Source organism: Ruditapes philippinarum, unplaced genomic scaffold, assembly GCF_026571515.1.
Source record: "Ruditapes philippinarum isolate M1 unplaced genomic scaffold, ASM2657151v2 ctg9272_1_1_1_1, whole genome shotgun sequence".
In the NCBI taxonomy this organism is placed as follows: domain Eukaryota; kingdom Metazoa; phylum Mollusca; class Bivalvia; order Venerida; family Veneridae; genus Ruditapes; species Ruditapes philippinarum.
In genome coordinates, this window is record NW_026852353.1 from 9,125 (window position 1) to 81,213 (window position 72,089).

At 32.2% G+C, this 72,089-nt stretch overlaps 4 protein-coding genes and 1 long non-coding RNA gene across 5 annotated transcripts in view; 4 read left to right on the top strand and 1 right to left on the bottom strand.

Annotated features, from left to right (window-relative positions):
• Positions 1 to 4,400, top strand: part of LOC132757883 (hemagglutinin/amebocyte aggregation factor-like) — an 11,378-nt gene extending 6,978 nt beyond the window's left edge. Inside the window, exon 6 of the mRNA XM_060749380.1 lies at positions 2,488 to 4,400. Coding sequence (XP_060605363.1) covers positions 2,488 to 2,548 — 61 coding nt within the window. The 3' untranslated portion in view covers positions 2,549 to 4,400. The remainder of the gene's footprint in view (positions 1 to 2,487) is intronic.
• A 27,437-nt stretch (positions 4,401 to 31,837) lies between these two features.
• Positions 31,838 to 35,934, bottom strand: LOC132757893 (uncharacterized). The gene is made up of 4 exons (XR_009629514.1): positions 35,779 to 35,934; positions 34,420 to 34,515; positions 33,820 to 34,025; positions 31,838 to 32,037 (listed from the first exon to the last, which is right to left on the bottom strand). It is a non-coding gene; the product is annotated as an uncharacterized LOC132757893 (long non-coding RNA).
• A 4,051-nt stretch (positions 35,935 to 39,985) lies between these two features.
• On the top strand, positions 39,986 to 45,077 carry LOC132757874 (uncharacterized). The gene is made up of 3 exons (XM_060749353.1): positions 39,986 to 40,107; positions 42,289 to 42,493; positions 44,827 to 45,077. The coding sequence occupies exons 1-3, from the start codon at positions 40,050 to 40,052 to the stop codon at positions 45,023 to 45,025; spliced, it is 462 nt and encodes a 153-aa protein (XP_060605336.1). The 5' UTR covers positions 39,986 to 40,049; the 3' UTR covers positions 45,026 to 45,077.
• Positions 45,078 to 61,332: 16,255 nt separating this feature from the next.
• Positions 61,333 to 63,531, top strand: LOC132757900 (uncharacterized). The gene has a single exon (XM_060749398.1). The coding sequence runs from the start codon at positions 61,500 to 61,502 to the stop codon at positions 63,186 to 63,188; it is 1,689 nt and encodes a 562-aa protein (XP_060605381.1). The 5' UTR covers positions 61,333 to 61,499; the 3' UTR covers positions 63,189 to 63,531.
• Positions 63,532 to 69,158: 5,627 nt separating this feature from the next.
• LOC132757909 (uncharacterized) lies at positions 69,159 to 71,881 on the top strand. The gene is made up of 3 exons (XM_060749408.1): positions 69,159 to 69,281; positions 69,658 to 69,956; positions 70,265 to 71,881. Exons 2-3 carry the CDS (start codon positions 69,816 to 69,818, stop codon positions 70,844 to 70,846), a joined length of 723 nt encoding a protein of 240 aa, XP_060605391.1. The 5' UTR covers positions 69,159 to 69,281; positions 69,658 to 69,815; the 3' UTR covers positions 70,847 to 71,881.
• Positions 71,882 to 72,089: the final 208 nt, after the last annotated feature.

Here is a 72,089-nt window from a genome sequence, read left to right on the forward strand (position 1 = left end):
TCAAATGTCAAGGTCACAATATCATTTTGAAGTTTCACTTTATCACAATTAGAGTTTATAGGTACACACATTCGTGTCCGGGGTGTAACTTTGTCATGCATGGAAGGATTTTAAAATAACTAGGCATGAATGTCTACCACATCAAGACGATGTGTAGCGACAAAGACCCATATGTCCCTACCTTTAAGGTCAATGTCACATTTATAGTTTGAAGGTACTCATTCTCTCGAGAAGAGTTTGAAGATACACATTGATGTCCGGACTGTAACTTTGTCATGCATAGTAGGATTTTAAAATAACTTGGCACAAATGTCTACCATATCAAGACAATGTGTAGCGGCTAAGGTTCATGTCCGTCTGTCCGTGTGTCCCCACTTACACAACAATCATGTCCAGACTGTAACTTTGTCATGCATTGAGTGATTTTGAAATAATTTGGCACACATGTCTGTCTCATAACAACATTTTGTCGCGTCCAGGAACCACGTCCCTTCTTCAAAGGTCAAGGTCACACTTATATTTTGAAGGTTTATGCTATCAAGAACAGAACAATATTCAACAAATATATACTTTCATTCTCTTTTCTTTTCATAATACCTGCATGCTTAAGAAACCTTTTCGGGGGCATTCGTCACTTGGGTGTCAAATAAAACACATTTTCATATATTTACGTGCAAACATAGTACAACAGATATTATCTTTCTGTAAATATTGACCAATCTTTCTTCATTTACAATAAATGAAATATTAAACCTAAAAAATAACATTAAAATTGCGAGGTCGACATTTTGTGTCAACGGAACTTCCAAATCCACCAGAGTAAACATACATTGAGCTGCTTGCAATTAATAAAAAAAATATTCCAATTCAGTTGGAATTCAATAGGTGGAATGGCAAGCAGCAAAATGAATGTTAACTCGTGTGGATTTGGCAGTTTTTGTCGACCTAACAAGATAATAAATTGGCAGGAGATTATGGGTGCAGTTGATGTTTGTTCTTGCAAATTCTGATATATTAAATAAATATTTCTGTGTTTGCGTAAGATTATTCCAAGCACTTAATTCTGTAATTGTATGTCACTTAATGAGAAGTCATGACGAAAGTTTAATTCCAAATACATAGATAAACTTCTGTCGTTTTTATAATAATTTGTTTAATAGACTATGTTGAAAAAAATAATTCATATTAAATTTGCACAGAAATTTTTTACCAATGTACATATATGAATGTAATTTTGGGGATAACTTTTACTTAATGACATTGAAAACATATTGATAATTGATATAGATTTATGATTTTTAAACACATAAACATTTGTTTTTCCTTTAAATTCTTTGGAAAAAAAAAATATCAATGACCTAAGTTTTCGTTTATCTCATTTTTGTAGGAATATTACATTGTGTATGTACTTACCTAACATTCGATAAATACTGAAGCCACCATTTTAGTTTCCAAATAATGACGATATAATGGCAATCGCAACTACTCGACCCTTTCCGTCAGTCTTCGGATAAGGACCTCGAACACAATAGTATGAATACACAGAACGGATGCGGTATTTCGGTCTAACCTACGCTAAGAAACTAAAGATGTAAACAAATAGTAATTTAATGATGGGAGTTGTTGACAAGTTTATTTCCAATAAATGTAGTAAAAGTCCACCTAAAATAAGTGAATTCATAGGTACAAAAGCAAACAATACATTATTTATTTATTTTTATTATTATGGTTGTAGAAACCGAAAGTACAAAAAACCAACCTGTTAACATTTAGTCGGATTTGTTTAAAATTGAATATCAGTGGGCATATTTAAATTACAAATTGTTGTCAGACATATTTTCAAGCAAAAGAGTGTCGGAACAGACATTAGGTGTCAAATATATACATTCGTTTAACATTATCTCTGTTTCTGTTTACATCTGAAACCACGTGGTAGAACTACTTTCAATCCGTATTGTTTCCGAGGTTATTATAGATAATAGCCGAAGCAGTTCCGAATGGATATAATGGAAAACCTCAATCTCAAGAAGTAGGCAATATGAAAAGACGAGAGCGGGATTAATTTTATTACGATTTTACCCGAAATAAGCCGATGTTAACCGATTCAATATGTCTACAAGTTTCAAGTTTTCAAGTTTTATTGATACACTCAGCATATTTACAAGTAGTAATAATTAAAATATTTGATGAAGTGTTTTAGAGTAATATATATTTTGCTTATTCTTAAATATTTTATTTTGTTTGAATTCTGAGAAAGTTTTATACAATTTGATCGTTCTGACAAATGAAAAGATATCCCTCAGGAATGTGTCGTTCATTTTTTTCATTGTTTTTAATGGACCGTATTACATTCAGTACTTAAAGCATTTTACTGTTACCTTATTTTCTTCAGAAATTAGTTGATATTTGAAGTGACAAGATCATTTATGCCTCATCATGTTTCTTATACTTATTCTTTTTTATTCCATTTTTTCTTAATCTTTCCAGAGACCGCCTTTACAGGTACATGACGTGTGAACCTATTCGCATTAAGAAGGATCGGCTGTGATCGACAGAGACACCTGAATTACAGGGAATTACAGGGGAATGCACCTTGAATTACAACGAATTAACTTTGAATTTCAGTGAACAAAATTACTTGCATGTACTCCTTTAATATTCTTTCTAAATGCAACATTTTTTCTTCTTTCCGTTTGTACATCAGAGACTGACATTTTACATATACTTGTAATTGTCATAACATGCTTTAAGGCCCATTAAGCCTTGACAATGGATTTATTTTCTTAAACATTATACGTTTTGGTGCCTATTAAACCGTTTTTTACTTATTGTCAATAGTACTGAACCAAACTTTGTTTCTTTTGGGTTTTGATAATTAGTACGGTTAAAGTTAATTTGGCATTCTAGTAAGGTAGCCAAAATATCTTTTTGTTTACATTTTGTTACCTTTAATCATTTTAAATTCAGCACTATTTGCTTCATGTTAAAAGCATATAATAAGTCCATTATTACAGCATCTTAAAAACACATGTTTGCACTTTCTACAAAAGAAAAAAGATTCATTTCTGAGGTTGAATGTGCCTTTAATCTTTATTCAATTGTGTTGCCCTGCTTTACTTATATTCAAGTTATCGTTTGGCAATATTGGCCCGAGACATTTGCGTACTCAACGATCATTCGTCTGAAATTATCGGATTCAGAAGCTAAAATCTAATAGTGTAACACTCATTGCTAGCCTCAGTGATAGACTTTTCAACTGAAGTTGGTAATTTCAAATCATGTTGAAACTATTTTTATTTACATTTTATTACATTGTGTATTTTCATCATTATTGTTTTGTGAAACATGACCACTTGCATGCGAATCAACCAATGTAAAACAATTAATGAAATATTATATATTCATATGTTTATTAAGGTTATGAACTTAAAATGATTATATATGCGAGGAATTAAACAAGTACATAGAATTCACCCACTCATGCTGCATATATCTTTAAAAAGAAAGAAATACCAGTAAATTGTTAAGAAAATTTGAAAAAAAGAGTTATTCGGGAGATTCTTACTTGCAAACATGTGATTACAATTCCATTGTACTTACCACTAGGCCATCGGGACGTAATTATTGATTGAAATAACAAGAATTATAATATCATTTAAAGCCAATGTGCAAATCATAACTTATTAAGGAACCTAACGAAAAACATCCGAAAATTTATCAGTCTAAGGTCAATATTGCCAAACAATATGTATTGCTTTGTTTGTTTCGCCATAATAAGTATAATGTTGTAGCAATGTACATTATTTTTATACAGCAAATTTCCTTTATTGAGAAAAATTGAAACTACTCTGTGAATTGACTGCAGCCGTGTATATAAATTATATAACCAATGAAAAGCGACGTAACAAACAAAAATGAATTTACTGCATCCGTTGTTATAAATTATATAACCAATGAAAAGCGACGTAACAAACAAAAATGAATTGACAGCAGCCGTGTTTGTAGATTATGTAAACGTCAGGATTATCCAATTATAAGCAACGTTACACACGTGCAGTATTATGAATGAATATTTTAAAAGCAAATAGACATTGAACATCACATATTTTGTATTTTATGTTTTCATGGTAGCATAATAGCATCTTAAAGTCAACATATTTTAGTAAATGCAAAAGAGTTGTAAATCTGCCCTTTTCTGTACACGATCCTTTAACATCAGGCATATACTGCATGTAGTAAATTTTTGATTTTACAAAACTTTATTTTATAAGAGATTAATCAGAAATTTTTGAGAGTTATGAAAAGTTGTGTACTGAAAATAATATGTCTCAATGTTTGCCACTTTATGTATGTACTTATCCTGAGCTTATTAATGAATAAAAGGATTGCATTCTAACTTTTTAGAATTTACAGTTCTTTTTATTTTTTCCCACGAATGCTGAAAATTTGACAACACGCAACTCGGCTCTTCACCCCACTTCTTGCCCTTTCGCGCCACTACTTTTGAAAAGTGGCGACATACAGATTTATGGAATCCTCCAGGAGTAGTATAGTTTCAAATTGGTTTAAACAGTATTTATTTCATATAATACAAACATATACAATTATGATACAACGACATTATATAAACAGGATTAAAATGGAAGTCAAAGACTTATGTAGATTTCTTTCCCGTGAATTGTAAAAATAAAGCAAATTATAATGTAACAACACGTACAAGTACACTAGTTACTAACATGAAATAATTACATAATTACGCCTAGAAAGAGTAAGATAAGTAATGAAAATACAACAAACGACGAAAAAAAGAGAGAGAATTACAACTAATTGGCGATCATATATAAAGAGGGTACGGAAGGGAAAAAAAGCTCGATCTTAAGTCTAAACAAATATTTTCTACTTATTAATGTTTAAACTATGAACACTCAAGAATTATAGTAAAGAAGAAGCATATATAGAACATACATCTCGTTCTCTGAGAAGTTTAGTTTGCACGAAAGACAAAACTTGCTACTTGTTTCTAATAACATTCTTAATGAAAATCATTATTCAACAAATCGTCGAGAGCAATCCTTTCCGCCAAACTCGCACACAATGGAACGGAGCGGTATTTCGTCAAATAAATATGTAAGCAAATAGTAATTTAATACTGGCAGTTGTTGAACTAAGTTTATTCCAATATATCGACTAAAGGTTCGCCTAAATTAAGTAGATTTATAACAGTACATGTACTTATTATTTGGTTGTAAAAACCGAAACCGGTTGACATTAATTAAGATTTGTTTACAATTGTACATCGGCGTGCATTTTTAAATTGATTATGATTGTCAGACATATTTTCAATAATAATTTTACCGAAAAAGACTTTATTTTCGTTTGCATCGATATACATTTTCAAAAATTCCACAGTCTGCTAAAACCGCGTAGTAGAAGTTCTCCTTGATTTAATTTATTTTTCTTTTCGCCACAGACCTCTTATATGAATAAGAAGTTAAACTTAAAACTAGCCGTTAAAGCGGCCTCCTGCTTTTCTAAAGATGAAATATGTTACTTTTAGAAAAATCGTTTTATAAAATTGTCAAATCATGGTGGAATCGATGAAAAACATACAACAGTAAAGAACCCCCTTGGTACCGCTAATCTACCGGTCCGCTCAGTATATGTACGTACATTAGTAAAGTTACTGAATTAGTAAAATTACTGAAATGCTTAGTTTGAAACAACACAGAATTGTTTTTCAAAAGCTCAAGGCCGAAAGCGGCTACGCTGCATAAATCTCTCGATGAATACTGCTCTTCTGTTGCGATGTAACGAATATAGCTCCCCAGAGCTATATTCGTTAAATACGAAGCTTTATTTGTCAACAACGTGCATCAATTTCAAAAATACGAAGTCCTATGTCTGCAATGTTAATGTAAAATCGGGAGCAGCAGTATTTAGTCCAAGGTTAACCGAAATAAACGGAAACTATCAAACGGCTCTACGTTTACTTACGAAATAACACGTACTAACACGTAATTTGTCGATAATTGCCGATTTCATCACCCATGGTCTACCTTAAGTACATAAGAAAAGTATGTATATCATAATCTTTACTAGCTTAAATATGATGTCCTATTATAATGTATAGGAGTTTTTCAATATATATAGTGGTATTGTTGATGGTGATGATGTACAGATGTTGATGATAATGATGATGATGATGATTATCATGATGTTACCGATCATTATGATGATGACAGTTGTGATAATGTTCTGATGATGACGATTGTGATGATTTGATGATAAACTGTTAGTGATGATTAAGATGTACTGGTGATAATAACGAATTTTCATGACATACTTAAAATGATGATGATGGACTGACCATGATTATGATGATGATTGACTGACCATGATTATAATGATGATTGACTGACCATGATTATGATGATGATGATTGACTGACTGACCATGATTATGATGATGATTGACTGACCATGATTATGTTGATGATTGACCGACCATGATTAAGATGATGATTGACTGACCATGATTTTGATGATGATTGACTGACCATGATTATGTTGATGATTGACTGACCATGATTATGTTGATGATTGACTGACCATGATTATGATGATGATTGACTGACCATGATTATGATGATGATTGACAGACCATGATTATGATGATGATTGACTGACCATGATTATGTTGATGATTGACCGACCATGATTATGATGATGATTGACAGACCATGATTATGATGATGATTGACTGACCATGATTATGATGATGATTGACAGACCATGATTATGATGATGATTGACTGACCATGATTATGTTGATGATTGACCGACCATGATTATGATGATTGTAAGAATGGTGACAATGATGACGCACTGATGACTATGGTGGTTGTGATGATGAAGACGATGATGATAATTATTATGACAAATATGATGATGCCTTTAAATTAGTATGTTCATCGTTCGATAAAATGTTTAGTTGAACTAGCGAACGGTAGCACGTTTTTTCTCACGAACGATGTTCAGATCACGTCAGTATATCATACTAATATATATATATGTATATTAATTGTACATGATAGTATTCTCTATTCCTCGAATTAATAGTATAATATTTGGATATTTGTCTCTTCCTCGTAATAAGGTATTAGTGTGTATATTATGTCTCTTGACTATCAAAATCAAATTAAGGGTAATCTAGTCACTGTATTATTAGTTATTATTATTATATAATATAATATATACTCTTTATTCTAACTATTCTATTGGAGCATAAAGGTATCGCTAAAATACATTGGATAAAAATATAGTCGATGATACAGGATATAGGGAATTCTCTAGTTCCTTTTCTCTATTTCAATCACTCCTGATAGTAAGGTAACAGATAATGAAATTATCGTAATATGGTATTTATACAGCTCTCTAGTAGCCTAATATTATATTGATTTAATTTATATCTGCTATATATATATTGAGATTATTGCATTATGGTATTCTCATATAGAATCTAGAAATATTGCATTGCAATAATAATAGTTATCTATCATATATATATATGTATATAGTTGATCATATTGGAATATAGGGATATCATAGTTCCTTTTCTTATCTATCTTCTCGTATATTATTTTTTTTAGTGATATCTATGTAATGGTAATAATGCGTTAATATTTGAAATTGACATCCAGTTGTCTGTATGATTATATTATGCACTATTTATTGAATTGCTATAGAATTTGTTTTCAATCATTTATAATATTCATTATGGAATATATTAGAATTTCTACTTATTATATTTTGTTAATTAAATGTTAAGTATTGTCTGAATAATGGATATTTTAGGTACTCAGTTTCCTTTTATTTTCTTTTTTGTATTACATTGAATAAGATTTAATATCTAAAAGATTTAGTTTTTACATTACTTAGTTGCATAGTTTATTGTTTTAATATTTCTGTATTATGTAATTTGGTTCAAGGTATCTATTATATATAATTATATTCACTGTAAATTTAAAGGCATACTTGCAATTGAATTTATTATATTTGTGTTAAAATTGAATAATGTTCTTAGGTCTTATTTCTGATCTTATTTGTTTTTTCGTATATAGAACATGAGTTAAAAAAAAAATTGTTAATTGTTAAAGTCGAATAAAGGAATATGGAACCAGTTCCTTATTTCTTATTCAACTCCGAATACGGAACAGAAGAAAATAAGTAAAGAAAGACATCAGTTGCAGTTATTTTTGATAAATTTGCATAAGAATTGCAAGAATCAATCATTAAAATCATGAAGTAAAGCATCTACATAATTTTTTTGAAAAAAAAATGTTAAAGTCGAATACGGAATAGGGAACCAGTTCCTTATTCCTTATTCAACTCCGAATAAGGAACAGAAGAAAATATGTAAAGAAAAACACCAGTTGCAGTTATTTTTGATAAATTTGCATTAGAATTGCAAGGATCAATCATAAAAATCATGAAATAAAGCATCTCCATGAAAATATTTTGGAAAAAAAAATGTTCAGGTTCATTCGACTCCGAATAAGGAACAGAAGTAATTACGTAAAGAAAGACAGCAGTTGCAGTTATTTTTGATAAATTTGCATAAGAATTGCAAGAATCAATCATTAAAATCATGAAATAAAGCATCTACATAATGTTTTTTGAAAAATATGTTAAAGTCGAATAAGGAATAGGGAACCAGTTCCTTATTCCTTATTCAACTCTGAATAAGGAACAGAAGGAAATACGTAAAGAAAGACACCAGTTGCATTTATTTTTTATAAATCTGCATTAGAATTGCAAGGATCAATCATAAGAATCATGAAATAAAGCATTAGCATAAAAATATTTTGGAAAAAATATGTTCAGGTTCATTCGACTCCGAATAAGGAACAGAAGTTATTACGTAAAGAAAGACAGCAGTTGCAATTATTATTGATAAATCTGCATTAGAATTGCAAGGATCAATCATTAAAACCGTGAAATAAAGCATCTACATATTTTTTTTGAAAAAAATGTTAAAGTCGAATAAGGAATAGGGAACCAGTTCCTTATTCCTTATTCAACTCCGAATAAGGAACAGAAGGAAATACGTAAAGAAAGACACCAGTTGCAGTTATTTTTTTATAAATCTGCATTAGAATTGCAAGGATCAATAATAAAAATCATGAAATAAAGCATCTGCATAAAAAGTATTTTGTAAAAAAAAAATGTTCAGGTTCATTCGACTCCGAATAAGGAACAGAAGTTATTACGTAAAGAAAGACAGCAGTTGCAGTTATTTTTGATAAATCTGCATAAGAATTGCAAGGATCAATCATTAAAATCATGAAATAAAGCATCTACATATTTTTTTTTTTGAAAAAAATGTTAAAGTCGAATAAGGAATAGGGAACCAGTTCCTTATTCCTTATTCAACTCCGAATAAGGAACAGAAGGAAATACGTTAAGAAAGACACCAGTTGCAGTTATTTATGATAAATCTGCATTAGAATTGCAAGGATTAATCATAAAAATCATGAAATAAAGCATTAGCATAAAAATATTTTGAAAAAAATGTTAAGGTTCATTCGACTCCGAATAAGGAACAGAAGTAATTACGTAAAGAAAGACAGCAGTTGCAGTTATTTTTGATAAATCTGCATAAGAATTGCAAGGATCAATCATTTACATCATGAAGTAAAGCATTTATATAAAAAAAAAATTGTTAAAGTCGAATAAGGAATAGGAAACCAGTTCCTTATTCCTTATTCAACTCCGAATAAGGAACAGAAGGAAATACGTAAAGAAAGACACCAGTTGCAGTTATTTTTGATAAATCTGCATAAGAATTGCAAGAATCAATCATTAAAATCATGAAATAAAGCATCTGCATGAAAAATATTTTGGAAAAAAATGTTCAGGTTCATTCGATTCCGAATAAGGAACAGAAGTAATTACGTAAAGAAAGACAGCAGTTGCAGTTATTTTTGATCAATCTGCATAAGAATTGCAAGGATCAATCATTAAAATCATGAAATAAAGCATCTACATAATTCTTTTTTTTTTAAATGTTAAAGTCGAATAAGGAATAGGGAACCAGTTCCTTATTCCTTATTCAACTCCGAATAAGGAACAGAAGAAAATACGTAAAGAAACACACCAGTTGCAGTTATTTTTGATAAATCTGCATAGGAATTACAAGGATCAATCATTAAAATCATGAAATAAGCATTTACATATTATTTTTTGTGTGAAAAAAATGGTAAAGTCGAATAAGGAATAGGGAACGGGAACCAGTTCCTTATTCCTTATTCAACTCCGAATAAGGAACAGAAGGAAATACGTAAAGAAAGACACCAGTTGCAGTTATTTTTTTATAAATCTGCATTAGAATACGAATTATAGGAACACGTTTGTGACAGTAATAACATGAAACATTTACCCAAAAGTAAACATTTTTACATCCGTTTAACTAACTATTTATCTTGCTAAAATTGCTATCAAGAAAATGACGTTTGCTTACACGCCGCCATTGTTGCTCTTAAGTGCTAAATGGTGAACGTAACGAATAAGATTCCAAATTGTATGATTGATCATGGCAAGTCTAATGCAGATTTCTCAGAAATAATTGCAACCGGTTTCTTTCCTAGGGCATATTCTTCTGTTCCTTATTTGAGTTGAATAAGGAATACGGCACTGGTTCCCTATTCCTATATTTGACTTTGACATTTATTTCAAAATATTTTTTATGCAGATACTTTATGAAATGATTATAATGATTGTTCCTTGCAATTCTAATGCAGATTTATCAATAATAATTGCAACTGCTGTCTTTCTTTACGTAATTCCTTCTGTTCCTTATTCGGAGTTGAATAAGGAATAAGGAACTGGTTCCCTATTTCTTATTTGACTTTAACATTTAAAAAAAAAGAATTATGTAGATGCTTTATTTCATGATTTTAATGATTGATCCTTGCAATTCTTATGCAGATTAATCAAAAATAACTGCAACTGCTGTCTTTCTTTACATATTTTCTTCTGTTCCTTATTCGGAGTTGAATAAGGAATAAGGAACTGGTTCCCTATTCCTTTTTCGACTTTAACATTTTTTTCAAAAAAAAAAAAATATGTAGATGCTTTATTTCATGATTTTAATGATTGATTCTTGCAATTCTTATGCATATTTATCAAAAATAACTGCAACTGGTGTCTTTCTTTACGTAATAACTTCTGTTCCTTATTCGGAGTCGAATGAACCTGAACATTTTTTTTTCCAAAATATTTTTCATGCAGATGCTTTATTTCATGATTTTAATGATTGATTCTTGCAATTCTTATGCATATTTATCAAAAATAACTGCAACTGGTGTCTTCCTTTACGTAAAAACTTCTGTTCCTTATTCGGAGTCGAATGAACATGAACATTTTTTTTTCCAAAATATTTTTCATGCAGATGCTTTATTTCATGATTTTAATGATTGATTCTTCAAATTCTTATGCATATTTATGAAAAATAACTGCAACTGGTGTATTCGGAGTCGAATGAACCTGAACATTTTTTTTCCAAAACACTTTTTATTCAGATGCTTTATTTCATGCTTTTAATGATTGATTCTTGCAATTCTTATGCATATTTATCAAATATAACTGCAACTGCTGTCTTTCTTTACGTAATGACTTCTGTTCCTTATTCGGAGTCGAATGAACCTGAACATTTTTTTTCCAAAATATTTTTATGCTAATGCTTTATTTCATGATTTTTATGATTAATCCTTGCAATTATAATGCAGATTTATCAAAAATAACTGCAACTGGTGTCTTTCTTTACGTAATTTCTTCTGTTTCTTATTTGGAGTTGAATAAGGAATAAGGAACTTGTTCCCTATTCCTTATTAGACTTTAACATTGTTTTCAAACAAAATATGTAGATGCTTTATTTCATGGTTTTAATGATTGATCCTTGCAATTCTAATGCAGATTTATCAATAATAATTGCAACTGCTGTCTTTCTTTACGTAATTCTTTCTGTTCCTTATTCGTAGTCGAATGAACCTGAACAATTTTTTTCCAAAATATTTTTATGCTAATGCTTTATTTCATGATTTTAATGATTGATCCTTGCAATTATAATGCAGATTTATCAAAAATAACTACAACTGGTGTCTTTCTTTACGTAATTTCTTCTGTTCCTTATTCGGAGTTGAATAAGGAATAAGGAACTGGTTCCCTATTCCTTATTCGACTTTAACATTTAAAAAAAATAAAAAAATATGTAGATGCTTTATTTCATGATTTTTATGATTGATTCTTGCAATTCTTATGCATATTTATCAAAAATAAATGCCACTGGTGTCTTTCTTTACGTATTTCCTTCTGTTCCTTATTCGGAGTTGAAATAAGGAATAAGGAACTGGTTCCCTATTCCTTATTCGACTTTAACATTTTTTTTCAAAAAGAAATTATGTAAATGCTTTATTTCATGATTTTAATGATTGATCCTTGCAATTCTTATGCAGATTTATCAAATATAACTGCAACTGGTGTCTTTCTTTACGTATTTTCTTCTGTTCCTTATTCGGAGTTGAATAAGGAATAAGGAACTGGTTCCCTATTCCTTTTTCGACTTTAACATTTAAAAAAAAATTATGTAGATGCTTTATTTCATGATTTTAATGATTGGTCCTTGCCATCCTTATGCAGATTGATCAAAAATAACTGCAACTGCTGTCTTTCTTTACATATTTTCTTCTGTTCCTTATTCCTTATTCGACTTAAACATTTTTTTCAAAAATATTTTTATGCAGATGCTTTATTTCATGATTTTTATGATTGATTCGGGCAATTCTAATGCAGATTTATCAAAAATAATTGCAACTGGTGTCTTTTCTTTACGTATTTACTTCTGTTCCTTATTCGGAGTTGAATAAGGAATAGGGAACTGGTTCCCTATTTCTTATTCGATTTTTTTCAAAATAGTTTATGCAGATTCTTTATGCAATGATTTGAATGAGGTATAAATTTTATTTTAAATAAATACTAATTCTGCTGTTCCTTATTTAGATTTGAATAAGGAATCAGGAACTAGTTCCCTATTCCTTATTCGAAAAAGGAATAAGGAACTGATTCCTTATTCCTTATTCGAAAAAGGAATAAGGAATAAGGAATAGGGAACTAACTTTATGTACATAAATAACTGCAACTGTTGTCTTTCTTTACACAATAACTTCTGTTCCTTATTCGGAGTCGAATAAACCTGAACATTTTTTTCCAAAATATTTTTATGCTAATGCTTTATTTCATGATTCTTATGATTGATCCTTGCAATTCTAATGCAGATTTATAAAAAATAACTGCAACTGGTGTCTTTCTTTACGTATTTCCTTCTGTTCCATATTCGGAGTTGAATAAGGAATGAGGAACTGGTTCCCTATTCCTTATTCGACTTTAACATTTTTTTTCAAAAAAAAAAAAATTATGTAGATGCTTTATTTCATGATTTTAATGATTGATTCTTGCAATTCTTATGCAGATTTATCAAAAATAACTGCAACTGGTGTCTTTCTTTACGTAATAACTTCTGTTCCTTATTCGGAGTTGAATAAGGAATAAGGAACTGGTTCCCTATTCCTTATTCGACTTTAACATTTTTTACAAAAAATAATTATGCAGATGCTTTATTTCATGATTTTAATGATTGATCCTTGCAATTCTTATGCAAATTTATAAAAAAAAAACTACAACTGGTGTCTTTCTTGACATATCTTCTTCTGTTCCTTATTCGGAGTTGAATAAGGAATAAGGAACTGGTTCCCTATTGCTTATTCGACTTTAACATTTTTTTCAAAAAAATTATGTAGATGCTTTATTTCATGATTTTAATGATTGATTCTTGCAATTCTAATGCAGATTTATCAAAAATATCTGCAACTGCTGTCTTTCTTTACGTATTTCCTTCTGTTCCTTATTCGGAGTTGAATAAGGAATAAGGAACTGGTTCCCCATTCCTTATTCGACTTTAACATTTTTAAAAAAAAAATATGTAGATGCTTTATTTCATGATTTTAATGATTGATTCTTGCAATTCTAATGCAGATTTATCAAAAATAACTGCAACTGCTGTCTTTCTTTACGTAATAACTTCTGTTCCTTATTCGGAGTCGAATAAACCTGAACTTTTTTTTCCAAAATATTTTAATGCTAATGTTTTATTTCATGATTCTTATGATTGATCCTTGCAATTCTAATGCAGATTTATAAAAAATAACTGCAACTGGTGTCTTTCTTTACGTATTTCCTTCTGTTCCTTATTCGGAGTTGAATAAGGAATAAGGAACTGGTTCCCTATTCCTTATTCGACTTTAACATTTTTTTCAAAAAAAGAATATGTAGATGCTTTATTTCATGATTTTAATGATTGATTCTTGCAATTCTTATGCAGATTTATCAAAAATAACTGCAACTGTTGTCTTTCTTTACGTAATAACTTCTGTTCCTTATTCGGAGTTGAATAAGGAATAAGGAACTGGTTCCCTATTCCTAATTCGACTTTAACATTTTTTTCAAAAATAATTATGCAGATGCTTTATTTCATGATTTTAATGATTGATCCTTGCAATTCTTATGCAAATTTATCACAAATAACTGCAACTGGTGTCTTTCTTGACATATGTTCTTCTGTTCCTTATTCGGAGTTGAATAAGGAATAAGGAACTGGTTTTTCAAAAAAATTATGTAGATGCTTTATTTCATGATTTTAATGATTGATTCTTGCAATTCTAATGCAGATTTATCAAAAATAACTGCAACTGTTGTCTTTCTTTACGCAATAACTTCTGTTCCTTATTCGGAGTCGAATAAACCTGAACATTTTTTTCCAAAATATTTTTATGCTAATGCTTTATTTCATGATTCTTATGATTGATCCTTGCAATTCTAATGCAGATTTATAAAAAATAACTGCAACTGGTGTCTTTCTTTACGTATTTCCTTCTGTTCCATATTCGGAGTTGAATAAGGAATGAGGAACTGGTTCCCTATTCCTTATTCGACTTTAACATTTTTTTCAAAAAAATTATGGAGATGCTATATTTAACATTTCTTTCCAAAATAATTTATGCAGATTCTTTATGCAATGATTTGAATGAGGTATAAATTATATTTTAAATAAATACTAATTCTGCTGTTCCTTTTTTAGATTTGAATAAGGAATCAGGAACTAGTTCCCTATTCCTTATTCGAAAAAGGAATAAGGAACTGATTCCTTATTCGAAAAAGGAATAAGGAATAAGGAATAGGGAACTAACTTTATGTAAAAGATTGACCCTCTTCTAAGAGCAAATCCTGGTTGTGACCAACTTGATTCTGGAAAAGTTAAATTTTGGCTCTGGAGGATGTTCATAGACGGCTAATCACTGCGGACCTAACTATTGTTGCTGTAAGGCGTATTGATCATTTTCCCCATAGCCAATTATTTGATAAAATTAATGTACCTGTGTCTTTGCAATTCAAAGTATAAAATAAATTCAACAATATTCACACTATTCTGTTTTTTGATCGGGTTAGTAAGTATTTAAAGAACGCATGTAAGAGATGGAGTTAGGGGTTTAAATGTCATACAGCAATGTTACTAAGCAGAGACTTACAATGATGTGCCCAATCAATATGCTTAACATCTACTGTTTCTAGCAGTATCAATGTGTTTTAGTCAAGGCTCAATGACTCTAGTTTATGCTCAGTGGCATAAATTGAGACAAAGCAACCCCATCAGATGGGTGTGTCTTTAGTGTCATTATAATGAACAGCTGTCTTTAACTCTATCCTTACATAATAACTTAGTAGTAAATGTAATCTAAATAGTACAGTATACTTGTACACTGTTACGTTTACGCTCAGGTAATTGAACGGAGTCAATGAGCGAAAACGATAACATAATAATATCTAAAATGAGGTTAAACCGTTGCCTTATAAGTGGACTTAGAATATCTTGCAACCTATCTATTTCCTCTACCATTTCACATATAACTTTGAATTATAAATACTTATAAAATACGATCATCACCACTTTCAGACAAAAGAACATTCCTCTGATCTGACTTGTGACGAAATCGTTCTCCCTTAATAATCTAAAATTTCGGTTCACTTACTTGAATACCCTCACTTATTATTTAATATACCTTTAAAGGTATTGCTACTTCTAAATGACCATCCACTTTTCTTGTAGGTAAGAAGACATACATCATTCTGTTAACAAAGTGGCAAAGATTTTTAGTTCATTTCTTTGTACCAGCTCATCCGCTTTCAAATACCCGGTAGGTTATTGACTTTAAACTTTGAATATTTGTCAGTCATCATCCATACTTATAGAAAGAATACACGACACTGTCAAGAAATGTGATAAAATGACATCTTTCGGATCATTTTTTGTGCCATTTTTTTTTTTACTTCTTTACCATTTCATGTAATGCTTTGACCCTCCAAATTCTAGATAATTACCATTATTCGCACTTTCATGTAAGAGCACTTGACTCTATTAAGAATCGTAACACAATTATGCCTTTTTTGGATAAAACTATGGTACGGTTAATTAATTAATCCCGCTGTTTTTCCTTAAACCTTTAAGGAAATATTCCAAAACTTTGATAATTTATAAGAACCCATCAGCCGCTGTTCCAGGCAAAAGATATTTTAATGTAAAACATTAAACGGCGGCCGTTTTGTGTTTGTTTACAATTTGACATATTAAACCTTAAAAAGGCGGATGTTGTTTAAAACAAGTAAAAGTCTTAATCACTTAAAAACAACAGCACCTGTAAAATGGATTGGAAGATCAATTTATGATCCATTCCTAATCTATTACATGTACAATGTTTGAAACAAAACATGATATTTCCACCTGAAACAAGTTCATTTAAGAATTTTCGCAGGCTGTGGGAAAAGGTACTGCGAAGAAATGAGCATAACAAGAGGTTGTTCTTTGTTTTTGTTCAGATATGCTCGAAGTATGTTCTAATACAAAGTTCTTAATGGCATGACCTTAAGGCTCAATCACCCTAGACTAGGCCATTATAATACACCGCCCATTTGAACAAAATCAAACGTCCAACCCTTTAAGACAGTGATGTACACAGCCAATAATAACGTAGTATCCTATTACTGAATAAGTATCAGCAATGTGATAAAAGTGTATTAAAATATGTAAATGTTGAATATTTCTCGCTAAGTATTGCAATAACCCATAAGATAAGATGCTTATATAAGGCTTACTATAAAATCGGTGTTAGTGAAAATATTAACAGATTAGTTAATGGTGCAGATGCTTACTTATGGCTATGGGCTCCATAATATCATTAATCGGATGAGGTGTGCAAAATGAAGCTGTAATATTTTGTATTCAACTCCAAGACATACTGCACTTTGAACTAGTCATTATTTGCGATGGAATAATTTTCGTTTGATTCCAAGTTTTATTTATGAAATTAACTGATCGCTCTTTAAAGCAGTGAAATATAACTATATTCTTTCCGTTTCTGATAGTGTTGTTCTCGACCTCTTTGTCGTTTTATATGCTGCTTTTCTAAGAAAAGTACAAATGTATTTAATAATCATAAACACATCACCGCAGTAAACATTCGTTCAAAAAATATTCGCAGATCAGTGTGAAGAAACGATATTTGGTAATATTAAGGTATTAGGACCCTAATGGGCACTATCAGGAACTAAAGAATTGACATCATAGGTCAGATGTATACCTTAAAGTACACCTGTATGCAAAATTTAAACAAAATTTACCGTACGGAAATCAAGTTATGGCCACTTTTCTGAACTCAAGCTAGGATGTTATGAGGGCCCTTTTTAGAAATGAGGAACCTTTAAATAATCTGCAATAACATTCTAATGAAAAATGTTTTCCCATGAATTTTTGGTAAGAAACAAATAGTACCATTCAGCTAACAATCCACATAAGCAAAATTATGGTTTCTACTTAAAATTTATGAAATCTGTATAAAAATGTTACCCTACCCCACCCATTTTTACCACATATCTGACCATTTTTCTACCTAGGGAGCCTAATTAAAAAAAATCTTAAAATTTACCCAAATGAGTGCCCGTTTTCAAAGTTTCCCTGAATTTTTAAAAAAGTATATTGGTTGCTCTTGTAAAATATGAAATACTTTTACCGTCTAGTTTTGATTATATTACACTTTGAAAATATCAGGTACCATATTTATTACTAGATTTAGCATAATTTGGCCAATAAATACCTATAAAAATTAAAAATTCAAAATTAAACACTTTTTTCTTTCCATATGGGACATGAGAGATACATAAATAATGTTAAAAGAAAAAAAGAAAGAAAAAAAAAGTTGACTCTTCTGGCGATTGAACCCATGGCCCTCATTTTCAACGTAGTTAACAGTAATTCTAGCCTATTTGAATACTCTTCAAAGTGGAGGTAATGCATTAGGGTGCTAATACCTTAATACAAGATAAGGACTTCGAATCCTAATGAATCGGTAAACATTGAGATATATCCAAAAATATTGTACATAAATCGACAATTTTTGTTATTCTTATGTTCTTTACATTATGTAACGTGAGAGGCTGTTTTCCGATATGACGTCATTGTTTTAGAAAATACCTGTTTGGCGGCTGACATACGTACATGCACCTTAGGATTAGTTTTTCTTTAAAGAAACTTGAACTCAAGTACATACGACGCAAGGGGAAATCTAATGTGTATAAACCTTTCTACCCCTTGTATTCAAACAATAAATTCAAATATATGTTAATGTTGACTTTTAAAAATCACTTGTAAGGAAAGCAGTGCGAGAAATGCATTCCTTTTACAGTAAGTTGCAAACAACAATAACTATAAATTATTCCGAATGTTTTTTCGATTACGTCAAAGGGTTATGATTAGAGGGACGACAATTAAAGCACTTGCTGCATATGCTATTAGTTATATAAAAGCCAGAACAAATCAGCCTCGGTCAATGTCCAGCTCTTTAAATCTAGCAATATGATGGAGTGGCGGAAGAAGAGAAACTTGATTTTTTGCATAACGATTTTTCTGCTATGTAAATATGTTTATATATTTTCATATTTTATTTCAAGAATGAAATTTTATTATATACTTATAAATGAAATATTGAGAAATATTGATGAAATAAAATGCGTATTTTCATTATGCATATTTTCACTGAAAAAATTTATTTTTCACTGCAGTGAAACATATTTTCCGTATTTTCACTGGTGTCTTGCCGGACTACTTTCTTTTATATTCTGCCAGTACACAAGATTTAAGGAAAAGTCTTTCAAATTTTAATGTCAAAAAGAGAAAAATGTATATAATAAACAGAAAATACAAGTTTTTTCTATAAATACATGATTTATTTTCATCTTGTGGCATGAAAATTACCATATTTCACTCGTGGCTACCGCCACGCATGAAATATTTATTTTCATACCACTCGATGAAAATAAATCATGTATTTATAGAAAAATCTTGAATATCCTCTATATATTTTGATAATTACAAGTTCTTATAACTATATATATTTTTGAAATTCTATTTTTCTTTCTTTTTTTACTACTCTTTTATGAAAATAAATAAAATTGAAATAACAGTCTTGACAAAATGAAATAACATATAACTTTCGACTAACATTACACGACTTTCATTGGTTGTCGGTGAAAGCAAGGATTGAATTCAAGATACTTTCTTAAATGTGTAGCTGTTGTACATTGACAGATCACCTATGTATTTAACATAACATTTTATTAGTAGGATCAAGTTGTCCACACAGACCGAGCATATCCTTCCTTTTTCTTTTATTGCTTTTGTGTGTTGGAGGTGTAGGGGGGCGATTAAATCACACTTTCCCCATTTCCGTGTTAACCGGATGTTTTTTTTTGCGTCTAAAGCACACATAGAAACATCATGTGGAGATTCGTACAAGACCAAAACCCACCGTAATGTAAACTGTGCAATATTCATGTGTAAGCTAAGTTTTAAGTGGCGTGTATAGCCATGTAACACCGCACTTTGGGGTCAAACGCACTTTGGGGTCCGACCCCAAAGTGCGTTAAGTACTTTGGGGTTCGACCCTAAAGTGCGTGACGCACTTTGGGGTCCAATTTCGACCCCAAAGTGCGTTAAACAGGTACATATGCATTTTTTAACATCAGGCAAACGACCGCACTCTGGGGTCAGAGAAAATTTATGTTCATTATGTTTTAAATAATATAGTGTAGTCAAAACCAATGGTGAACAAAAATCAAGGTATTAAATAGACACAAAACATGTGCCCTGAATTAATAGGGATTTAAATGGTCTTGATAAGTAAGTGAAGAACTTTCACTAAATAAATCACCAAATAAAGAATTTGTATCAATTACATTTGTATTAAGCTTAAAATATGTTTTTCTCGAATTTTCCATTTATTTTAAAAGAATGTACACCTTTCATTAACTCGATTGTTAGCTAAATGCATTATTTTCCCGTTTTTTATTTACACTTTTTACAGAAATATATGATAGTCTTAGCATAGACGAAGGTATAAATTCTGGGAAATCTTAGTAAGATAATTCAGTAACAAATGTGCCTGATAATATGTTGAAAAAGCCATTTATTTAGCTAAATGTGACACATAAGAAACTTGACTAGGTATAGATGCAGCTTTAAGTAGTAGTCCGTACAGGCAGTACTAAAATATCAACTATTTAAGTAGTCGCACATTAAAAGCGGAGCTTCAGAATAATGTAAAATTCTCACTGGGGGTATAGAGGGGAGTGTGGGATATCGACCCCCACCCGATGGTTAAAAATAACATTTAAAGGCCCATTATGCTTTAATTTGTTTTTCTTAAAAGCTTTTTCATTTTGATGTTCTTTTATATTATCAAAAAATACACATTGGTCAATTACCTGAACCATCCTTTTCATCTGTTGCTTTTTGACAATGATGAGTACAGTTATAGTGAATAAGTATTTTATATGGAAATACTACATTGTTTTGACTACTTTTATGAAAAGTAATTTCACATTTATCGCTATTTTATTCAGGTAACCAGCATCTTACATTTCTCTGATACCATTATTTTAACATTATAAAATTCATGTTTGAAATATAAATATACTCTATTTATAACATAAATCCGTGCATGGTCGTACTAGACGGGTTTGATTTTCAGAAAAGACCCTCCGTTAAGAGTCTAACGGCATTTTTTAGTACAAGCAGGTAGTCAATCGTTTTTACATAATTCGGGTACGCTGAATCCATTTTTTGCTCTACCACGGTTGTACTCAAAGTCCTTGACCTTCTAAAGGTCAAATCAAAATGACCGCCATTGTCCTTTACCATCTACTTAAAAAATTATTATTTCTGGTAGATATCGTATCGTATGTCCTTTAATCTACATGGAATAAAGTTTCAATTACTTTTAGCAATAATTGGCTGATAATTATACATGCTAAATGTAAATATATTAAATATTGCCTGTCATCTTCACAGGTCAGCAACTATGTCTCTGGGCCCGCATGTCCTTGCAACAATATATATTGTACGACCCGATTTAAAATAGAAAAAAAACAACAGAATCCCTAAAAACAATCAAAACGGCAAAATTGAAATGATGTAGGCTCGATTTGACTGAGCCTGTACATGGACGTTACTTGAAATTGCAAGGTACCGTCCAAGCACCCTAGCACCGGCCTACACAAAATTCATATATCAAATGGGGAATTTCGAAATTTGGAATTTAGAAACATCCGCAGATGTGTTTATACGATATTTTTATTGTTGTATTGATATAGCTACTTTATAAAGGGTCTTATTTATCAATCAAACTTTAAACATGCCTAGACATGGTTAAAAACAGATCATCTATTTATAAATTGAAATAAACTCAAATAAATGGTAAAGTTATTTTAATCTTTATTATCTTTCACTTTGAGTAAAAAAAGTCTCGCAAACATGAACAATAAATGGTCTACGAGCTTGCACTGTCTTACGGTTAATGAATAATATAGAGTAAAACATTATAGGTCTACCGCGGGTATTTGATGATGGTACATGCATTGAAGATTAGACAGATAATTGATACCAATTCTGCAAGTAATATATTGACGATTCACTGCTGTGTACCCTTTTTATTAACACAGAACGATTTGATAGAGCATTTTGGTTTTTTTGCTACTAAATCATGTAACATATGCCGTCGAAGCCTATGTCTTTAAATTTTATTAACGTAACTGATAATACGAGATTTTGTGCGTTTTGTCTGAATTCATTGATATTTATTCATTCATTGTTTTTGTTAATATTGTTAATATTGTTAATTGTCTTCATTATAATTATGTCACTTTGCCAAGGACGCTGCGCCTTATTCTATATTATGTTTTAAAATCATTCAAGTGACTAAGATATATTCAAATCTTCATACTGATTATGTTCTCGTATTGGCTATCTTTCAAGAAATTGACGAGTATCTTATTACATTTTGATATAACATATTTTGATGTCATTTGCAAGTTGCAAATTGCAACGATATAATTATTTAATCTCATATTTTTTCTACTATCACTCCATAAAATTAGTTTGGTATTTCTTAGTGTAATTTTAGTCACTAAAATGTGTACTAACTTATTTTTGCACTATCCTGACATTTATGTAAAACAAAGATAAACAAGGGTGTGCCACTTTCCTCGTTAATCTTGTTTTACATCCTAGTGTTTAAGCATTACAAGTAGTCCTAATATGCCACAAATGTATGCCCAGTTATGCCAATATCCATCTAAAGAATGACAGAATTTATGACCGGACATGACCTTCAAAATATGACCTTTAATGTCTGAAATCTTACTTTATGCGACAATTCTTTTCTCACTCAAGACAAATTGCTTCAAAGTACAACGTATTTATTCTTAGATCTTGCTGAATAACACATATATGGACTGGACATGGCCACAAATTCACACTCATACCATGACTTTTGAAATACAAGTGTGACCTTGAAACATTTGTCCGCTACATGTTGTCTTACGAAGATGCACCATATTTATCCCAAATGATTTTTAATTCATCCATGAATGACAAAATCGTTAACCAGACTTTTTAGACACTTAAAGGAAATATTTTGTTCGAAGTGAAAATATGATTTTGATCTTTGATTTACATCATCAGATGACATGTGACTCATTGTCCCAATGTGCCATATATTTATGCAGAATTATTATTTCAAAAGGCATCAATTAATGAGAAAGTTATTATATAGATCGGACACAATCATCGTGCCACGTTTATATCATGATTTATGATATAGAAGTTTAACTGTAGACATAACCCTGCTTGTGCATGACATGACCTTTTCAAATTTCACCTTTACGCAGTTATTGTCGTTCCAGGACGGCGGCCTATACAATTAACAAGATTTAAATATTTTTACCTGTACACCGCCTGCTATAGGTCAATCAAAACAGATAATTTAATACCACATGATAACAAAATAGACGACAAAAGTCCTAACACAGAGGCCTCAACCACCATGTTCTTGTCGGGTTACCTATATAAGCAAATGAAATACTATCCTCATGCACGAACCTCGGAACTAGTATGTAGGGGCTTCCATGGGATAAACACCATATGGAATATTTCTCTTACAAGAAGAAACATTAACTCTATTATTCAGGAAAGTAGTCTTTTTCATGAAAAAATTTTTTTTTTCAAATGCCAGCCTTGATGGCGATTCCTATATAATAATTTTACTTTTGGAAATACTAAGACTTTTTTTAAATATCATGTCGTGCATAAATAATTGTTGACCGGGTTCCCCACTAATGAACTTTTACAAACTTGTCTTTCTTGCTAGACATGACCCTGATCTTTGGACTGTTGAATTGGCTCTCAATCACTACACGTCCCAGTACATGTTCTTGCGCAATTGACATTGACATAAGAAATAACCAAACAATTTTCATGGTATCCCTGTTTAATGATTAAGTAATAATATAAAGTACATCATTTCCCAATCCATTATAGGCTGTATATTTATGCTCAACTTTTTCAAAATCCATCTCTTAATGACAGAATACTAAAATGCACATCTTTTTTCAAGCACTATCAAGTCTTACTTGAGGGGTTGAGGTTCAAACCTGGGTCTTTCTTATGACATTGTATCCATGTGCCACACATTAATGCAATTTATTTCAAAATCTATCCAAAAATGACAGATATGGACGGGATTAAAAATGGACAGACAGGGACAAGCTCTTACTGAAAGATTTGTGAAGATGTCTGTATCTTCATGTTTGTTTCTTACTCCAAAAGCAGCCTTTTGCCTCCCATAACCAATGATTCATCCTATAGGTTGGGGGTATACCAAAATAATCTAAACGCATAATTGTGATCGCAAATACCCCTAACTGACACAAGAGGACGCTCGGACAGATAGACAGACGAACATACATTTGAGCAGGTCCCCCCTCAGGGCGATACAAATCCAATTTAAAAAAACATCGCAATAATTTGAAGAACATGCATTGTATTCTAAGAAGTATAAAAATAACATCTCCATGACAAAGTGAACGCAAATATGACTCTCATTTACGTTGTATTAGGGTATAAATTGTGACCTTTTTGCACCATAAAGTTTGTAGTTTTAATGGATGTTTTTCAAAATCTGCACATGGAAGTCTTAATAAGTATCACTGCACTTCTTATAAAAGAAAACATGCCTGGTAAAATGCCTTCTTATGCTTGTTAACTTTAAATATAATACAGTGTATAAAACATAGGAAATTGTCAGCCATTTTGAATTCCAAGATGGCTGCCGCAATAAATTTTATTGTTTTTGCATCTATTCTTCTCGTTCACACTTTAGCAGACTAAAATTAACAAAACCTTAAATTAAAATGCCAAAAAAATATGTATATATCTCGCCCATGGGAAAATAAAAGTTAAATTAAAAAATTCAATGGCGGCCATTTTGAATTTGATTTTTAAAGGTCAAGGACTAAAAATACATCCATGGTAGAGCAAAAAATGAATTCAGCGTACTCGAAATAGGTAAGTAAGCCCAACTACCTGCTTGTACTAAAAAATGCCGTTAGGATGAACATTTTCCCAAAATCAAACCAGTCTATACACATTTTTTTTAGTTTTGAATGCATCCTTTTTTTTTTTTAGTTTTGCATACATATTCTTTTTTAGTTTTGCATACATATTCTTTTTAGTTTTGCATACATATTTATATCAGTTTTGCATACATATTTTATTTGAGTTTTTGTACATATCTTATTTTTTGTTTTGTTGTTTACTTTTTTCGTACATATTTTTACATGACGCCATTTGCAAAGTAGAGATTTGGATAATTACACCATTTGTAAAATACCATTTTCAAACCCTTCGCCATCTGTAAATTACAGTACCCCATTTGCAAACGCCATTTGCAAATACCAACATTTTCATTTTTGGAGGTATCAAAAAGATAACAACACTTAATAGTATATATATACATGTATATATTTTTTTTTCTAAATCAGTGGAATATAAGGACCTATTTAGATCTTTTATTGTGCATTATTGTAACACACCAGTCATTTGTAACCACTTCTCTTGACCCAGGGGGAGTGCGGTTAAAAAAAGAATCGTGTTTTGATGTCTGCACTGTTCCGGGGCAAAGGCAAGAATGTTATTATCTGAATATCCCTCGCAGGGCGAAGATTTTACCAGTGGTCGGCTTGGTTTAAAGTCAATGCCCCCCCCCCCCCGCTATTCTAAGGGGGTGGGGTTGAGTGGTGAGTCATGGAATAATAACTGATCACCAATCAACAGCCCTTTCCAAATAGACACTACTATAATAGTATATAATAATAAAAAAACAATAATTATATAAAAAAAACATATGATTTAAAAAAAATGGGCCAAAAAAGGTCGGCCGAAACCAGACTTGCGCGGCCATAAACGATTGGACCGATTCCAAAAATGGGCCGAAATGTGACCAAACCACTGTGCTAGTTTTATACTCAACTATGGGCTGTTATGAGATGTGAAGGCTGTTTTGTTGGCTAAAATATGTACAAAAAATATGTACGAAAAACTACAATAAAATATGAATGCAAAACTCAAAAAAAAAAAATATGAATGCAAAACTGAAAAAAATATGTATGCAAAACTTTAATAAAAATATGTATGCAAAACTTAAATAAACAAAATGCAAATGTCACTTTTATGCCACCGTAATTTTGTTATATTAACACAATTTTTGGATATTTCAAGTGGTAAAATTAATGAAACTTTTATCACTTAAGCATCATCAAAGTATTGACCGCCATCTTGAACTCCACCTCAAATATTTCAATGTCGCAGATCGAAAATAAGTCAGTACTCAGTATTTAAGCAGAACTCAGATTACACCTTTAGACCTCTGGAACCCAAAGTGCGTTGATATGTAGCATATTAACGCACTTTGGGGTCAATTTCTCGATTTTGATCCCAAAGTGCGTTTGACCCCAAAGTGCGGTGTTACATAGCCAGTTAGTCTGTCACGTTTCGTTATATCTCTATTAATTTTAACATTTTTTTAGAAAAGAATTTTGCCAATATTATATTTACTTTTATTTACTCAAAATTAGGTTTTTATTGTGTAGATAAAAGTTATATAATGTGGAACTTGTTGTTTTTGTTGGGAATAATATTAAGGCATCCGATTTTATAAGAAACGGAAACATTCTCGTATAGTCAGCCCAATTTGACAAAGGCCTCAGCACACCTTATTTTGGACACTGCGCGGATCTTTCCTCAGATATCCCACACATGAAGTATAGGATCGTTATATTCACAGGGATATTTATCACCTTTTTTGTTCGCCATGTATCTTAATGACATAAAAGAATATTTTATTATGAATGAATTTGAAGGAGTTAATTTAGGTTTCAAAAAATTGTTTTTAATTTTATATGCAGATGATATCGTTATTCTATCTGAAACAGAAGAAGGCTTACATAAAGGTTTATTGTTATTGGAGAATTATTAAGATAGTGGAGATTAACTATTAATATTAAGAAGGCTAAAATAATGATTTTCAGAAAAGGCAGACTAAGGCATAACATTTCATTTGTATATAAAGGAGAAAATTTAGAAATTGCCGAAAAATTTAATTATTTAGGAGTAGTCTTTACAGCTGGTGGATCTTTTAATACTTCTTTTGAAACACTTTCTGGTCAGGCTTTGAAGGCATTATATAAATAAAAACTAGATTTGATTAAATTCCCATGTATAACTTTGAAACATAAACTAGATATTTTTGATAAATTGATCTCACCAATTTTGAACTATGCTTCATAGGCAAGCGGTATATATGATTGTTGCAAATTAGAAAAAGTTAAAGTTTGGTAAAAAAAATGTTAGTCGTCAGAGTACAAACTCAGAACAATTTTATTTATGGAGAACTAGGTAGAACAAATTTGAAATTATGAAGAATTGTTAGTGTAATAAAATGCTGGCTTAAAATTATATAGCTTGAAGATGTAAAATACGTTAAAATAGTTAATGAATTATTGTACAGAGAGTTGCATGCAAAACCTAACAAAAACATGGGTTAGAAGCGTTAGAGATTTATTACAGTCACTTAGTTTTAATGATGTATGGTTATCTCAATGTGTAGGGCACACAAAAGCAGGTATTCTTGAATTACCTTTAACCCATTGCAAGGTCAATGGCGTGTTCGGCAAACGAAGCGAGGCTGATAGGGGCAAAGATATGAAACAAGTTTTTTGAGGATATACGCTATTAACAATAGGATCAACACAGATGTTAGTTGTTCTTGCGGATCAATTGTTATTTACGCAAATGATATGGAAATAAGTGTGACTGGACAAGAGGCAACAACAACTTAAAAGTATTAAGTAAAATAAACATTATGATCCCATCTAACATAAAGGTAATGATAAAGATCATTCATATATTTACAGCAATGGACGGAAAAATAAAATATCCAGTAAATGTACTGAAGAAAAAGGAGATATATAATGAAAAGAAAACAATTGTAAACGATATCAATAATAAAAACAATAAAGCACATGTAACACCAAACCTTGCACGTCATATAAACGCTAGAAATATTTTAGAAAGCGACGGACGGACACATACCGCAAAACTTCCGCAAGCACAGAGAAGCTCTACGAAATCTAAAAAAAGATCTATGAGAACAAAACAAAAGTTCTTTGCAATTACTATCCTGTATTCTTTAACATTCATACGACAGGTAAAAACTCTTACTACCGACACTTTAGCTTTGCCTGGCAGGCGATATATTACACAGTGTTTAATGCTTATTTCTTAATAGTACGGTGAATTGCTATGCTAATATTTTCTTGACAAAATGTTTCGGGATGAGCTACGGAAAATATATTCTTTGATATGTTGTAAACAGGAGTAGAGCACATCGTGTTCACAGGGACTCACATAATCAAGGTCACATTTTCTACATAAAAAACTTTGGGACGTGGCGACCTCCTGAAAGTAATACCAGATAAAGTGCGACAATTATAGGGTGACTGTGTGCAGAGCAATAATCTTTCAACAGCAACAGTGAAAAGACTTTCCTATAAATTGAACCTCTTCACTTATCAGCATCAATAGTTTGTCCCTGCAGAAGATGTTCTGTCGGTTATAATCACAGTATCCGTTATATAGACACTTTTATTAAACTGAATGAGGCTGAACATATTCTATGCATTCTTGTGACAATTGTGTTTTGTTGTATTATTTGTACATGTGTAATTGGTCTTCAATATGCTTATTTCTATAAATAAAGCTTTAAAGTACCAAATGACTCTTTTCTAATAGACAGTCGTTGCATTGTTAACATTTTATCATTCACAACTTCTTTGATTTACTTATTTTATGTTTGATGTTCTTCGTTTAATTAAAAATAGTTTGATCGTTTGTGTACACTTCATTTGGCAAAATTTTCATCTTAACCATCATCACCACCACCACCACCATCATCATCATCATTATTATCATCATTATCATCATTTTTATCATCATGTCCCTAATCATCATAATCATGTATTTTCGAACAGTCTCCACAACGAAAATTTGTACGAGTTGTTCACGTCTCCGTTTTTCTATTAAAAGAATGAGAAATCTTCTTTCGTAACGATTAGTTTTCTTCTAAGAATTAACGTCCATTTTTCACAATATGCTCATGAGGGGAAGGGTTAAAATCGTTTCCAGCGTATCTTATTAGTTTTGGTACCCGGGCCACTTTAAAAATAAAGCCTAGCTCTGCTTGAATGGTCGTTTGTTTCTTAACTTCCCCGGGAAGATAAACGTAATCGTACCATTTAATGAATTAATTAAGTCTTGCTTTACTAGATTGTTCAAACAATATCAATAATCGGCTTATAGCGAATGAAATCATAGTAAGAAATAATGGTAAAGTTTTAAATTTTATACTTTCCTTAGATTATAACAGTTCAGAAAGATCTCTCCTCGACTATTTCTATATCATCGAACAATAAAAGAGTTATTACGTCTCTTTAGGGCTTTGCTTTTTCAAATATAGCGCATTTACGTGTAGACGTAAATCCGTTGCTGTTTCACAATATTAAATGCAAACGTTAAATCTATCGATACGACGAAAAAGGTGAACGTTTGAAATGATTACAAACATAATGCACATGTTAAATGAACACGAAATATGGCCATTTCCGGTAATGATCTTCTAACGAAGATTTTCTAAGATCTCAGCCATATTTATTTCAATAGAAGCAAACGGCGTAGGGTGTGTATATACCAAATTCTTTCCTCAAGTAGCTATTTTTTGTCACTGTTACTTGGATTTGTTTTAAAGCCCTTGCTAAATTATTTGCTTTATATAAAAGAGATATGCATGCTTTTTTTCATTTTCTGTATCTTACATCACATTACATCCATCATGGTTTCGTTTTGTTTCCTTTAAATATCTCAAGGGTTCATTCCAACGAAAACTGTATTAAAATTGTCCGTGCATTATGCACCATTGGGCGTTCCCGATTGCAGTATTTTGTATTTTTTCTGAAAGCTGAAAATCTTGGTTTTCAGATGATACATTTCATTCAATCATCGGTGCATTACTATAGTCACTGTGACATTTGCTGCAAAAGAAATTGAGTCAGTTCTTGGCAAGACGCACAAGCGTACATAGGCAATAAGTTAAGATCATCATGGCCCGTGTGGATTTTCAACAAATGATAATGATGATGTTTGAGGGCAAAAAAGTAAATAATTATGTGGTATCTGAATGAGATAGAATAGCCTTACATGTATAATTTGCCGGTCACAAGGTGTAAGAACAAAGACAGGTCATGGCGGACGTTTTAAATTTTTATCCAACAGGAGGAGATGACGAATTCCTTCAGGATTTAATCACTGTCAGATGGAGAAAACAATGTTCCATTGACAAAGTAGCTGATTTTGAACAAGCAAATGCTTCTGAATTACGAAAATGTACGCTTTCAGAATTTTTTTCTGGCTAAGCAGTGCTTTGATTTTGTAGCCCAACATTTAGTTGGCCAGGGCTTTTTCTTATATAGAACGGTCGTCTTTCGTGAAATATCATGTAATATAAGGTCGGTCTTGCAGTTGAACTATTGTGAATAAGTCATTTTATAGAAATTGAGCTATGTTGCGGGAAAGCACCATTCGTGCTTCAGCTGGTTATTTATCAGCATTGACATAAATATTAACAGGACAAATTTTCTGCACATTTAAGACAAAAAATTCTTAAATGTTGCTTATCTTACTAATATAATTGTGCGCAAAGGGCTCTTTTAATACATAGAGATTCTGTATGCCGTCCCTCCAAATGTATATGGCAGAAATATGACAAATTTCAGTGTGTATAATCGGTTTGCCCTTTTGCAGACAAAACATTGAGACTAGGAAAGTTTCTTGATATTTGTTGGTAAATAACGGGCACAGAAAACATTCATTAACATTTTTCCTGAATTTGCTTGTTTACATAAAGAAATTGCGCAATACTAATGGTGTTCTTTTTTTACCATAAGAGAACCGACCATTCCAGTAGGCGGAGTTTAATTCCCCATATTTGGAAACTGCCATGTTAATTCACTTCATGTCAAAATAGACAGCTAAGAGAAGCAAAAATTTGAAAATCTCTCAATAATGATTGGATAAAAAGCATTGCAAGGAACAGAGTGAACTATAAGTTTAAATATTAATCATTTATTATGTAAATGAATCAGAAAAAAATCCTTAAACTTTGTAAATTAGATCTACAGTCAATTAAAAAAGAAAAGAAAAAAACGAAGAAAAACCACATTTTTTTGACCATTTAATGAATATTATAAGAAATATATATATAATATATAGATATAAAACATTAATAAGAATCATTTTACTATCAGTCGTCTGCAATTTCTTGCTGTGCGCATCCCATTATGATAGTTAAAACTAAATATCAATCTTATACAGTCTATATCAAATCTGTCTAAATGCTTTAGACCTGCAGTTGGGTATATATCGCAACAATGTCAATACTACAATGCATTAGTCATGATGGGTGTAGCTTAAATACAATAGCCTCACTTCCTCGAGCCAAAGCACCTTACTTGTCACAAAAAAAAAGTTATATTATATAAGACATAAGGAAAATATAAGACATATTGATGACAGGAACATTTTAGCAAAAAAAGCACCTCAACACGCGACACTTTAATACATAAAATATATAACATACAATCTAAGTAGAAATACAACAAAACAACAAAAAACACAAAATAAACGGACAAACATAATTGAAAAAAAATGTACAACTGAAAATATACAAGATATATATATGTCTGTTGTTTTTATTAAAAAGCTTTGCAGCAACAATAGTTCGGTCCGCAGTGATTAGCTCTCCATGTGCATCCTCCAGAGCCGTATCCATATGAAGCAAGATTAATTTTTCCAGAATCAGGTTGGTCTACTCCAGGGTTGGCTTTTAGTAGGGCATGATTTTTTCTTATGGCGAATGCATCATAACATTTCACGCTGTGAATATATAATGTGAAAATAGAAGCAATAGCCGATTCCAATTTCATAAATTATGCTGAGTGTATCATTATTATTATTATTATTATAATTATCTTTACCAACAGTATCAGAATCACCACCATCATCTTAATTATCATCATCAATATTATCATAACAACCACTACCATGATAACTATTAATTATCACCATTAAAAGTATAGCATCACTACCATTTTCATTAGGCTTTTTCTAGACAATTTATTTATTCTAAGATAGTGTAGCGTTATCCCCGTTAAGGTATGTAAGGGATACAAAGAAGGGGGCAAACTACACGAGTAAACATGGAACCGGCTTGTTGGTATATGGATGCTAACTGCCTGCTCTACGAAGAAAAACCGAAGCAATTTAACGTTTAAAGATTAGATTTATTAAATGAACTAAACACTATTATTATATGATCTAAAATAGTTGCATTTTCATTGATTCAAACAGTAGTCAACATAACAAATCGTAAAGTCATATTCACTGGGTGTACTATCATATTCACTAGGTGAAATGGATTTTCCCATTTTAAAAATAAAATCAAACTCATATTCAATAACCATACCGCGAAGACAATTAACTGCGCGTTCACCGGGTGAATATGATTTAGGCATGCCCATTTATGACTAGGTGAAATATCACATTCACTGGCTGAATTTTCCTTATTTAAAATAAAATCAGACTCATTATGAAATGACAATACAGCATAGACTATTCAAAAATGTTGCATTTTGTTCTTTATGGCATATTTCTCAATTCAAAAATATATTTACTCCACATTAATCAACAATAAAAGTTACAACGCAATGATAAGTACATTGATAACTTTTTTTTAATACTAGGCTTTACTTTGTGCGTGTGTGTTATAATCTTAGGCTGTTCATAAAATAAAACAATTCTTGACTGATGATACAATGGTTATGATATGATATATGGTATAATAACGAACAGCTAATATCATTTCATCATATTTATTGATTTAAATGTTTATTTGTATTTACAATAGTAGTCAATGTTGTGCACCCTTACTCTTACTCGTATTCATCTATCAGTCATATTAAGTATTCTTACCTAATACAAATGCCCGATTGTTCGATAGATATCTTTATGAATTATATTATATGAGACTTAGAAGTTCACACTTTAATTAATAATTATGTTAACACAGAAGACCACGTGCAGTTCAATATCGCATTCACCAATTGAGTGCTTTCATACCGAAAAGAAACTAGTAACAATTCAATTTAGTCAGGCCACCCCATAAGCTTTACCATTTGGTAAACTTTAAATTTTCAAAAATTTTAATACCGCACCGTTTATTTCCAAAACAATGACCCCTCTCGAAAGAGAAATCATTCAAGTAATTATAAATTTCGACTCTACGCTGTACAGAAATCAATTTTTTTCAATCATATCGACATATTTGAGACCAGAGTTCAAGTTTTAATGTCGCTGTTTATTACAGATAAAACATTTTTTCAACGATTTCATTGGCGTATACGCCATTTTTGCACAGTCATGTGATAAAACCATCAACACGTGATTTGTGTTACTGGCCGTAGCGTAACCGGTGCGCGGGGTATGATAAAGCACATTGAATGAATTTAGCGGTACTACAATGTCAATACTTCTATGGAAAAGTAAGTGGGTGAGGTAATGAAAATGTTTGTTTACAATAATACATTGAGTTGCGGTCGATACAATAGAATGTTTGGCATTACAATTGAAGATAATTAATGAAAATATTATTTTTCTTACCTTTTTCTTTGATAAGAGATAGATCTCAGAATGGAGATTTTAGCATTTGCACACATAATCTGACATGTCGGCGCATTAGCACAATTTCTCCTGATTGCAAACACCCAACCAGGACTTCCTCGAAGCACAATAAGTCTGGGCCATCTCATCGAAGTAATTATAACTCAAACTGTACTGTTCTACTGATCTGGAATAGTCTATGCTCACTGAAAAAAAAAGAAAAAAAGAAAAAGAAACGTAAACGTAGTTTACCAAGTGGCCGTTAACTTGTCTAGCATCGTACATAATGAATGCAGAATTGTTGAAACACTTATAAATTATATTTGAAATTTATGTTTCATTGTTTATGAAAGCATTTTTGTGTGTGTGTGTGTGTGTTTATGAATACATCATGTACATATGCATGTAAGCTGTAATAGATCTAATATGTGGCAATATCAAAATATACTATTTCTCCAAGTTCATGATTTTCATGAATTATATGTAAAATTGCTTATTAAAAATAAATAATATGTTTCTAAATAATGTTTATTTATAATTTAGTAGGAGAAGCAGAAATTTCAAAGTACGAAAAACTATGAAATAAGAAATAATATTTACATAGAAAAATCACCGCAGTAATGTATAAGATATCTTTACGTCCTTCCATTGCCTCGTGTCAGGTTGAACTTTTGTCACAAACAGGGCTTGACTTGTCTTAAAAACCAAAATACCAAATAATGAAACCTATCTTATAAAACTTTGGTAGATAATTTCTTTTTTGAAATCAGCAACGAACAAAAGAATTTCTGTCAAAATTCATTACAGTGGTACTTGAGGATTTGCAATGCATATGTTTATTTTATACAACAATTATAAACGACTATTAAGTATTATCATCAGTAAGTAGTTTTACAATGCTATTGTTTTTTTTTGTTTTTTTTTCGTTTGTTTTGTAGGGTGGTGCTAACAAGGGATGTTTTTTTTATTAACTAATGCCTTGGAAGTATTGTCGTCTCCACTTACCCCCAACGAACGAAGAACAGGTGAGAGAAGATTCTGCTTGAAAATTAAAGTCACTGCTAATTTGGGCACTACGATCGGACCAGCAAATGTGCAGCTAATCTGACCCATATGGTTGATTCCGGCTGCTATAGTATAAAAAACTTATCCCCCCCACACACGCACGCACACACGCACGCACGCACACACGCGAGCACAAAACATCTTTAAGCGGTGCAAACTGTATATCTATTTATGATTATCAGACAGACAACAGAATACTCTTTTCAGTTTCATATTGGTTTCAATGAGATTTCCAAAAAGATGGAAATTAGGTTTATTTATTTTCTTTCATTGTTTATTTTTCATCTTTAACAATACTAAAGAAACAATAACAAAGCCTAGCATTAAATGTGTCACAATACAGAATACATTGAACGGTATTCATATGTAAGATGGAAAATTTAAGGCTTCCGTAAAAAATTATCATAGGACTTACGTCAATCACAAATTGCCGGTCCTTGTAAAGGACTTGGAACACAAAAGTAATGCTTAACCGACCGGACATGGCCATTCGGTTTAACTTAACCTACGCTACAAAAATTAAACATGGTAACAAGAAATATGTAATTTAGCGTGTTAAATTCCACTTACGGTATGATATAAATTTAAAAGTATACAAGAAAAATATTCATTATTTATTTGATGATTATGATGTAATTACAAACCAAGTTTTAACTGTAACTGTTGGCGGTATTTCAGAATTGTTTCTTATCTTATGTTGTATGATATCGTAGAATTTATTCTGCTTGACAGACATCTTCTTTTCAGTGATAATATCGAAACAAACTTGATGTTTCTCTAGTTGTTGACTAAATACCCCTGCAAAGATTACACTTTCTGGCTAAAGTTTAAGAGAATAATCACATAATAGTAATATGTATGTATGTGTTTAAATATAAAATTAAAGATACTTACTAAGATGCTCACCTAATCAATCCTTTTAAAGCATTTAATATAGTTATTTAGTAGCTCAACACTTTGCTTAAATGCATCAGATTTTCTCACTGTGTGTATCCTGTGTCAAATCTGATATGGATGAGATAACCAACCAATGAAAATATCCATTAAGTTTCTTTAAGAACATTTTCTCCTCCTTATGTATTTCTTTTTTATAATTATATTTGCAATACCCGGATATTCTTTTTTATGATGTTGCAATTAACCAATATAACTCATAGATATTAACTGCATCCTTAACAGTGTTTTGATGTAAACAGCGATAAGAATCATACACCATCACAAATTTGTCGCCAGACAGTCTCATTTTATTAGAATAAAGGATCAGATAATATATAAAGCATAGCTATATATGGTAACTATTATCATAATTGAATGGTGTTGATGTGAAATGTTATGGGTTTTCATAAGGATATTACGTCAGTGAATAAATTAAATAAGATTAAAGATAAACACAAAAAACTGTTACCATTTAATAACATTTTATATATTATTATCCAAATTAAAGGAATTTCAAATCTGAAAATAAACTTAATTTACATTAAAGTTTAACATAGATTTGCATCCAATTGCATTTTGTTTCTCGCCTTGTAGAGCACTTTATAGTTTTGTTATCTTATTTATTTATTTATCTATTTATTTATTTATTTAATTATTTATTTATTTATTCGTTATCTGTTTATTTATATGGTTGGTTAGATAGTTAGTCGATCGGTCGTAGGTAGATTGGTCTATTGTTTGTTTTTTCGTTTAGAATTTTAATTTCTCTAAATACCATCATTTAAAATTTCAAGATAGAGAAAAATGTCGCTGTAATACATGTATTTTGCCATTTTAAATTAACTTTGTACCTACATGTAAATTTAAGATTATTTTGTTTAAACATTTATTTAAACTCGACTGCAAAACAAGTTCTTGCAACTTATATTAATCGCTTCCTTGAACCAACCAGTACTGGTATCATATGAAGAAACATGGTCGTGGCCCGATTAGGGCTCTAACCGATAGTCCCTGCTTGACAGGCAGACACCTTAACCGCTAAAATAAGATTAGTTATTACTTCGAAGCAAATTGTAACTCAACGAAGTTGCTACCTAGTTGCTGCCTAGTAAATTGCTTTATTTGAGTTTCCGTGCCATTAAATGTAACTTTGGTTGTTATTAATTACTCATATTCATGTATTCATTCAATTATTAAAATGACATGCGTGTTGCATTTTCTTAAATTATGTATTTTTGTTTAGATATAAACACAACACAATCCTTTATCGGATATTTCTGATACAATTTAAAAAAGATGAATAAAAAGAGTTTGATATTTGTAGAATATTTGCAGACTACAAAGTTCATTTACCAATACATGTACAGTATAATGATAAAATTAATATAGTTATTAAAAGCATTTTGCAATAATCATACATAGTAGGATTTTATCCATTTTAAAGTCATTTCGTGCATGTTATTTATGATGCCATGTACAACCAATGAAATTGATGTAAAAAGAGAAAACGCATTCTTCTATAATGGATGTACGGCCAATAAGGCAATTATTTTTACATAGAACAGACCATAAAAAAGGGACAAAGCAATTTATATATAAGTAACTTACCCCTATATGAACAACTATAAATAATTTTTGCGAAACTCTCTTCGTTCCTTGCTAATTTCCATAGACTTACATTGAGACTTCCTTCTAGGATATACATGTATAATGAACATGGATTTAAATCAAGCCTTAATGACATGACTTTTAGGCTCAATGACACTGTAATAAAAAATCGAATACACCGCTCTAACATTTGATCACAATCCAACGTCCAACCCTTTGAGAGATTGATTTGATGGCCAAGAATAACGTTTGAAAAATGATAACACAGCTTTAAATTAACAAATAATCTATATATTATGTCGACTACAAAATACTCTTGTCTCATTGGATATTTTGACGTCACATGACGCATACATCTACCAGAATATAATGGACAAGATAAACATTAAAAATGGTCGCAAGCATTGTTGTAACAACAAAATAATGATCAGGACGTTTACCAGCATGTTATAATTGTTACAGGGTTGGTAAACGACCACGTATTTATTGTTCTGTTAAAAGCCATATCGGCACTTAATATTTAATCTCGCCAAAATATTGTTCCCTACAGACCAGTACATCTCATATCAGTTTAGTAACTTTCCCTCCGACAATTGATATTAAAGAACAGGTGAATATGTCAGGCCAATTTATTAATTATTATTTATTTGCATTTTGCATTTTTGTATGAACGGGAATACGGCTATATTCACAACCTATCCCGTGAACGTTTATTTTCATTTTCCGCTCTATAATTTGTTTAACAAATAATTTAACGCAGGAATGTCAAAATAACGCAGGTAATGTGTAAGGGTACCGCCGAATTTGGGCAATATATAGTCAAAACGGGTAACACTGTTATTAAACGGACCAGTATGTTATGTTATAAATTAAATTTAAAGAAACAAATCAGCGCATAAAACTGCTAAGATACGATTTTTTAATCAAGCATTTGATTGGTCAAAAACTGCCACAGAATGTACACTGACCAATGAAACACCCAAGATTTGAGACAGAACTAAAAGTTTAATAACCTTGAAGGTCAGGTTTTTATTCTCACGAATGCACTTGAAAATAAACCACTCCCCCTTTCAATATTTATAATGGTTATATTACCACATGTAGATTAAAATATTTTATTATCATCGCGCACCTGCAAAATGCTCCTAATTGGACTTTTGTTTGTAAACATCCCGTCGACTCGTAGGAAAAATATATTTTTATGCTAAGAAACCGTTAGAATATCAAAAAAAAATAACGTAGCGCACCAAAGATTGGCTTTAGTACTTGATTAATTTTATAAAATGTTTAAAAAAAAGTTTAATCCTGAAAACAGGATAAATCTTTTCCTAAATGCTCCCACTCGGACTCCCAAACAAACATTATTTTGTTATCGATAGTAAAACTGTAAACGTTTTCACAACTATATCAAGTACTAAAGCTAATATTTAGTGCGCTGCATTATTTTTTGATATTCCAACGTTTCCTTAGAATTAATCATATTTTATCTTCGACTCGATCGGAAAACATTCCGTTTGGTTGCTCGACGACGTAGTATCCTACCATTGAATAAGTATCAGCAATGTATAAACGTGTATGGAATTTTGTAAATGTTGAATATTTCTCACTAAGTATTGCAATAAATCATAAGATAAGATGCTTATATAAGGCTTACTATAAAATCGGTGTTAGTGAAATATTAACAGATTAGTTAATGATGCAGATGCTTACTTTATGGTTATGGGCTCCATAATATAATAATTTTTATTTATTTAATCGGATGATGGGTGCAAAAAAGTAAATAATATTAAGTATTAAAATGCACGACATACTGCATATTGAACTACTCATTATTTGCGATGGAAGAATTTTGGCTTGATTCCAAATGTTATTTATAAAATTAACTGATTGCGCTTTAAAGCAGTGAAATATAATTATATTATTTCCGTGTTCTGATAGTGTTGTTCTCGTGCTCTTTGTCGTGTCATTTGCCGCTTTTCGAAGAAAAATACAAACGTATTTAATAATCATACACCACATCACCATAGTGAAGATTCTTTCAAAAAAATATTTGCAGATCTGTGTAAAGAAAAGATATTTGGTGATATTAATACAAGAAAAGGATTTTGAATCCTAATGAATCTGTAAAAATTGAGTTATATGCGAAAATATTGTATATAACTCGACACTTTTTGTTATGTTCTTTACAATTGTGTAACGTGAGAGAGTGTTTTCCGGTATGACGTCATTGTTTGAGAAAATACCAGTTTGGTGGCTGACATACGTACATGCACCTTAGGGTTCGTTGTCCTTTAAATAAACGTTAATTCAAGTACATCCGATGCAAGGGAATTAAAAGTATATAAACCTTTATCGCCCTTGTATTCGAACAATAATAGCAAATATAATTATCCATATGTTGACTCTAAAAACACTTTAAATTAAAGCAATGCGAGAAATGCCTTCCTTCTACAGTAAGTTGCAAACAACCCGAATGCCAACAATAACTATATATTATTCCGCATGTTAATTCGATTCAAAAGGTAATGCGTTAAGAGGGATGACAATTAAAACATTTGTTACATATGCTATTAGTTATATAAAAGCCGGAACAAATCAGCCTCGGTCAAAAACATAGCAATATGATGGAGTGGCGGAAAGAAAGAAACTTGGTTTTCTGCATTGTGATTATTCTTCTATGTAAATATGCTTTTTCTTTTTCAGTTTTTATTTTAATGATGAAATTATTCTTTGATAATGCTTTTCGTTACATGTAACGTTATAATAAACTTAAGGTTATATTCATATTTGGATTAAATTCAATATTAAACATTCTGATAAATTTACCTAGAAAGTTTGTTTCCGATACTCATTATAATTATTTCAAAATTTGGACGTATATACGTTTCAGATAGATCCTATGAATTATTTAAATATTTTATTTATTTTAGAATGAGATGCCCTTATTATAGTATTTTATATAAAAATGACCAATGAAAATCCTACTTATATCCTGTTCTTCTCTGTATGTGTCACAGGAAGTCTAACCGTTCTCGAAGATAAAAATACATATTATATCGAAACTTTAATTCAATTATGAAGCGAAATGTTCCGTTCATCAAAATTTTAAAATGCACATTGATATGTTTCTAATTTATATTTTGTTACCAAAATTCATTCATTTATATAATTAATAAATTTAGGAATATTTGGTCTATATTCATGAAAAAATCGAAACTCGTCTTCAACAATAAGACAACTATATTTCCTGCCATTTAATTCAAACAGAAAACAGTACATAACACAAATTATATGAATCGGTACGACATTGTCCGTTAAAAAACCAGCTGTTTTTGTAGCAATACTCAAAATACCGGCCGTATAGACACTAAGGTTCATTAAAGACTGTGAATCGGGCGACCCGGGTTGGATTCCAGGACGGTGCAGAATACTTTCATTGTGATTACATGAAATCCTTTCAACGGTCATCCTCACTGTACCTCTGCTCTGGTATGTACAGAAGTTTCACTTCCTTGCGAAAGTGTAGGCAACTGATGGCCTGTCCAGGACGGTAACAGACCTGTGCTCTACTTAATTCATTGTAGCCTACTGCCGTGACCAGGAGTAAAAATTACCACCACCACATATAGTTTTTTTTTTTTTGTAAATCGTTTAAAAGCGCCATTATCCCTAACAAAAATATTTGAATTAGTCATCATTAAGTGATATCTTCCATTAAATTTTAAATATATTAAAAGAGAAAGAAAATGATGCATCGGTAGGTTTAATATTTTGACTTTCAATAGAAACAAAACAACACAGAAGAGAACAGAACAGAACAGACTTTCAATATCAACAAATCTGCAAAAAATATTTGGAAAAATGTTTTGTATTAACAGTAAATTGATCTATAATAGAAGGTCTGTAATACAATAAATATTTGTGTTAATAGCATTAAGTATCAGAAACAAATCATGACAGAATTAATGTACGGGTGTTGTTGGCAAGTTTGAGTTACATCGTCAGATATTACATATACAGTTTGTTGTATTTATATAGCATGCAATAAAATGTTCTAGAACAAAATATTATCATCAATCATATAAATGCTCATACTAAATCACTTAGAATCTTATCACCCGTTTTTAGCAAGGATATGTAAAGGATACCTTTCTTTTGTCTGTATCAACGTTTGAATATACTTATGGAAATTGTGCAAATCATAGATCAAGTCACTTAATATATAGAAACAAATCTGCGAGAAAAACTTTTATAAATCTTTTGTCTGTAAATAGGAACAAATTCTTCGAGTTCGCTTCCGGTAAAAATGTGTATCTTGCTTACATCACAACAGCCTTTTTATAAATTTTACGGTTACCAAATTTTACAATCTAAATTTTGTATACATTTTGCAATTTCGCTAAATCTCATCTGATGTTCTCATGAAGGTGATATATTATGATCCTGCAATACATCACTTGCTGAGGGTTATAACTTTTAGAGAGAGAGAGAAAGCAACGGCAACGTAACATATTACTGCCAATGATCAGTCACATACATAATCATACTGATGATTTATCTTGCCAGTTTCTTTTATTTCATATTGTGTAGTATCTAAATTAACACCCCGTCCGTGCTTTGCCTTGTCCAGTGTCCTGTCTTTTGTGTCCTGCTTTGCTCCTTACCGGTGGTCTTGTGTTGACGGGTTGTGTCTTGGGATCCGTTGAATGCCACCCTGCCTTGTACTTCTTTGGTTTCAGATTTTAGACTAAGTGATAGCCTCAGAAATTATGTTTGATCTGACAAATTCACTATTTTCGTTATTGATAATTTGTTTGTTCTTCTGTTGTTTTTACACCGACTTTAACACATTGTTTTCAGTGAAGATAGAACCTTCCAGATCCATAGAATACTACGACCTGAGTTATAGCTACTTTGACGAGATAGCTCAAGCATATTGTGCCTCAAAATTTCAAGGTTGGGTATTTGCAATTAGAAGACATTGTTCAACTGCACCAACATGTAATGAAATGTGTGACAATGCAGCACCTGAGATTCTAGAATCTATCAGTCATCAAAGAAAGAAGTAAGTGAGCTTACTAAAAGATTGTATGTTTGTTGAGACAGAATCCACTTTTTATATAAAATCTGGCAGCTGTTTATACATTCAGTACATGTCTATCTATTAAGACTGTCTTGTACTGCAAATGTATAATACAGAAGCCTCGGTTTCACTGAATGAATCATGGCTACAATTGTTATTTATGTAAGCGTCAATACTTCAAAGCACCGACAGATACGATTTTCTTATATATAAGATCCCTTCCTCACAACGTATTAATAAGCCCTCATGTATATTTATTTTCATAATATTCATTTTTGTGAATATACCATGAAAGGTTTAATTGCTTCTTCAATTGCGTTTTTGTGACACCATACTTTATTCTGTTAAGTCATATCGACTCAACATTTTTCATTGGTTTGCTGTTGTTACTCTGAATTATGCAACCACATTCGGACATTTGTGTAGGGCATTTGTCCAATCGCAGGGTAACTGAACAGGTTCGCTACAAACAAAGATGAAAAGTCTCTGGTGGGTTTCAAACTGACAGGGTTGTAACACCGCACTTTGGGGTCAAATGCACTTTGGGTACAACCCCAAAGTGTCTTACGTACTTTGGGGTTCAACTAAATAAAATGGAATTCTGAAAATGGATCAGAGGTTATGAACCTAAGGGATCAGAGTATACGAGCCTGCATATCCCTGATCAGACGTCAAAATTAGGCAACATCTTCATAATCATATTTTCAAACAGGAATATTTGAACCACCCTACTTGAAAATGCCAAATGGTTAGAACTAAAATTACCACAAACACAAAAAATGTCGTTCTGAACGATCTATAAGTGTCGGAAATATAACATATCTGATTAGCTCATAATAGCAGACGATAGACTATTTTAATTTGTTATACTTTAGGGTTGCAATTTATTATAATAATGTTTTATATTCAGTTATTTGTTTCATTGGATAGTGGCCTTAAAGAAAGACATATAAGTATGTATGATGTATATTCTGTATAATAATGCATTAGATAACATATTCGCAAAGATTTTTAAAGATTGCATGTCACACATATTTCAGTACTAATTAAAATCCAGTTCCTTATTAGAAAATGGTGACGACCCATTAAAATATTGATTTACCCTATTTCTAATCTTTTTAAAGGGGGATAACATTTCTGAATTAATTAGTAACAATTCTTTTTATGTTGAATGTTGAACATTGAAAAGAATTAAGGTTGTACCAATCTGTCACTACTGGGCATAATGAAGTTTTAAAGGTGGCTTTTAATATGGATACCATATTACAAGAATTTATCATACTCAACAAGATCATAACGTCTATTTAGATGAAATTCCCTAAATTATTTTCAAAAACACATATAAAGTAATTTTCGGAAAATACGAAAGTCATCTTGTCTCATTTCACAATGGCAGCTGTTTTGGTGGTACATAAAACAGATACGTCTTGCAAAACCTGAAATTATCAAAATAATATAAGTTTTCATTGATTCAGAATATAAACTGTCTCGTCCTGTACTAAATTTTAATCATATCAGTTCATTTTTTTCTCATGCCGGCGTCCAAAATATATAAGTCGTTGCGGACATATTAAAGTATATTTCAGAAAGTTTAAGTTGGCTTATATTAGTTACTTTCATAAAAAAGTGATTGGCACCTGACAAACAAAAAAATGGGTTTTACGAAATGAAAACCAAAATGTACATTTAGGCATTTATTAAATTGACAGTGATAACGGTCATGATCATGAAGAAGATATAAAATGTTTTACAAACTATCTTATTTTGTAAAAAAATGTCTAAGATTTTTCGACATTGTATACGTTTTTTAGCGATGGAATTAATGTACTCCAAGTATTTAGGATTATCGAAAATTGTGAAAAAAGCTTGATGAAGCCGTAACGCAACTTAATTATGGTAAATTTTATTTCTAACAAACCTGTGACAAGTCCTTTAAACATAAAATGAAATGCAGAGGGATGATTTTAACTGCATTTTATTACCTCCCATCATTCAATAATGCAACAAAGGTTATCAATTTGGTGTCGGACCACAAAGTGCATTTGAAAAACAAACCCGCGGTGTTACACAGCGTGAAGGGCGCGTGGGTAATTATTATATATAATATATACTTCGGAGGCCGTCACAACTATTTTGTATATGTTGTTTCAATTTTTGTATTTGTATTAACATTTGCTTATATAAAAACAAAATTTTAATTAAAGTTTATATTAAAGTCTTAAATTTAAATACCAACGGAAGGTTGAGAAATAAATTGTAGAAGTACTCTGATAAACATTCATGTATTTCTATATAAATCTATTATCTAATTGCAGAGTTTCTTGTTTCGATGCGTTTGGCATTAAAAAAGATCACCCACGATTAAAAGCAAACCCTACATATGCACAACCCGATTCTGGAAAAGTTGGGTTAATTACGTACAGCTATGGAAGTGGTGGTTGTTCATGGAAGGCAAATCATTGCGGACCTAATTACTGCTGTTGTAAAGCTTATGTGTATAATAATGATGCATAACTGAACAAAGTGTTTTTTGAATGTTTAATTAACGATTTTTCATTATGAAATAAAGTTCCATAACCTTCGATGGCTTCTCTCTTTATATTATGTTGCTTTAATTTGATTCGTTGTATTTTGTTTTCCAATAATTAGGAAATAGATTATATGCATCACACTTTTCAGATAAGTTAAATTATGATTTCAGAGAATACATGTAATTTCACGTTTTTATCTGCTGGCGACAACAAAATCTACCCATGCAATAGGCTAAGACAAAGATCAGCTGGCACATACCTGCCGTCATATGATGGTATTCACTGATCCCATCAAGTCAGCTTTATTGTGTTAAATAAATGATGAATGATTTTGGCTAGACAAATTGAAAGATGTACAGTACCATTTTATTCATGTAGCATGGTTAGGACCAGGACATACGTATTTTTATCAGTTAAATACAATTAGGATTAGCAAACATAAAAACAAAAATAGAATCTTAAATATTTTAGAACCATAAATTTAAAGAATTGGCATATATGGTAGGGTGGCTTCCATCAACAACCAGGGTTGCTTGTTTTCTGTTACCTACTGAATTACTTAAATGGAATTGTCCGGTTTACATTCCAAAGGATTACCACTTTTGGTTACAGTAGGTAATTAGTCGGCCTCTTGTCGATAGTGGGTATTGTCTTTTACTGCTTTCTTGATTAGATAAAAGCCAAAAGATAACAGAAAATATTATTTTATAATGCGTTCATTAAATGTCGTCCTTCCATGTTGATCTTGATTTTCATATTTTAAATTAACTCGTTATTGAAGCTTTACGAATATAATATTCTGTACCCAATATAAAACAGATCCGAGGACTTATAATTTAACACTACAGTTACATTAAGTATTGTATTAAGGATTGTACATATATAATGCATATAACTCACATCAAACTATATGCGAGTAATATATCATTAAAGTCCCTTGATCTAATTCAATTGCTCGGTAACACCAACTAACTTACTAACTAACTAGCCGACTGACCGACTAACAAACTAACTAAAGTAACTGCGTTGGTCGACATACTTTTCGTATTTGCGTTTAAATATTACTAATCTCCTTAGTGTGAACAGAATACCGAGTGTTTAAACAGGTCCGTTAACCTTGACAAAATGTGCAAAATAGTTGATCTGTTAGAGGATATATATATTACCTACTCGAGACTCCAATAAATTCACACACCCGTACAGCTCCTTTAACCTTGAAAAAATGCACTTACGTTAGTATATCCTGCAACGCGAACGTTAATCTAACAGTCAAATTCATTGTCATACAATTAATTCAGGATATCACCCATCGTAACTAACCAATTGATACACCTATTTCACGCGCAGCATAAAAGATGCAAGGTCATAGTCATTTCATGTTAACCGCAAGCAAGTAATTTATGATATGTTTCATAACTTTGACAAGATGTGGCGTCATGAGGCCCATACATGTTGTCAGACATACAGAAAGAAGGACGAAAATAATGATTGTATAAAAATTTATTCATTTCTCGTCAGATTTCTTTTCCAGGATTCTCAATTTATTCAATGTTATTCAGTTCAAGTTCCTGCACTAAATTATGATATAACTCAAAGCTATGGGTACTGGTATTTTATACGTAAAGTATTTGGATGTATTTTCTTTGTACTATATGTAGATTAAGTTTACCTTCATCCATAGGAATGGATTATTGACTCTGGTTATATAAATTGCAGTAAGCATCTACGTACTTGGTAGTATCTGAAAAAGAACTTTTCTTTTTAAATTTTTCTTTCAGTAATTAAGCGTATGTATAATATGCTCGTACATTAGACCCGAGGCAAAGTAATATGCTCATATATAAACATATGTTCATGATATTTCATTTTACCATGATTGCATGATAAAAAGCTACTAAGAGTGGAAATTATGAACATTTCTGCAGAAGTAGAGGTTTAAGTATGTACAGTTGGAAGGTGATAGGGAAGGATGTAATTATAACTATAATAGATGTTTGTTGTTGTTGAATGGCCCGTTATCAGGGTATTCTCTATCTTATTGTCATGGTTTCAAATCGTCATCACCGTTTGCCAATCGTTCTGCTTCATCGCTTTTACTGAACGGTCATGGCATTATGCCGTCTTTATCCACTCGGGGATTTAAAGATTCTTTTCCTATATCTTTATAACTCTAACTTTAAAAATTGACCTGTGTCATATAGACCATTGATTACTAAAATTACTCACCGTATTCGCGTAATTTACTGTAATTGCGTGTAATTACTTTTTTCCCGTTATTTTTCTGTGATAGTCCAACACAATCTGTTTTTCTTAATATGTTCATTTAGAAATTATTTGTTATTAAAAACCTTAAAGTATTTACAGTTAACAATATATTTACACTGTACATAAACAAGTTCCTTCTTAAATTAATTGTCTCCACAGCCAGGCAGAACTATGATTAATTTCTGTTTTTCAATATATTAAAAATTGTTTATGGTGATGATGTACTAATGATGAAAATGACTGTGAATCATGTTTACTGTGTGAGAAGTGCCCTATGTGTAAGGTCAGTCTTCTGTGTGTAATGTCAATTTAGTAGTGTCCTGTTCGTCAGTATGTGAGTAGTGTCCTGTTCGTCAGTTTGTGAATAGTGTCCTGTGTGTTAGTGTGTAAGTAGTGTCCTGTGTCAGTGTGTGAGAAGTGTCATGTGTCAGTGTGTGAGTAGTAGTGAGTAGTGTCCTACGTCAGTGTGTGAGTAGTGTGTCAGTGTGTAAGAAGTGTCATGTGTCAGTGTGTTAGTAGTAGTGAGTAGTGTCCTGTGTCAGTGTGTGAGTAGTGTCATGTGTCAGTGTGTGAGTAGTAGTGAGTAGTGTCCTACGTCAGTGTGTGAGTAGTGTGTCAGTGTGTGAGAAGTGTCATGTGTCAGTGTGTGAGTAATAGTGAGTAGTGTCCTGTGTCAGTGTGTGAGTAGTGTGTCAGTGTGTGAGAAGTGTCATGTGTCAGTGTGTTAGTAGTAGTAGTGAGTAAGTATTTTAGTGGAGTAGCGGGGGGTCGAACTCGCAACCCCTAGATTTGAAGTCAGACAGTGTTACCACTGCACCACAGCGCCAGCTTTGATTTATAACTGTTTTGGAAGTTCCTTTATATATTATAACATAAGAAAACATGAGATTAAGTAATACAATTGAATTTTCACACCTAGATAGTTAATAAAGCTGTTATGTCTCAAGTGTATTACAATGGCTGACATTCGTGTCCTTGCTCGAGGGTTATGATAAAGACTAAGACTGATGACTGATAAAAAAACATACCAGAAAAAGTCATGTTCCATTAAATAGAATCTCAAATCTAATATTGACAATAAGTAAGCAAAGGAAGCTGTTGTTAATGATACATGATGGTTTGAGACAAGTCTATTTAATCTAGTTTCACTAATTATGCCCCCTTCAAAGAAGTGGGGGTATATTGTTTTGCATTTGTCTGTCGCTCCGTCCGTCGGTATGCCAGTCCAAATGGTTTCCGAGTGATAACTAAAGAACGCTTAGGCCTAGGAACTTCAAACTTAGTATGAGAGTTTTAAAAAGGTTTCCTATCAATAACTTGACAAGCTATGGGCTTCTGGCCCTCAAATTTTGAAGGTGCATTGGTCTTGGCCAGTAAATGACCCCTAATGATTTTGGGGTCAGGGGAACAAAGGTCCAGATTGCATTTACCTTGTTTTTTAAAATGGTTTTCTATCAATAAATGGACAACCCTTGGACCATTGACCTCCAACTTTACAGATTTATTGCTTTCGGTCATAAGATGACCTCACTGGATTTTTTGGCGTTAAGGGGTCAGAGGTCAAGGTCACATTTACCTTATAGGTAACAACGCTTTCTGATCAATATCCCAACTCATGGGCCCTTTACCTTCAAACTTCACATGTGCATTGGTCTTGGGCAGTAGATAACCCCTATTGATTTATGGTCAAAGGTCAATGTCATATTGACCTTGTATGTAAAGACTGTTTCTGACCAATAACTCAACAACTCAAGTTGCCTTGGTTGATATTTTTTATTAAACTAAAAATCCTTTTGGTGTACACATTTCAAGGTCTTATGTAATATAACAACTTGGCTGTCATTAATGAGGCCTACATGATTCATAAAATTTATGCATATATTATTTGGTAAGATTTGAAATAACTTTGTCATAAAATTGCTGTACACAACCTTTGCGGTCAAAATTACCTAGTGACTAGTCATGGCCAGTAATTAACCCTTATTGATTTTTTTTGGTCACTCGGTCAAAAGTCAGTCAAAATAAACTGATCACATGACTAATTGGCTGCCGATAGGGGGCATACATGTTCTACAAACATATCTTGTTAAAAATATTTCTGTTGACGGAAATTACATGAAAAAAGTATGATAAGCAGAAAAAAGCCAAGACTCATGCTTATTTTCATGAAGATTTTACAAATGTAATGTTAATTAAATGTAAGATATTATCAAGTGAACTAAGAAAGTAATTTACATATTATAAAAAAACACGTTCAATCCACGTAAATTACCCAATGAATGTCAAAATATGAAGAAGGCCTTTACTACGTTAGTCATGCAAAATAGTTATATTTTTATTTACGTCTTAGTAAATTTTATTTAAATTATTTTTCAGAATATAAGTAACAGATATATGATAAGATAGATGAATTCTACCAGACGGTATCACCCCGCACTCTACGTCGACCAGAGGACTCAGTTGGTTATTCTCGTGAATCTCCAGTTACCAACCAGAAGGTGGTTGGCAATTTGAACTTTGCATGTTTTCCCCTCAAAACATGAAGTATTTTTCCGGAATAAATATAGCGGATATATGGCAAGATAGATGTGTTCTACCACATGTTACCACCCCACACTTTACGTCGGCCAGTGGACTCAGTTAGTTATTTGCTTGAATCCCCACCTACCTACCAGAAGGTAGTTGGTAATTCGGATTTTGCATATTAACGGTAAAAAAATTTACGTTTTTATAACAAGATATGTGTTTTCTATAATATGGTAATACCCCCTTCACAATAAATCGACCAAGGGCCTCAGTTGGTTATCCGCGTGAATCCACAACTACCTACCAGAAGGTAGTTGGTAAATCGAACTTTGCTGGTTTACCCCAACAAATTGTCCTTTTCAGTAAATAATGTAACGGAAATATGAAAAGAAAGATGTGTTCTCCAACATAGAAACACACTGTCTCCTTATGTTCTCCAGGGGTTCTAGATGGTTATTCGCGCGAACCCCAAACTAAAAACCAGAAGGTAGTTGGTGTAATATCCTAGTTAATTGTATGTCATCATGCTAGGAAAGTTATGTATTTAGACATAGCCCATAGACGGTGTTAATATAGATTGTTACTGAATAAATGGTACACACATGTTTATATTAGATTGTCATGTTTACACCCTGAAAATACAACATTGGCGACGAGATGAAAAGAGAAGAATAGATTAAAAATAAATAATAAAGGTTGAAGCATAAACACACCATGGCAGGTATACCTCCGTTCCCGTCATTGAAATAGAAGCCGATAAATCTAGCGCTGCCCACAGATGGAACAAGTGGGTGGGGAGACTGGAAAATTTGCTCGTGGGGTTAAACATTACAAATGACGGCAGAAAGCGAGCTTTGTTACTGCACTATGCTGGTGAAAGAGTTTATGACATATATGACGCTGAAAAAGGGGACACTGGTACAAATTATGACGAAACTAAAAAAGTTATCACCGACTATTTCGCCCCAAAAGTAAACAAACAAATGGAAATCTATAAATTCAGGGCTTGTAAGCAAAGTGAAAGTCAATCTCTAGATGAATATGTCACAGAATTGCGGATGCTGGCTAAAAACTGTGAATTTGCTGACACTGAAGAAGAAATATTGCAACAAATAATTCAAAACTGCAAATCAAGTAGACTACGTCGAAGAGCCCTCCGTGATAATTGCAAAACACTGACCGACATCATTTCACTAGGACGCTCATTGGAAATTTCAGATGAACAAGCTGCTGCTATGGAATCTCCTAAACAGGCAGACATAAATAAGGTCAAAACATCACAAGACGTACCATATCGTGGACGAAGAGGCACAAGAAGACCTACAAGAGGTGGTCAACAGTTTCGCCCAAGAAATATTGAAACTACCAAATGCAGAAATTGTGGAGGAAGATACCCTCACAATGGACAATGTCCAGCACGTGGCAAAACCTGCAACTTTTGTAAAAAGCCAAATCACTTCATGACAGTGTGCCGAAAAAAGCAAAAGGACCCAGAAGTTAGACAAATTGAAAAGAAAACTGATTCTTGTTCATCAGATGATGATTATTGCTATGCTTTAAAGTCCAATGTGTCGAAAACACCAAAATCAAATGTAAAAATCAACGACGTGCATGTGAATGTATTGGTAGACAGTGGCGCTTCGGTGAATATTCTTGATGAAAATACCTACAGCATAATTGGTAAACCTAAACTGTCAAACAGAAATTTGCCTAAATTATTACCATATGGCAGCCAATCACCTTTGAAAATAATCGGAAAATGCAAACTAACAATTGAAAAACAAAAAATCATCAGCGTCGAGACATTCTACATTGTACAGGGCAGACATGGAAGCCTTATCAGCTATCAAACAGCATGCAATTTAAATATTATCGAAATAGTCAATCAAATACAAGAAAACAAACAAGAAGATGTGAAGCAAGACAAATATCCAAATCTTTTCAAAGGGATAGGAAAACTTCAAGACAAGACAGTTAAACTACATATCAATGAAAATGTAAAACCAGTTGCTCAAAGACACCGAAGAACACCATTTCATCTGCGTAATAAAGTAGAAAAAGAAATAACAAAATTATTGGATGAGGACATAATTGAAAAGGTAGAGAATGAACCAACTCCGTGGATCTCACCAATTGTAACACCCCCGAAGAAGAATCCTGAGGAAATCAGAATATGTGTAGACATGCGCGAAGCAAATAAAGCCATTGAAAGGGAGAGACATTTGCTACCGACAATTGATGAACTGATAACAGACCTAAATGTTGCAAAAGTATTTAGCAAATTAGACTTACGTTCAGGCTACCATCAATTAGAACTTGATAAAGAATCACGATACATCACAACTTTCAACACACATATGGGTATATACAGATACAAGAGATTGAATTTTGGTATCTCGTCTGCTTCCGAAATATTTCAAGAGACAATTAAATCTGTTATTCAGGATATCGAAGGGACAAAAAACATATCTGATGATATAATATGCTTTGCAAAATCTCAACATGAACACGACAAAGTATTGGACAAAGTCTTCTGTAGACTTCATGAAAAGGGACTCACATTAAACAAATCCAAATGCGAGTTTAATAAAAGAGAAATTACTTTCTTTGGTGTAGTATTTGGCAAAGATGGAATTTCAGCTGACCCTGTCAAAGTGAAAGCAATTAAAGAAATGCTACCACCAAAAACAGTAACGGAGTTGAAAAGCTTTCTAGGAATGACAAGCTACTGTTCTCGTTTCATTGAAAACTATGCAACAATAACCGATCCCTTGAGAAAACTTACGAGAAAAAACACAGACTGGCAATGGGCAGAAACTGAACAAGCTGCTTTCCAAGCACTGCAACATGAACTGTCTAGCGATACTGTCATGAGATATTATAACCCATCAAAAGCAACAGAAATTTACACAGATGCGAGTCCATGTGGTGTGTCAGCTATATTTACACAAGAAAATGGCATTGTCGCATATGCTAGTAGAGCTTTGTCAGACACAGAATCCAGATACAGCCAAACAGAACGAGAGGCTTTAGGTGTTGTGTACGCATGTGAACATTTCAGCATGTATCTACGAGGAGCACCAAAATTCACTGTCATTACAGATCACAAGCCTCTTGAAACCATATGGAAAAAGAAACAGCCACCACTTCGAATTGAGAGATGGGGTTTAAGCTACAACCTTTCAATATGGTAATTAAATATCAACCAGGAAAAGACAACCCGTCAGATTATATGTCTCGTCATCCAATAATGAATGAACAACATGATAATGTTGCTGAACAGTATGTAAACTTCCTTGCCGAAACTTCCACTGACAGTGCAATGCCACTGGATGAAATTAAACAAGAAACAGCAGGTGATAAAACTTTGTTAAAAGCCATAGAATATGTACGAAACGGCAAGTGGCATGAGCTGAAACAAATAAAAGATTGTGACATCAGTATTGAAGATTTAACTCAGTTACGAAATGTGCGTGATGAATTAACTGTACACTCTGAAAATGTTCTACTGAAAAGCGGTAAGATTGTATTACCCACATCATTATATGCTAAGGCAATAGAGATAGGTCATGAAGGACATTAAGGTATGTCGAAAACAAAAGCATTTGTGAGGTCAAAAATCTGGTTTCCCAGAATGAATGAATTTATTGAAGAAAAAATAAAAAAACTGCTTAGCTTGTCAAGCAAACACTTATGAAAAGAAATACTCACCACTAAATATGTCAGAACTACCAGTGGGACCATGGCAAGATCTAAGTGCAGATTTCTGTGGACCTCTACCATCAGGGGAATACTTATTGGTCATAACTGATGAATATTCAAGATACCCAATCGTTGAAATAGTCCCATCGGTCTCATCAAACAAAGTTATTCCAGTAATCGACAAGGTTTTATCTGAAATGGGTGTTCCAAGGACAATCAAAACAGACAACGGAAGTCCATTCAATTCTGATGCATTCCGTAAATTTGTAAGGTACTGCGGATTCAATCACAAGAAAATTACACCAAGATGGCCAAGGGCCAACTCACAAGCTGAAAGTTTCAATAAACCACTTATGAAATCTGTGAAAACATGCTACCTTGAAGCAAAAAACTGGAGAAAGGAAATGTTTAGATTTTTGCGTCAGTACAGAAGTACTCCACATACATCGACTGGATACACTCCTTTCCGCCTGTTATTCCAACGAGAACCACGAACACGACTTCCAGATATAGGGACATCGAAACCTGAAACTAAAATTGATGAGCAAATACGCCAAAATGACGCTAGAGCAAAAGCGAAAATGAAATCCAATTTTGAGCAAAAACACAACATCAGAGAGGAAGAGTTACAACCTGGCGATAAAGTTATAATTGAAAATGAAAACATTACCAAAACAACATCAAAATATATGCCCGTGCCATATGAAATAACAAAAACAAAAGGAAATATGATTACCGCGAAGAACCAGAATCAAGAAATTACCCGAAATTCTTCCAATTTTAAGAAGGTTAGCTCAACCTTAAATAACAACCAAAATTTCGAAGAGGAGACAGAGCAAGCTTTATGTCAACAACAGAAAAAAAGCAAAACGGGCATACAAAATAACAACAGTGATGAAATAAAGAAATCACCAAGAATAAGAAGAGAACCTAGTCATTTTAAAGATTTTGTCAAATAAAGTTTGTTCCTCATGGTGTTAAAAGGGCATAATAATCCCTCATGAGGACTTATAAAAGTGTAGGTCATGTATAACCAAGTGTTCAAGTATTATACAATTACAAATATGTGTTTCTTTAACTTTGAACAACAACAGAACTTTAGTAATTTATGTGTTGATATAACATGAACATTTCTTAAGTTACTTATTTAAAAGAAACAATGAACATGTAGACAAACTTTAAGTAATAGTTCAACAAAAATATATAGTTTACATAGACATTTATGAACTGAAATTCTAGTCATGTAATTGATTTGATCTAGTCATTCAAATGTTTTGATTATCATCTTTTTATTCTATACATTTAATTTCATAAATATGATATTCATTTTAGATTTAATGTATATCAAATTTTCTGACTAAGTTGGGAGGAATGTAATATCCTAGTTAATTGTATGTCATCATGCTAGGAAAGTTATGTATTTAGACATAGCCCATAGACGGTGTTAATATAGATTGTTACTGAATAAAATGGTACACACATGTTTATATTAGATTGTCATGTTTACACCCTGAAAATACAACAGTTGGTAATTGGAATACTGCATGTTTTCCACTCGAAACAGAGAATAAATATAACGGATATATAACGGATATTTAACCAGAAAGATGTGTGTTTTCAACATCGAAACACCCTGTCTCCCTATGTCCTCCAGGGGACTCGGTTGGTTTTTCACCTGAATAGATAACTACGCACTAGAAGGTAGTTTATTATTCGGATGTTGCATTATATTTCTCTGAAAACAGAATGTACTTTTTCGGAAACAAAAGTATGGTTATATAACTAAATATGTGCTTTCTATAATATGGTGAATCCCTAACTACCAATTAGAAAGTAGTTGGTTATTCGAATATAACATGTATTTCTTAAAAAACAAACAATTAATTTTTACAAAAAAAGGACCCGTTAAATTTACAAAATTTGAAAGAATTTTTAACCCAAAAGGTTTTAAAAACATTCTCTCTTAGTCGAGCAGGGGCCTCAGTTGGTTATTCGTATGAATATCCAACTACCAATCAGAAGGTAGTTGGTAATTCGATCTTTTGGTAGGTAGTTGGGGATTCGCGCGAAGCAACAACTAGGTCTCCTCCTTTTTTCTTTGTTTAAAAATGTATGATGTGTTCTAACATTTCATGCTGGTGATAGTGGATCAAATTACCAACTATCACCTGTTAAATAGTGAATTACGAATAACCAACTAGCTGATACTAGGTGGCTGGTTATTCGGATATCCAGCTACCAACTACCACACAGAACGTAAATACTGTTATCTGGGAAAAAAATATTTTTTTTATATTTTGATGAAAAATAACATAGAGATTTTAGAAATAAAAGAATTACGTTTTATTAAACAATTCTTTTTCATAGAAGGCGCTTTTTCGTGTTATAAAACTAGTTTACGGAACGTTGGTAGTTCTACTCAAGTATGCCTGGAATTGTGGGGTACCTGAGGTCTTCCCCCACCAGTAAAGCAGGAAAGTCGCACTATGACTTATACTGTTGTGTAACGATGTAAATCCAAACAAGAGGGCCATGATGGCCCTAATATCGCTCACCTGAATAAAAAAATGTCCATGACGAGGAACCAATTATATTGTAAACTATAACTGAACGCAGAAATAAAACTTAATCTTAAACTAATATCACAAAGTTCATTTTTGTATCTGAAAATGTGCACGTGTAAAAACTTTACTGATTGCTTTTGCTAAGGGAAAATAACATAAGATGTCACTGTTTGCTTAACAAAATAAATGGTTCCTTTGGAAGTCAGTGCCTGCTATGAAATTCAATGTTAGATTCATTCATTGCTACGGAAAGGTAACGTTTGCTGGCTGCTATAAAAATATTGACCCCAGGGCTTTTTTTTTTCGACAAACTTGGTAGTCATCCACTAGAAAATGTTTCATGCTAAAGATCTAAGTTCTAGCTCTCCCTTTTTTTAAAGAACATTTTCTTGTTTTAATTATAAACAAATAAGGAAATCAATGACCCCCAGGGCTTTTATTATACAAACTTAGTAGAAGCCAACTTGAAGATGTTTCAAGCTCTAGGTCATTGAGTTTTTCAAAAGAAGATTTATTTTTAAGTTTTTTCTTTCCGTTGCCATGACAAGCAGAGTTCTGCATGGAATTCAATTATTTGAACAAGTTTCAAAGGTGACTACACGAGAAATATTGCTGTAAAGTTTGGATGAAATTGGCTCAACGATTTATGAGGATATGTCGTTTAAAGTAAAATCAATGACCCCCTGGTGCAGGGCCCATTTTGACCCCAGGGCTTTTATTTGAACAAACTTGGTAGACATCCACTAGAAGATGTTTCATGCTAAATATCTAAGCTCTAGCTTTAGGTTTTTTTTAAAAGAAGAATATTTAAACTTTTCTTTCTGTTGCCATGGCAACCAGAGTTCTGCATAGAATTCAATTTCTTAACAATTTCAAAGATGACTACCCAAGAAACATTCTTGTTAAGTTTGGATAAAATTCGAGAAGCGGTTTTTTAAGTTTCTACTACATATATATAAGGAAAACCAATGACCCCCGGGCCAGGGCTTTTATTTGAACAAACGTGGTAGACACCTACTAAAAGATGTTTCATGCTAAATATCTAAGCTTTAGCTTTTTCGGTTTTTTAAAAGAGTATTTTTTAAAGATTTAACTAAATTCATATATGGAAATTATCAATGACATCCGAGGCGGGGCCAATTTTATACATAGGGCTTTTATTTGAACAAACTTGGTAAACACTCACTGGAAAATGTTTCATGCCAAATATCTAAGCTCTAGCTCTTTGGGGGTTTTATAAGAAGATTTTGTTTCTTACTGTTGCCATGGCAAACAGAGTTCTGCATTGAAATTAATTCTTTGAACAATTTTCAAAGTAACATTCCTGTTTTAAAAGTTTGGATGAAATTGTCTCAGCGATATATGAGGAGATGTCGTTTAAAGCAAAACTTTACGGGCGAACGACGGACGAACGACGGACGAACGACGGACGAATTGCGATCACAAAAGTTCACCCTCTCACTTTGTGAAAATAAATAAAATAACATATTTCGTTGTTCACTTAAAAATGGAAACAAATTCTCGATTAGGATATTAATGTCGTAGATATTGTAATGTTTTTTCAATTTGTGGATTTTGTGACACAATGAGGATAGCAAGTTGGTGCTTTACACTGTCCATTTTAAATTCTACACAGTAAACACAGTTTTTGGCAAAAAGCGTTGCTTAAATGTAACCACAAATGTCGTTTGTAAATAAAATAGAGAGAATATCACATATAGTACTGTCTAGCAGAATAGTCGTTGTATTCCTATGTAGTTTTCTGTATATTGTAATTACTCCTGTTTTCAAGTAGAATTCCTCGCCGTTTTTAGCAGAAAGATACATTACATAGTTGCGAATTAAACTAAATGACAACACATTTTACCGACCCATCGATACTTAAGCATGACAATTAACTTTCTGTGATGATTACTTTGAAGTTTTAATGATGACATATTTAAAAGGAATAAACACTGCGAAAAATGTATGGATATACGGAAGTGTACGGAGTTCCGTATATCATTAATTTATGGGTAGAAATACTGTAAACTTGAAAGAAACTTAGAGAATAAATAAATTAAAAAGAAATCAATAAAATAAGTTTTTATTCACTGATTAACAGATAATAATATCAAACAAGCATCTGTTTTTACATAGAGAACGCACACAAAACATATCTCAGGCTGTATGCATGTATGTAATTACTGTGGAATGTAATTTATATTTATTAATATTAGGTATTGTTTGAAATCTTGCGTCTGAAATGATTACGATTGCACACTATCTAAACATAAATCGTGCATTGATTTTACTCCCACAAGATGAGCTCTGGAAAAAAAAACACAGATATTTTGTTGAGAACATGTATTTATGTTATGACAGTTTATAATGAACAATAACTTTTACAACAGTCGGTCTGGTAAAAATTAACTTCCATACATTTCGTTGAAGACCAAACTCAACTGTGGTTCGATACATAAGCTTTTCATTTGTCCCTATGGTAAAAAGATACGGATTTACATGTAATTCATTACAGGACTGGAGAGGTTCCTTTAGACGCTTGCAGAAATCATGATCACAAAATAGACAAATATCGTTTCTTTCGCCGATTCTTACATTTTTCATTCATTATAATACATAAATTGGTGAGAAAAGATGAATTAGGCCTTTTAAAGTTCATTTCATTCCGTTGGATTTTAGCATTTAATCATTCAAGCGCCTTGTCCGGTATATACCGGAATACGGTATTAAGTGTGGTGCTCCAACACTCAAAAGAAACAAACTTGAAACAGTACCTGCCATGTTTTTCAAAACGGCTTATATCAAGTTTATATATATATATATAACCTTTTCACTGCCATAGGGACGGCTTATGCCGTCCCTGTTATTTTCGGCGTATTTGCCATATGGACGGCTTAAGCCGTTTCTATAATACTAGTAATAATAGTAATAATAATAAATTAATAATAATAATAAAAATAATAATAATTATAAAGAAAATTATACCATCGACAATAATTATTATTATACTCACAGATTTGGAAACATATATAATTATTATAATACTAATAACAAATAATAATAATTATATTTATTAATAATATAGTAATTTCTTAGAAAACCCTCTTGGCAAATATAGGTGATCAATAAAACAATAACCCTCTGGCAGCGAAAGGGTTAAAGGCGTTTTGCGCTCCACACTCCAAGTGTCGGTGTATTAAACGTACTCTTAAGATATACACTGAGCAAATTTTCAAACTTGGTGGGCAAGCAAGTGTCCATCTTTATTATATTTCCACTGGATGGTGAAGGGGGGCAAATGTCCAAAAAGATACATTTTTGACTAGGAACGAGTGTCCAAGGAACAAAAACTTGCTCGAAATGTTTCTTAAATAAGGATCTATGAGGATCATTTAATGAATAGAGAGGTGACAGGAGTAAGAATATTTGAAAAGATAAATTCCTCTGTTTTCGCTTAAATTTCCTCTACAGAATTATACAAATTATGGACCTTACCGTAGTAAAAATATTTAAAAGTCTTATTAGAATCACAAAAGTGGCATAAAGGATGCAAAGGAATTCTTTGATTTACTACGTGCGCACGTGATAGCTGGTACGTGCGCATGCGATAGCTGGTATGTGCGCATGCGATAGCTGGTACGTGCGCAGCACGCGATAGCTGGTACGTGCGCAGCACGCGATAGCTGGTACGTGCGCACGCGATAGCTGGTACGTGCGCACGCGATGGCTGGTACGTGCGCACGCGATAGCTGGTACGTGCGCACGCGATGGCTGGTACGTGCGCACGCGATAGCTGGTACGTGCGCACGCGATAGCTATCAGTTTGTTGATATGAGCCAATTCGTATATTTTATCTAATATTTAACGCTCACGGTATTGGGCTTGTACATAGCTCATCATTTAAACACCTCGAAACATCTACAGACTCATCAGAAAGATCATTGTGTTTTGTGGTACAGAATTTAACACCTCTAAAAATTAGTTTTGTTAACTGTTTATATTTCCGCAACATATTTTTATTCAATTTACATCTTAAGGTTTTTTCTATTATTATTTTGGATAACCACTTGTAAAATAATATCTTTCACTTCTTTAATTTGTGAACAATTTATTTTTTCCTTATTGTTTTTTTTTGTCTTTTTTTTGTTGTTGTTTTTTTTTTTCAAGATTTTTAAGAAGAAGTACATGTACGCCTTTTCAAATATAAGGATTTTCCAGAAAAAAAAACCACACACACAATTTAGTCATTTATGCGCTTGGTTTCATTGCTGAAGTCTAATTCAACGCTGATATTTACTTTCTATTTATTTCCTATTATGAAAAATATGACATGATTAAATGAGAAAGGCCCATTATGCTTGTTTACATTTTGTTACTTTTATGACAAATTATTTCACATTTATGTCTTTTTCTTCACGTAACACGTATCTAAAATTCTCTAAAACCATTTTTGAAACATTATAAAATTCATGTTTGCCATTTGCTTAAGAAGAAAAAATCTATTTGAGCCATGGCATGAGATTTCTAACATAGTTTTCGTTGTATATAAAACAGGAGGGGATTTCAACAACTTCAATCGTCTGAGGCACACATTCACTACACTTAATAATTGAGCCGCGTCATGACAAAACCAACATAATGGGTTTGCGACCAGCATGGATCCAGACCAGGATCCAGTCTGATGCTGTTCGCTTACAGTTTCTATAACTTGTAATTGAGTCGGTAAGCGAACAGCATGGATCTGATCAGACTGCGCGGATGCGCAGGCTGGTCTGGACCCATGCTGGTCGCAAACCCATTATGTTGGTTTTGTCATGAGGCGGCTCAATTGTCTCTTAGTTTTGAGGGTCCCTTATATAAAACAATGATATCCATGTGATATGTTATCTTCCTTGTTATATTTACATTAAAGTGTGTTTTCTAATTTATTTTCGTATCAGACTATCAGTCACGACAAATAACATGTAAAACATCTTGACACTGGAAATAAAATAACAATCAAAAGAATACATGCAACAATTGTTTAATTATAAGTACATGTAAGTAAGCCCTGGAAGTTTTTTCTGTTGCAGAACAATATGCTCAGTGTCGTTTGAATATTCCTTGAAATTTTGCTCAAGAGGATTACAAAAAGAATTTCATCACAGCCCATTTGCTAACAAAAAGCACTTGTCAATGTTTGTGGTTAAATCCACATACATATTTAGTAATATCTTATCTTAGCTGAACGGCATTCTTCGCTTCTCACTGTTTGAAGACGTGGATACGTAATTAAATCACATATTTGCTAAACAAAAAATTCTTAACTACTCTGAATTTATATGGATGTGTTTACTCTAATGATACTGCTGAGACAATAAAAAACAGGTGAATAGATAAATAAAATAGACAATAGGAATGGAAGTTGCTGGGCGTAAAGAGTCTTTCAGGCCTGCTATATTTTGTCGTCCATGTCAGCGTGATGATGAAACAGTACACGCGGAGGGTTATTGTGAGACTTGTAATGAATTTATATGCTCATCATGCATTACGGCACACCGGAAGTTGGCCAGCACAAAAAGTCACATAATTAAATCCAAAGAAGAAATGCCGACAAATCAGACTGAAAGCGATCCATGCACTGAGCTCTGTGATGTTCATAAAAACGAAATAGTAAAGTTTTATTGTCGGGAGCACGACAGCGTTGGTTGTGGAGATTGTATGGTATCTAATCATACCTCTTGCAATGTAAAGTTTGTTTCAGATGTTTCAAGTAACTATGACAACAGCGACGATCTTTTTGGAATCAAATACAGAATTGATAATATCCGAAAGAATATTGCATCGTGCGAAAAAGAAATAAAAAGCTGTCTGAAAACAGCTGAAGAAATAAAAACCAATGCTATTAGAGAAATTAACAGATTCCGTAAAGAAATTGAAGACTACCTGAACAAAATGGAAGCAGACCTGTTACAAAAGGTTGATGAGATGAGTGCTAGCAATTTGTCAACACTGCGGAAGCTTCCGGAAAAATGCAAGACATTGGCTGGTGACATTGAAGAATTTCAAAATAAACTAGATAAGTGTAAAGACAAGGTCAATTCTTTGTTTGTGGCATCTAAAATTGTTAAAGAAAGACTTCATAAGTGCCAAGAAATGAATGATGAAATTTCATCTAAAAGTAAAATAAACACATTCAAATTCGTACCCTCTGAATGTATCAACAATTTGAAAACATGCAACGTATGCCTTGGCCATCTTAACACACAAGTGAAGAGATTTGCGGGACAATGCAATGGAACTATTATTGGCACGAGGACATGCTTTGTACAGAAACTAAGCATTAAAGCGAAACATGACAGAGACTGTTTAATAACGGGTATGGCAGCCATATCTGAAGATGAAATTCTGTGTGCAGATGTTCACAACAACTCATTGAAAGTTTTAAATCATAGAAAAGGCAAAATCACATCAACATTGCAGTTGTCAACTTTTCCCGCTGGAGTCACAAAAATTACCCCCTCGTCAGCTGCAGCCACTTTACCAGATAAAGGCAAAATCTTGTTCCTGACAACACAAAGTGGATTGACTAAAAGTCATAAAATATCTGTTCGACATGGATGCGTGGGAATAGATCATCGCAATGGTATAATGGCTGTTACTTTTATTGAACCTCCCTCTGTTCAAGTGATGGACACGAACGGTCAAATTCTCCTGAATCTCGTGGATAAAAATCTACTGAACTTTCCACGATATATATCCCTGAGTAACAATAATAAGAGTATGCTAGTGTCTGACTTGGATAACGAAGCCGTGTATGAATTTAACCTCAAAGGAAAGCTGCAAGCTACAAATAAAAGTGTAAAGATGGGAAAACCTGCAGGCATAACTGTTACCAACTGTGGATGTGCTGTTGTTTGTTATCGAGGTAATAGCGATAAAGCCGGACTGATTGTACCTGAAACAAGGAAAGTACTGCCTTTCTACCTGCATAATGTATTAATACCATGCTCTATCCTGATTTCTGAAGAACAACGCAAGTTGTTTATCAGTGAACATGAAACATCAGCAGACTGCAATTTCATAAAAATGTTTGACTACAAGTAATGTGTTGTCATATAAAAAGTGTTTTTTTTATAATAAACAATGTAATAAGTATTCCGTCGGTCATTTTGAGTTTTTTTGTATTTTTTCTTTATGTAGAATACTTTAGATAGTCTCACAATGTGTATGCGTGTAACATATGTATTTAAGAACTATTTCTGTGTTATGATTTATATATTTAAGGTCTCATCCATATACCATGAAGGCTAACATTCGTTATAATGTTGATTTATAAATGTTTCAAGAATAATGATACAAGAAATATATGTTTAATATATGCTTTTATTATAAGTAAATTCAGGGGATGACCAAGGTAAAGAGTGATTACAATAAATAATATAATAAGTGACTGTTGATATTGATGATATTCCCAAGTATGTGAGCGAACCCTGCGCCAAACGTACACTTCCACACGTTTTTAATCATTAAATAACTTAAGTATGTGCTCATTAAAAAAAGTAAAACAAACACTTAATTTTCAATTTTATTATCTTCCTATCTGCATTTCATGTAATTAGTTTCGTATTACAAACAATTATGTGAATAACTAGAAATATTTTTATCATAAAACAGTCGAATGACGAATGTATGTTCTTCTAAATCACGTAAAAAGAACCCACAAAGTTCAACCAACACTTGTCAAATAAATAAAAGATAAGATGTGTTAAGTTGGCGGCCTAGCGGCCCACTGGCCTAGCGGCGTGAAGTTGGCGGCCTGGCGGCGTGAAGTTGGCGGCCTTACGGCCTAGCGGCCTGGCGACCTGAAGTTGGTGGTTGTAATGTTATAAAAACAATAAAAAAGGCAATTAATGATGTTCTAAGGACAATCCTTGTTATTTTACGTTATATAAAGGATATATAAAAAGAAAAAAATCACTTTGAGAACTTTTTTATTTAAAAAGCCGGAAATATTACAGTTGTAGAAATTTTATAAATATGATAAAAACGGGACATAATGAAGTTCTTAAGACTATTCTTGAAATGTAAAGGTATATAAAAAGAAAAAAAAATCACTTTTGAGAGATTTTTTATTCTATCATTTTTGCGAAGTTGGCGGCCTGGCGGCCCAGCGGCCAAAGATTTTAATGTTGTAGAAATGTTATTTCAACAATAAAACGGCATTTAATGAAGTTCTAAAGACAATTCATGTTATTTAAAGGATATATAAAAAGAAAAAAAAATCACTTTGAGAAAACTTTTTTTATTTAATTATTTTGTGAAGTTGGCGGCCTGGCGGCCTGAAATTTAATGTTGTAAAAGTTTGGAAAAGAATTGGAAAACGACTCTTAATTAATCTTTAAAGACATATCTTATCATTTAACAGTTATATAACTGAAAAAAATATCACATTAAGAATTTTTTTTCTAGCGACAGTGTAGCGCTACTCCCTTTATCAAAATGGTACTAGTATGAATGAAGTTTAGCGATGTCGCTGCGTTTGAAAATCATGAGCAATCGTATCGATGGAAATCTTTATGACAGTTACATCAAGGATATGGTACTTACTCTAGAAATAGGTTGACCGCAGGAGGAAGAACTAAAAGTTCGTAACTACGGCGGGTAGTTTTGCACTTTTTTGGAGTGTTGGTAAAGTTGTCTTGTTTGCATGCATCTCCAACTTGACGCTTAAAAGCGGCACATATTTAAAATGAATAGTATTTAGATTTCAAAAGGTTTATCTCTATTAAGTCTGTAGATCTATTTGTTTTTCTCTTACTGGAAGTTTCATCTGGCACAGGGGTGCGAGATGAATCGCGTGTTTTAAAGAGCGATGGTACTATGTCGTCACGAGGCATTTATTGTAAACATTTTCTGATACAGAGATTTTGCCGCCCTTTTTACTGAACTGTTTTTGTTGGCATCTAAAAGTTGCTTTTTTCACCATAATTCTACTGCGTACTAACGCAGTAAGGGCTGTTTTTGCATATGTTGACCACTTTTTGGTAATTTTCGTGGATTGTTAGTGCCAATTGCAGATTGTAAATTTCTTTATTTGTTCACCTCACAATATATCACTTTTAAGTACATTTCCAAAATTTTCATGAAAATAAACATGTTTACAAGTTTATTTATCTTTTCCCAGAAGGTCATAGACCCATGTGGTACAATATGCAAAATATATAATATGGCAAACGTGCATCAATATTAAATTGACATGACTTCATACATGCATTACATTAGCACATTTTACATAGGAAATGAAAACATATATTCACCTATTACATGATGTACATGTTTATAATAATTCACATTTTCGTCGTATGTGTCAAAAGTATATATGCAACATAAGATTTAAAAAGAATAATAAAGTGTAATAAAAATCCAATTGAACTGACTTTACATATAATATTAGATCTATCACTAGTTAAGAAGATAACTTGACAGATTAAAATCTTTCTCAATTGCATATTGAGTTTAAATCATGTTGATAACGAAGTGTGAATTTTACATACATTTTTATACTGCACACAGCATGGGAGATAATTGCTATGTCTTATCACTCAACCTGTATATCGAGTTATGTAACATTCGCCGTACTATAGCTTAAACAATATACTGACATACAATATAATTTCTTAACATAATAAACTGCAGATGTCTTATAAAATGGAACAAATTTGTATATAAATGTGTATTGTTCAAACAATTTTGGTAACTGATAGCGAACTTTACATATTTTGCTTTTTTTTGGGGGAGATAATCAATATGGTCATATCGACTGACCTATATATATATCGAGTTGTGGAACGTTTGATAGTATAAAACCTTGCCTGAGGGATTTTTAGAGTCGACTTCTGATGTCATTCTGTACAGTCTGAAAAAATCCTTTTGTCAAGAAATGTAAACGGAGCAAAATAGAGGCCTTTTTATGACGGAATGGTTCAGGTAGATGGCTTTCATTTACTTGCCCTTCATTGCTGTATGTTCAAATCCCACAAGAGACTTCGAACCTTTTCATTATAAAAAGCTATCCATCTAGTCTAATGTAAAAAGTTGTTGGTTTTGAAAACGGCACGATAAATATAAGATCTTCACGAATAAATCTAGAAATGTCACCACATGATCATAACAATGCTGGTGTTAATAAACCGGACCTCATCAAAAGTGGGTTTTGCTCAGTTTTACTGGGTTCGAACTTCCGGTTTCAAACAAAATTCTACGGTTACACATTAATATAATATAATATAATGGGGGAAAACCAACATCTGCCGGGTTTCGGATAACATCTGTTAAAACACAATTATGAAAAATAATCATCCATTGAAATCATTCTTATCTAATTCTCTTTTAGATTGTAGACTAAAAGGAACGCTCGCTTACTTCATGTACTTCAATCTCTTTATATTACAAGATACAAATTGTTTAATTTTCAAACAGCATAAATCTGATTTAAACACAACTAATTGATTTTGCCGCTCACATATTGACTCATGGTAGCCACTTGCAAGTTGCAGCTATTATGTAGCAGGAGACACAAAAATAGGATTAAACGCGGCATGATTCAACCGGAAACCATCGTGTAATATGCGCAAATACTAGAGCTTTCGGTTGCATTGAAATTGCGTATGTGGTATAAGAGGACCATTAGCACTGATACCAATAAAATCAAAATGGATACATTTTCAATAATAACCGCGTCTATCTAAAAAATACAGAAGTAATTGACATAAAGGGAAAATAAATGTAGTATTATTCAAAGAAAAATTAAATATGTATCACATAGAAAAAGCTTGAAGTTTAGATTACCATTCCACCATTTTCAAGTATATTATATACGTGTACTTTGTTGAACATTTTCGCGTAGTGGGGCAAAGGATCGCTACGCCAAAACGCGATTGAGTTTGATTTGTAGTAGGGCTACCTTTTGGGCGAAAGATCGCCAGGCAAAAACAAGCCAAAATTGCAATTTTCGTAAAAGTAGTTTTATGTTTTCTTTTATTTTTATTTACGCCACGAAAACATTCTCATTCAACATGGCACAAATCAGCCACCATACAACGATGGACATTTAGAGGCCAAATAACCCGCACTAGGAATGGTGTGTGTGTATTTTTAGGTGTGGCCACCTCGCTGCAAAACCGTGAAAAATATATGCATGCGACAAGGAAAAATATAAATTGAAATATGATATTCTGCTGACTTTAAACGCACTTACAAACCTCCTCTATTGTTTGCGACAGGTTTATATTTTTCGGATAGACCTGTTTAAACAAAGGAATTTCCGCTTCAAACCGTGGGCTTGCTTTAATACAACAGTTGATTATACAAGTTCGTAGAATGATCATTATCATATGACAAAACTTTAGTCTGAAAAGATATAGAAGTCTCGCTCGATGGGCATGTCGGACTCCGACCACATAAACCTATCTTTTGAAAATCATTGTCTTAAACTTAACTAAAACAGTTCCCATCTTAAACATAAAGATTGCCTTGTCTCTCTTGCCAAAATAGTTCGCATGGGCCAAGGCTTAGACATGTTATGCTTGTGAAATAGTTTAAACGACGCATGTGAGAGATTCTGTTTCTCTATTACAAACAGACATTTAACTAAAAAATGACCATAATTTGATCACAATTCAACGATTTATAATATTTATCAACGACCTTGTGATTAAAAGTTAATGTTAAATTGTTGGCAGGGTGAATTAGCTGCACGTCTCCAGATGAGCCAAAATATTTCATGAAGATCAGTATTGATCATAATTACTGGAGAAATATGTCTGCGTTCTCTTAGAAATTGATATGTCGTAAAATAAAATTTACTTAATATATAAAACATAAATTTTCATTTTACTTACTTTTAAAATGATTGCTTTCTCAAAAAAAAAGTTTTTACTACTTACATGGTCGTCGAGCTGCAAGACTTTAGATAACAAATTGGCGAGTCTGTTTATACCAACATGCTTTATGTGCGTGAGGCATTTAACTTCGTAATGAAATAACTTAAATATTTCAAATGCAAATTGAAAGACTAGAGTTGAGAACAAAAATGTTAAAGACAATATTTATTGTCTACAACATTGACATAATACGCATTTAAAATATTTTAAGGAGAAGCTAATTGATCGTGCGATACTATATTTTAGCTGTGAATACGATACAATCTCGTGACACACAGTCATACAGGTCATTTTAAAGCTTTTATCTCACTTTAAGTTATGGTGAAACAAAAGAAAAATAACAAAGAAAAAACTAAACTTGTTACAAAAGGATATAAAACCAATCTTTTTTACAAGAGAGATACCTGACTATGTTTTGTTTTTCTAAAACAAATAACTTTGATATATTTAAAACAGTGTACACGTTAGACTTCGTGCTATTTCTCTTACATTCAATATAATCATTGATGTACTTGATGTTATTTTCATAACTATAGATAAAGACAATAGTAGTACAATTAGCTTAAATATCCCATAAATCCTTAGTTATAGCACATAGCTATATTTGATATATAAGATCCTCTCAGACAAAAAAACCGGCACTCGGCGTACACTCATTATAAGCCGAGGTACGCCCCTGACATCCGTTTTTTTTCATACGACTATATGAATGCACATGGGCCTCATACAATACGGTTTTAATGTTAAAGTTTTCTCTAATTTTCATAATCATCACAAAATTATAGCTACAGAGAGAGGGGTGAATAGAAGTCAATAAGTTTTAAAATTGAAATGTGAGTTGAATGTACAGTTAAAATAGTTGTGACTGTAACCTGGTAAACACATAATGTCAGACAGGGACATGATTGATGACAAGCATTTAAGGGTTACAAGAATAGTTAGATCAGTATTCGACATTTCACTGACCTTGAGATTTGATCTTGGAACTTTTTTAAGGTCCAAAATTGTCCGGATGCCAACAAAATTTAGGAAACAAATTCATATTTAATGGTAAAGTAGAGATATGATCTAGTTCTACCTGCATGATAAGTTTTGACTGGAAAATATATCGTTATATGTAAGTACAGCTTTTCTATAATAAATTTTGGAACAGCCAACGTAAAACAACTTTTGTAACGACCCACGTGCATGATGTTATATAAGTACGTATATTGTCACTTCATACATACGCTCTGTCTTGCAGCTCGACGACCATGTAAGTAGTAAAAACTCTTTTTTTTGAGAAAACAATCATTTTAAAAGTAAGTAAAATGAAAATTTATGTTTTATATATTAAGTAAATTTTATTTTACGACATATCAATTTCTAAGAGAACGCAGACATATTTCTCCAGTAATTATGATGTTGTTTTGATAATTTAAACCATTATATTTATTTAAGTTTATGGGTTTTTAAAATTTACTTAAATTTAAAATTCAGAATTGATGTTAAGTATATTTTCTGCAAGTAAGAAAATATGAGATTTATTTTATGCATGTTTTTCTATTTAAATGATACTCAATACATCTCAGTTTCATGATTACCATAGATCCATGACTTCGAAGCGTTGTTACTTACATCTTGCTTTTCAGTACGAATTTACAATTGAGTAACGTACCATGGAGTTCAAAGAGGACTTTGATTTCAAGAAAGTTATGAAAACGGTCTTTGACACGTTGAAAAAAGATGACACAGAAGATTATGACAAACTCGAAGAAGACCCAGAAGAAGAAAAAACTGCGAGACTAAAATGAAGGAAACATACGACGAATATGTTCACATGCTGAAACATGCAAACACACTGGACGAAGCGCTTGCACACCTGTCCCCAGAAAGACAAGAATTGATTAGAACAGTCTTTGATTGTCATAGTTTCAAAGTTGATATCCAGGTAAGATGTTAGTTCTTGCTATTGTGACAATAATTCGTAGTACAGTCATCAATCCTGTATCATGTATTTCATTTGCTTTCTGTAGCAAATTAAAACAAAACTATTTAGGTCACGTATCAACATGCGGTAATGCTCCTAGCGTATAATCCTTGTTTTATACTAGTCTTTATTATTTTTTTCTATATATCCGTTGAGTACAATAGGTTATTCTTCAAAAACTGTATTGTTAAAGAAAACCTTTGTCTTTACCAGGGTACATTTCATTCTATGAAAAAAATAATCACACGACCCTTGTTTCATTTTTACAGCGAGAGAAAGATGGGTCTATAAATCTTCTATTCGAATCGATCACAGGATCCAAGCTCCCATTTCTTCCCTCCCTCGTGAAGCTAGATGAGACAAACTATGCCGAATATGACAAGTTGCTTGTTGCTAGAATCATTGTTGAAGTCTTAATGCTAGCCCTGAAGTTTGTCGGTGTCACCGTGAAATTTTCGGATAAAGTTATTGGCGAAGCGATAAAGTATATTTCCGACTCATTCGTTGCAGCGGACAGAGTTATAGCTGACGTTAAGAAATTGATTGCTGATGCGGAAACACGCGATGTTTTTTTGGTTGCAATGGATATAGTTACAATATTAATCGACATGTTTGCTGTTTTGGCAGGACCAGTCATCAGGGTTTTCAAAATCTTAGTCCAAAGTCTGTCTTGGTTCAGTATCATCATTATTGTTTGCCAAGCGTTATGTTTCATCGTTATAACCACTCTGTCAGGCGGAGCAGCCATCATTGCCAAGGTAATATCCTGGTTACTGCACTCAGCCTTCTTCATTAATAAGTTGATACAGAAAAACGAGTATGATGCAATTACATTTCCTAAACAATGCTAGCCAGACAGACAAATTTCCTGTACCGAGTTGGAAAAGAAAGTTTGCATTCTGTTACAGAAAATTTGTGTACACTAATGATATGTTTAGTATTAAACGTTGTAGAATGTTTTGTAGATAGGTAATATTTTATTGAAATTGATAATTTGCAGAACGTTTTAACGTGTGTATAGCTGAGGATAGCAAGATAATGCCTTTTATAAATCTTTGTTATTATTTTAGAAACTTGACAATTTTAACGTAACATCATTTATAACCTAAATCCATATGGTGTTACGTCAGTGACATGCAGTCCCGAACACTTTTGTTGATCCGTAGATGAGATGAAGGCAACAGGTGCTGATTAAAGGTCATGTTACGAGACACAACAAAGCTGCACAATATTGCAACTTTTACTTTTCATAATTAAGCTATTCACACAAAACCAATATTATCGTTTCAAAACAAATTAGACCATTGCATGGTCAAGCATTTCCTCAAATGTTGATACTTAATTTGCCAGTTTGCTAATGTATGCACGTATTTACAGAAATTCCAAGCCAAGAAGTGCACATTTTTTTTGCAACTGAATTATTTTTAATAGATAAATATAAAAATATTATTAATGTTAAGCATCACTATTAATCACATCTACCTTAATATATTCAGTACAACCTTTGTTATTTGTAATAGTCATAAGAATACAGACAAAGAAAGATTATATACCTTGACATGGTTTTGTCATTCACTCTTTTGTCACTTTAATATCAAGTGCTTATAACTGTTAGGCAAAATGTGTGCTAATCTGAAATTAGGAAAGGTACATGATGTTATGAAAAACTAAAATTTTACATTTGGAAAAAGACTTATTTATTTAACGATTCTTTTTGTAGTTGTTAAAGGAAGTGATATTTTTTCAAAGTTGAAACCCATGGTATCTTAGCTAACATGGATACACTGTCTGTCTCATTTTTGAACATGATTTATTGTTTTATATAACACTAATATACGCATCTATCTCCTCTTATACGTGTACAGTGTATATCAAATATTATTTTATTATAATAAATAATCAAAAATTAAAAACGTTGGCTTATAGATTTATTACTTTGCATGTATTTTACGAGTGATAATTTATGTAGGAAATGCATGTGTCATTGATGTAATTGTTTCCAAGGCCAAGTAGTGATTATTTGTTTGTTATAACAAACATATATTTGGAACATGCTGGTATCAAAAGTGATTAGCCTTTGTCACGATGGCAGGC

What these genes read in the sequence shown, in the direction of transcription:
- LOC132757874 (XM_060749353.1), top strand. Translation starts at nt 40,050, where the DNA reads ATGATGGAGTGGCGGAAAGAAAGAAACTTGGTTTTCTGCATTGTGATT. An exon ending in CATTGTGATTATTCTTCTAT is followed by an intron (nt 40,108 to 42,288) that starts GTAAATATGCTT and finishes CATTGTTTTCAG; the next exon opens with TGAAGATAGAACCTTCCAGA. An exon ending in ATCAGTCATCAAAGAAAGAA is followed by an intron (nt 42,494 to 44,826) that starts GTAAGTGAGCTT and finishes ATCTAATTGCAG; the next exon opens with AGTTTCTTGTTTCGATGCGT.
- LOC132757900 (XM_060749398.1), top strand. Translation starts at nt 61,500, where the DNA reads ATGGAAGTTGCTGGGCGTAAAGAGTCTTTCAGGCCTGCTATATTTTGT.
- LOC132757909 (XM_060749408.1), top strand. Translation starts at nt 69,816, where the DNA reads ATGAAGGAAACATACGACGAATATGTTCACATGCTGAAACATGCAAAC. An exon ending in GTTTCAAAGTTGATATCCAG is followed by an intron (nt 69,957 to 70,264) that starts GTAAGATGTTAG and finishes TCATTTTTACAG; the next exon opens with CGAGAGAAAGATGGGTCTAT.